The sequence below is a fragment of the Phaethon lepturus genome, unplaced genomic scaffold (assembly GCF_000687285.1).
Source record: "Phaethon lepturus isolate BGI_N335 unplaced genomic scaffold, ASM68728v1 scaffold5411, whole genome shotgun sequence".
NCBI classification, from domain to species: domain Eukaryota; kingdom Metazoa; phylum Chordata; class Aves; order Phaethontiformes; family Phaethontidae; genus Phaethon; species Phaethon lepturus.
This window is the reverse complement of record NW_010516856.1, coordinates 1-71,404: the sequence shown is the minus strand read 5'-3', so window position 1 is coordinate 71,404 and position 71,404 is coordinate 1. Positions and strand designations below refer to the sequence as shown.

The 71,404-nt window shown below is 39.2% G+C and overlaps 1 protein-coding gene across 1 annotated transcript; it reads left to right on the top strand.

The window, feature by feature from the left end:
* The first annotated feature begins 35,941 nt into the window (after window positions 1–35,941).
* TOLLIP (toll interacting protein) lies at window positions 35,942–61,871 on the top strand. The gene is made up of 6 exons (XM_010296185.1): window positions 35,942–36,091; window positions 44,255–44,404; window positions 48,319–48,501; window positions 49,958–50,110; window positions 51,513–51,603; window positions 61,370–61,871. Exons 1-6 carry the CDS (start codon window positions 36,059–36,061, stop codon window positions 61,582–61,584), a joined length of 825 nt encoding a protein of 274 aa, XP_010294487.1. The 5' UTR covers window positions 35,942–36,058; the 3' UTR covers window positions 61,585–61,871.
* Window positions 61,872–71,404: the final 9,533 nt, after the last annotated feature.

The following is a 71,404-nucleotide window of genomic DNA, read 5'->3' as shown; positions in this document are numbered from 1 at the left end:
TGCCATTCCTACTGCAGGGAGAGTTACAGAAAATGACCGTCAGACAGGAATTGTGATCTGGAGGCGTGCCATATCTCTTGGAAGATAAGGCATACCTGACATTTGACACATAGCGGGAAACAGCAAAGTGTACAGATTTATAGCGATTGAGCACCTACTGGGAATTTGAGATGACATACAGACCTAACTTCTCTCAAAATGTTGGAAGTAAGAGTTAGAGGTAAAGACAGGCCAGGAACTGATGGCAATGGCAAAATGATAAAGGATTCCCTGCTCCATAAAAATACACTATCCTAGGTATTTGGTAAAAGATAAGAAAAGATAATGATGAGGTGAAAAAGTGTGACTTTGCTCTTTGTATTCACAGCAGTCCCACAGAAAACAAAAGACATTACTCAAAAACAATAAAAAAGAGTGCCAAGCTAAGCAGTAGGCAAATAGAACAAAGAAGCCAAGAACCTGAGGCCACTATGCACCAGTGAGCAGATCTATATTAATCAAATTGCCACACATAGCAGTTGCAAGTGTAAAAGATAAGCTTTTAAGGAAGACAGATCACATGAGGTAGTTCCTGACTTAGGACAGTCGTTGGGATGAAAACTGCAATGCAGGTGTAGGTTAGCAACAGCCAGCACACTTAACAGAGAAATCAGGCATAAAGCAATTAGGAAGAGTTTAATCTGATTAAAGAAAGTAAAGAACCGAAGAACAATTTGAAGGGTCAACAGGGTATTGCCCACCAAAAGGAAAGCAGCTACAGGATTCTTCTATCACCAGTTGCACAGGCAAGAAGGGGGAGGCTGTTCTGAAGATTTGCATACTGACATCTATTAATTGATGCACATGGTTGCTTATACTGCTCAAAATACTGGTTTTATATCACAAAGGAAAAACATTTCCCATAAAATGTATTTCTTAACTACACCAATCATTGGTTCAGCTGAAAAAAAAAGCCCAGCAAAACTAACAAAAAACATACACTGAAATAGTAACACTAATACTTCCTCAGTAACTGAATTTTCTTCAGAGCCTTTCCGCTCAGTAACAGAGGCCCAAACACATTCAGCGTGGGAGCACCAGATACTAGATGCAATATTTATTAGCTATTAGAGCAATATTACTAGATACTAGAACAGTATTTAGACAATTGAGCTATGCTAATGCTGCTAACATGAAAGTACAATTAGTATTTATCAAAAACTGAAAAATCCAGCTCTAAAACCTATGCGATATTGAACAGGGCAGTTCAGAATACTGAAGGCTGAAGCACTTTCCCTGCCTCCCTGAATTGTAGGAGGGGATTTCAGACTCTCTAAAACCTATGTTAGAATGACTTTTCTTAAAAAAAAAAATAAAATTAAAGGAAGTTCTGAAGTTTCTGTGGAACCATTCAAGCACCAGAAGGTCACAGTTCCTAGCTCTATAGGTGATCCAGCTTTTCAGCGAAAACGCCAGCCTGTTGGGGAAAGCCTTTAGCAAAATAAAACAACACACAGATGAAAGTTATGAGGATGACCGAAAGGTGAACAGCAAAGTACTTTTTAAATCCTTACCTGCTGGTAATGTAAAAAGCTGAAACAAACTGTAGCATTGTAGTGAATAAATGATTCAGCTGGAACAGGAAGAAAGTGTTAAGAACTGGTTAAATAAACAAACTTTGGAAAATAGGACTCTATCCTGTTATACAGGTTTTGCTTTTGATCTACTGCATGAGCTTGGGCAAGTCACTCTGACCAAGAACTGCCAAACTAACTAGTGATTTTATGTGTCACAGATAGTTGCCACTCCACTGGCAGAGGCCCAGTTACCAAAAAGTGTGTAAGTTAAAAAAAGTTACCAAAAGCCCCTGCCCTCCTAAACATTGGTCCTATTAAATTAGCTAAAAGTAGGCAGCCCAAAGTTGAGATGGCTAAAATCCCATTACTGCCCTTAGCTTCCCTTTCTTTGTTTCATTCCTTTTCTGAAAACATTTCCAACTCACCTACTCTTTATGATATACTTGGAGATCTTTGAAAAGGATCCTTGCAAAGTCTGAGATTCTTGAAAAGTTGTATCAGAAATGAATTCTTTGCATATTATTTAGGTTTGTTTACCTGGTTAGATATGAGGACAACAAACACTCCAACAGCGGGAGTGAAGGATCGCCTTTTTTGAATACGGTCAGTTTGCGCTGACATTTTCAACAGTTTTGCTGAAAAGCTGGCACACAACTGTTCTGAAGAACAGTCCGAGAACCCCATGGGGGTAGCAGTGCATACATTAGCATGAGTGCCACCTTCAAATTTCTCCTGCCAAGGCAAAAGTTATTCTCTTAGAAAAGCAGCAAATCAGATCACCTGCTCTTTTTTTCACTGTGGTTAGTAGGTCACATACACTTAAGGATAAATTGTGCCCTCTAGGCATGGGCTTGCCTCGGATACAGTACAGCCTGTACTCTAAGAGGAGAGTCCCAGAAGGCTTTTTTTTCTCTGCCTTTTCCACCATGATCTTTTTACATCTTTTTTCTGTGTCATCTTTTTTTGAGTGTCCAGAATTTCAGGAAACGCTAAGAAAATGGCCTCAGTAGATATAATGGGTTTTTGAGGGCTTCATAAGAGCAAAATTCCAAATGCCATCTTTACTTTTTATACACCTAAATGTGAGTAAGAAAATGTCTAGGCAGTCATTCACTATTAAACTGTCAGATAAAAGCCTATGGAATTTCCACAGTTTGTCATCACCTGGGAGACTATCCTTTCCTTCGCCTCTTTTCTTTGCATAGCCCCTGAGATGGACTTAGTTGATTTCAGAATGACAAATCTGTAAAATACAAAATGAAAAAATTGTATCCTGGAGAAATCCCAAAATGTTTGCTAGATCTACAGTGTTCATTGTGGCAAGGTAGAAAAAAAGGTAGAAAAAAAAGTCTCAGGGGCTTCCTTCATGACAAGACTTGCATGACACTTGATAAAGAAAAAAAGAATTTTGAATGCCCTCATCAGCTCATACATATAGCTCCCATTGATGTTGATGTTGATGAAAATGACATGGAGGCACCTATGGGACAGTAGACCCGTGGTCGAGTTAGAAGAGTCTGAAGGAAAAAAGTAGCACAATAATAATACTGTCTGTACAATGTGTCTGTTTTTTTTTAATGCTCCAAAGATGTTTTTAAATACCCAAGCTCAACAGCAGTGTTGTGCTTTTTTACTGATGGGAATTTTCAAACCCCGAGTTATTTCATTAGATAATACCACCAGTATTTAAAATGTCAGATTCAAACTGCATTTCCCAGTGTGAAAGCTGAATACCAGTGCCCGAAGGAGAGTTTTATAGCATCGATTAACTGCAACCATTTGTAGAACTGACAAAGAGGTGTGTAAAAGGTTTATTCTGACTTTTAGATGTGAGTATTGTGCATCATTTTTATAACATGCAAGCCAACAGTGATGTACTTTGTTATTGCAGGTCAGAACAACTTCACCCCAGCAGATAAATCACAGAGACTGACATTAGCCGCCCCAGAACTTGCAAGGCACAGGATGAGAGAGGCCATAGAAGAGGTATTTCATTGGGTTTTCCATGTATCCCACTTCTATTAAGAAAAACAAAATATACATAGAATGAAGAACACACAACTCGCATGGAAAGAAATACTAGTGAAACAGGCCTGAACTGTTCTTTCTTACAAAAAAGAACACACTTTGAAAAAATGCGCATATGTTGTTCATGTCAGCATTTACATATTATTAGATTTTATGTTACAATTTGATGTAGAAGTCCAAACCTGAGTAATAGCTGTATCGTAAGAAGTACTGGTCAGATGTAAGTATGTGATAATCCCTCTTCTAGTGATGACTCTGCCCAGTTCACAAAGACAGACTTACGGTACAGAGCGATAAAATAATTTACGCAGCATCATTTGAGAGGTCTACAACTGAAAGGGGTTTGAAAACAACTTTGCAGTCCCAATTTAGCAGCCACAAGGCAAACTTTTTTCTCTTTTTCTTGCCAAAAGCCATGAAATCTTGGGACACTCAAAAGCAAAAAAAAAAAAACAAACAAAAAAACACCCCAAAATAAAATAATTTCTGCTAAAGATTAGCTATTTAGTATGTGTCATGAAGTCCATCTGATTATCAGTGATGTGAAATCAAGCTGACTGTCTCAAAGGAGATAAGTAGGAACAATTTTGCTTGTAAAACAGAGTCATGAAGAGTTGAAAACCAAAAGAGTCAAGATACTGTTCTTGTCCCCATTATAGCAAAAAATGTGCTATCAGTAACAACAGCTGAAGATCCTTTTACTCATAGGCTCTCTGGATAGAGCTCTGGGTGGCATAAACAGGAACAGGGACAAATGAGAGTAAGATATATAAAGACAGGAAAAGATGTAGGTCTGTGGACAAACTATATTGATTCCTACTGTTTGAGAGCTCCTTCTGCAAAATGTACCTGTTTAGATATGGCAGATTTCTGGCTAGCTTTTTGACAGCAGCTCAGTTCTGTGTGAACCTAAGTCAGATGTTTGAGTACCAAGTTCACTTAAAAAATTTCCACCCCACCTGTAAAGATACGGATAATTACAAGGCAAAAATGTCTTGCCCTCTCATGCAGAAATCATGCTGGCAGCTCTGCCAGCATTAGTAACGGTACAATGCATTTAAGCTATTCACAGCTACCCATACAACTCTGGAAAATAATACAGCATGTTACCTTTGTGTTCTGTCTTGTCTAAGCCAAGGTCTTGAAAGCAAATATGGACATGACTAACTTCAAACATGGGATTTCATAGATGTTCTCCTAGCTGGCCAATAATTCTTGATCTCACAGATTCACAGTAGTGAATGACTGTCTGTACAGTGGCACATGTATGGAGGGCACAACATACTTACAGGCAAGGTCTGGCACCTCCTCTCTGTACACCAGATTTCCTTTTTATCTTCTTTCACACTTTGTTCCATTCTCCTGGTCATAAGGCACCTAGTGCAAATGTATGGTACTACCCTCTAGTGGTCAACGTGGAAAAGTTAAAAGCCCTTCTAGTAAACACAGCTGGGGCAGGGGGTCCTCATCTCAGATTGCAGACAGGTTTTGCAACTAATACTATTGGGATCCACCCCAAAAATGCATTTGTCTGACTGAATTGAAGCCTGTAAGCATGTGAAGAGATCCATTACACATATGTAGGTTCTGCTAGCCTGCAAGGATATGTTGGGTACAGTGGAGTTACAGGTAGCAACTAATGCTAAAACAGGCCACAAAGTTCTCTTTGCTTACATCTGTGGCTCCTCAGAGAATGGATCCCCTGTGAATGCCATCTTCAAAATTCTTCTGGGTATTTTCTGTTCACCGCTTCGGTGTTTGCACAACAGATCCCTATGGCTGCATCTAATCATAACTCACTGTCAATCAGTCTTCAGCATTGGCAGCAGTCATTTTCTATTATCAGCTCCAACTCCTTTAAGTATTAGTGTAATATATAGCATGGCATGAATACTGTAGGTGTCTGGAAGTATAAACAGAGAAGCTCAGATCTTCAGCTAGTGTAAATTAGTATCAGTACCACTGACCTCATAGATCATATTATTTGAAGTAAAATCCTATTAAGCTTCCTGTGCAGTTGCACTAAAAAAAACTTCCCTGTCCAGTAAACTCTTAGCTTTCTATTTAAGCAAAGCTGCCAGTAAATTGACACACGCTTGTTTTCTTCATTTTTTTAATTTTAATAGCTATTACCTGCAGTTCTCTGAAATACTTAAACAGCACATTTAAACCTCCTTTGATCATGAATTGGTTAATCATGTAAAAACACACTACAAAAGACTTGAACAGAGGTTTCTTGACTGGACTAATGCCAAAGCTATAAACCAATATCTTGGTGCTGAAAGCTATAAACAGCTACACGAGTGGCTTAGGATTGCATCTTAAGAACAATTTGTATGCATTATTCTGCATAACTGTACATCTGGTGACAATAGAAAACATGGTGCATAAACAGGCACAGCCAGGGTTACAGACAATAAATTCAGGTAATCACTGGCCTTTTCTATATTGAAAGTTATGTGGTTCCTCTAACAGTCAAACTACGCTGGTACAAAAAAGCACTAACAGCCTTCTAGGGCAGAGAAGGAGTCAAAAGCCACTAACAAATTTTGGGGAGGAATGGGTAAAGGCCATGGGACAGAACAGCATCTGTGGGCTCTCTCACTTCCCTTCAACTCCTATTATCTGCAAGTAACAAGATTTTAGCTTTCTCTATCACTGTCACCGTGGAGACCATGGTTCCCTCAACTATGCAATGCAACTGGTACCCATCTTTGTGAAATCGAGGGGGAAGTATCCCTTTCAGCCTGCCAAAGCCACAGTGTGGTTGGCAACATGGGACAAAGAGCAAAGAAATAGCTTCCAAAATAGTTTTCCAAAGCCTGGAAAATGATTGGACTAAAACAATTTTTATGCTGTGGTATCCGTTTCCAGTAGTAGGAAAAGAAGTTTCTCTCTGTAATGCTCACCTTCTGAGTTCCCATTGCTGACAAAGGTATTTTTTTTCCATAGAAATAAAGAAACACCAGTTTCTGAGGAACTGGGATTGTCCTGGAACTAAAATGTTCTGCTTACAATGCATAAAGACATTTCATGGGGAGTTCTGTACTACAGAAGTCAGAGTGCAGGATGAAGACGTAGAGAAGAATCTTTCTTTTTAAAAAGTTGCATTGAGGTGTTTAATTTCTTTTGTTTCTTTTTTTTTCCAAACCAACTTCTAATTTTTTATTATGAAAATTAAAGTGATACTGTACATTTTCAAAAGAAGTAATCTGTTACTCTTCAGTCTGACATGGCTTTAGCTCAGGACAGAGAGGTGCAATTAGCATATGGTGGAGAGAGATGTTTGAGCTGTAGGTGGTGGTGTTGCTTTATGGGAGTTTAAGTTCAGTGAGAATGGACTACTTAAAAGGACATACATAGAAGCAAATTGGGGTAGCTAATGAATCAGTTGCCTTCAGTTGCCTGACAATAGTCACCTTTCCTTCACCCTCAGTTGCTCACGCGTCTTTTAGAAATGTGAATAAATATGGAAGTTTTACTTTCAACATGATTTCGGAGGTATGCAATGCAAGCATAAATGGACAGATGCCAGTCAAATAATGGGAGAGGTTATCTTTATCAATACAGTGCTTAATGACAATTCTTTTCATAATCTTGCCTTTTTTATGTAAACTCACTCTTCAGATATGTGGTGTCTTAGATTTCAAAGTGCATTTCACAGTAGCCTTGGTTTTGGTTTCAGTAAACAGGTACACAATTTGTCTTGCAGGCAGAGTCTAATCTAACACCCAATAGAGATAATTGACTTGAGTGAGTTTTGCATACACTGGAATCCCATTGATTGGGTGTTTGTATACAAATTGAGGACTTAAACCTTACATCTCTATGAGCCAATGCAGCCACTGTTCCCACTTACCTTGTGGATTAGAACTTGTCAGTAAAAACATCACTCTCACTTTACTAGTAACTTATTCTGAGTTAAAGCACTGTATTCCCACTGATTTCTGATGGCAGAAAGGAGACAAGCACCGAGGCCTCTGTTTTTGCTGCATGAAAAAAACTGATACTTTCAGCTCCAGTCCATAAACTGGTACCAAAGTGGCTTCCTTGTGGGGAGTCAGACTGACAGACATACGGGGATACTGTCATTCTCTTCAATGTAGCTGCTGCCAGGTGCCTGTCAGTGAAGCTCTCATACTCCACCATCACTTGTGGGCAGACCTGTGGCCAACAAGTCAGTGATGAACAGAAAGAACAGCCTTACTTCTCCCTGAAGCTGTCGGTACGAAACCATATATGAGTTCATGTTATGCCAAAAACCCTCTCCAAAACCCCAGATAATGAAAAGTGTTGTTTGGGACCCCTGGCATGTGAATAAAGGACTTTTTCTACAGCCTCTGAGATCTGGCTGGTGTCTCCCTGCAGTATTAGAGACTGAGGCATGGTCCATCTCTTTGCTCAACACAGCAACATAGCCACAAGGGCATGAGACAGAGTGAGTGGAGTCTTTGCAAAGATCTACAGAGGGAAGATGCACTATGGAAAGAGTGAAAAGAAAGCAGGGAATACATAGAGGAAACTGGACCCTTTGGTCCTTCTAGAAAGGATGTCATCTTCACTGTGCTTTTGTCTAAAAGCACCTTGAGGAACAACAGCCTGAGAAGGATGAATTTAGACAAAACTTTTGAGGATGAGAAAGTGCTCAGGATCCAGAGAGTCACAGGCACAAATTTGAGTGCTTCCTTAGAGCAATTTCCAGACAAGGACACAACTTAGATGTCACTCTTGGGACATTCAGTTCAGGCACAGTGCTTAATCTAGGTTTTTATTCCTTCAGCGTGCTCTGAGGAAGCCTGCATTGCTCACAATTGTTCTGGGGATATAGAAAAGAGAATACAAGGATAGTGGTATGAGGAGCTGTCAGTTGCTTAGGCTGTAGTTTTGTTTTTCTTCCCTGGTGATAGAGCTTTCTGTTTTCTCCTGGCAGACACTATTCAGCTTAATCATCATTTAAACTGCCAGTTCATTACTCTCATGAGTCTTCACACCAGCTAATAGTTTTAGAGTTGCTTTTCCCTGATCAGACTAAGACATTCAGACCCCTTCTTCATTTTTCTTTGCTAGATCTCCACAAATGCTCACACATGCTAACTTGACTCAAGCTTGTCACTTACCTAAATAATCATAACAATTGCTAACCTCCATTTAATGTCTTCAAAGAGGGGATTTGGTAACTTTTTGCTATGTTAAAAGTTGGATATATCTGTGTTATTTGTCAGGAAGGTCATTCAAGTCCATTTCAAAAGTGTCACATATGACAGATCTCTGGTAGGATGCTGTTTTTAATTAATTTAACTTAATCTACTTAATGGATTTACTTGTAAGTTATCAGAAAATTCACTCAGAGCTTACATGCTGTAAGTTTGGGGACAATGCATGGAGTCTCTTTACATACTGCATAGCGGCTCCTTCCTTATTTTTTAAAAAAACCCTGATGTTTTGGAGATGTATTCAGGAGTGGTTTTGATGTTTTGCATACAAATAACACTAAGGTTACAAAGCCAGACAGCTTTAAAGTTGGGAAGTTCCCAAGTTTAAGCTGATTGTAGTGCAACACAATCTCACGTCAGGATTTTTTTTCCAGGTGACCATACCTCTTTCAGTGCAAGTGTTTAATTTTAGCTAACAAAAATTTATTTCATTATCATTGCTAACTGTTTGGTTAGCAGATCTTACTTATTTACTGAACATTAATCAAAGACAATTATTAATTTCCCTATGGGTTTTCCTATGGCAGACATCTTTGTAGTATGTCAGTACTTCACACTTTTTTCCTTACAACATTCTTGTTAGATTAGTTATTTTTATTCATATTTTCCAGATGCCTGGAAATCTCTAAATCACAGAGTGATTTAGATGCAAATTGTTTATTCTATTTGTGTTGGGCATTATAAATTAAATAGTTCTCATAGATGCTAATTTTAGCTGCAAATTGTTAGCACATCTGATCAGATACTTAAGGAGTAGGAAGCAATTAATGAACCCACGTCAAATATGTGACTTATCTTGCAGCATGTTATCTGAGGACTATCACAGTGGTAGGGAAAGAATACAGTTTCCCAGGGTATCAGTGATTATCTTAAGCATGAGCCCATCCTGTCCTCTTCTTAACATCCCCATGTCCATCTGCTACTCACCTTCCAGCCTTGGCAACAAATGGGGGAATATCATGTGGAACCAAGAAACTGGTATATATAAAGACAACAGAAGAGTTGGTATTTAGTTGTAAAGAGCCCAGATGAAGTACTTATTAAAGTTACTAACAAGAGACTCCTTAACTCCTCAGTAACTTCATGTGCTATCCAATAGCTGCATTGCCAAAAAGGGGCCAAATCTCCACTTGAATTGGTATACAATATCCTTTAAAACAGATGCATTGATTTATGCTTCATTTAGGTTTGTGCTGACAGTGAGAACCTGGCACAGGAATACTCATCTCCTGATGTTCATCACACCCTCTGAGGTCTACTGAATGCAGAGGAAGACAATGGCTGGTATTAATGCTCTCTGTGGCTAACTGAAGAAGAAAGATGGAGCAGGGCTGCTGTGTTGCCAAGACAATAGGAACCGTAAATCAGTGAAAACTCAGAAAGATATAACTACAATAAACATAAACTGAACTAAATTAAAGAAACACAAGTAAAGTACTGTAATGGTGAAGGGGTGGGGGACTGCTTTTCTATTATAGACTGTTTTCTATTTTCCCAGTGAATTCACCAAAAAAGAATTGATGAAGAAAGGAAATGTGACAAAAGCAATTGGGCATAGAATAAATGGAACTGTCTGTATTTCTCTGATTCATCATGGTTTACATCAAAACCTAATATTGTTTATACTCAAGTAAATGTGACTTACTATTCCATGCATTTTTAGTATGACTGCCTTTGTATTTACTTGTTTAATGAAATATGGATCTTGAAACCTTTTCAGTGCTCTTTCTTCTGAAGAAACTCTATGAAGCAGAAGGTGAATATGCTCAACCATGTAATTGGATAATTTATTTTTGGTTTTTGTTATTTTTTTTTAGTTTATAAAAAGCAGGAAATATATTACATCCCAAACATATGAAAGACAACATGTGGAGGTGCAAGTAGTCATAATAAAAAGCTCTTTAAATTAAAGTAATAGAAAACTATTGAACAATTATGCAAAGCATTCAACATTTATCTAATTCATTGCATGGAGATCATAATTCTGTAAATCTGTCTGCTTTATGAAAATATTATTATTCTGTACAGCAGTTGGCAACATTTAACTAGCTTGGATTTCTTGTAAAGGCTTTGTTATGGCTGTTCCTTTTAATAGGTCTGATCTAGGGCCACTAAAGCTAAATGGAAATTTTTCAGGTGACAATGCTTTGCACCAGAAGCGCATTACTCTGCCTCTTGCCCCAAAAGCACTAAGTACATAACAGTAATTAAATGGCCATAAGTTCATAAAAGCCCCTGTACAGAGAATACTCATGCCCTGCTGTTCATTCCTACCCTATGAACTACAGAGACATGTAATTTGTAGTAAAATTGCACTAACCAATTCCTTCCTTTTTTACAAAATACAGTTTTTATCCAAGTATCTCCAGCCCGTATCCTATCCCTGTGAAAAGCATTCTGTCTGTGACCTCTATGATTTATAGTCAGAGAATTGCCACTGAAGTGCCCCTAGAAACCTCAGCCAAGACAGTTGTGAAGGAATCAAGAGGCAGTCCTTCTGGTAACCATATCCCATAAATTTAGGGATTTACAGGTTGATCCTAGTATTTTAAACTCCATTTAGAAACCTAGTGGCAGTGGCTACAGATCCAGAAATATTGGTGTAATAATAATTTTGTCATGAAGCTGCTTTGAAAATTGGTCATAGAGTTGTTTCTCAGCTTGAGTTTCCCAGGGGTGTTAAGGTAAAGTGTAATAAACTAAGTAATCTTGAAGTGATGGAACTATGGATTACTCTGGCAGGGATTACCCCTGGAAGAAAGAGTCACACTCTTCTCACCAGATACAGATGGGAATATTGATAATAAATCTGACTGAGAAAAGCTTTAGCATCCTTCTGTTTTAGCTAAGCAGTGGAATTCAGCTGACATCTTTCCAAGCTAATGAGGCCATCAGATAGGTCACTTCTGTGATGGCTGCGCAGCACTAGAGAATCTAGCTCAGTCTTTAGCTGGTGTAAATCAGCTCAGTTATCTTCTCACTAAATTGGCAAGTACTGTCATTCCCAAAGCCTCCAATAGCTTCAGGAATCAAGCTGCCATCCTTAACTTTATATGCCCACTTCAGGACAAAATGAAAGTGCTTCTCTTAATGCCTAGAAATCCCCTGTCCTCACCCCACTCATTATTACAATGTCTTGCAATTCAGCCAGAATGCTTAAGTAACCGAAGAATAATCTCCAGAGATTAAGAGATCTGCAACAAAAACAACAGGCAAGTGATCCCTAGAGTAGGGAGCTTTGTGACTCTTCTTTTGCTTATATAAGTCCATAGCAGCTTCACAGAAGTTACAGCAGCAGAAGAATCAAATGACAAGAGCATTCAGGCCTACAATTATTGCTAATTGCATATTTAAAAAGCAGGGTTTTCCAATGTAGAAGGGGAATTTGAAAGTGGATGGAAAGGCTTATATGAGTTTTCTCACAAAAGGCTCTTATCTTTCCAGGTACCTGTTGATCTGCTTTGCATCATTTCTTTGTGTTTTTTTTTAACCTTAGTGACCTACTCTCATCCCATATGGGTTAAAGATTTGGGGGCTAGCCTTTTTACTAGACCTCTGTAAATGCTAGAAATTATGGACACATGCTTATGAATCTGCATAGTGGACACAGACTTTTCTTCTCTATAGACTGAAAGCTCCCTTACCTCTTCAGGTTTCAACGAGTGTTTAAGATACAGCTCCAGAACTATCTGCACTATCTGTATAGACAGGCAATTGGTTTCCCTTTTCTTGGCAGTCAGTCATTTCACTGTTGTGCTGGGCTGAGCACACAGATAGGTCTTGAGATTAGGCCTTGAGATAGGCCAGAGATTAGATCATATTTAAGTGACACTGCAATTATAACATTTTCTTCTCTTCTTCCTTCTCAGCTCACGGCCTTCTTTAGCTTCCAAAGTCTGCTAATACCTTGCTGCTGTTTTAAGTAGCCCAGCCCAAAGCCTCCTCCTTTCCACAACCTGTTTCTTTCCTAAGATGACAGATGTTTTTCTCCTCTGGATTTTTTCCAGTCTTCATTTTCTGTCTGTCATGGCTTTCAGTCAGTCCTCCTGACAAATCCTCTCTCGCTGTGCTCCCAAAAACCTGGCTTTTGATCCAGTGTTCAGCCATTTCACCTCTGGGCTTCCAGTCCTGTAACTTGGAAGATATAGCAACAAAGCAAGCCCAAGTAAGACTAATCCCTGAGATGGACTAGGCAATTCTCTTTCCTATTCTCCCCCAAGGCAAACGCACTGACATTTTGAATTAATTTAAAAGTAAACTGAAGCTTACCTATAAAGTTTTTAATGGTTAGCACTGAGAGTTTCTCAGAGGGCAAAAACTGGAGCAGAACTTGCTGCAAGTTCACAGTAAATTTCTCTGGGTAATGGCAGGGAAATCATTCTTCCTCTATATAAGCAAATCTTACTGTGCTCAGGCACTCTGAAGAAAGCTATCTTTCCCAGGCCTGATCTGTCTCATGCTAGTGTAAATTAGAAAAAAAAATCCGCTGAAGTCAGAGGATTTACAAAAATGCATTAAAAAATCTTTAATTATTACTAAGTCTGGGAACACTTACGAAAATAGGGACTAAGCCTCTGCCTCCATGCATTTGGCATTTCTAAACTTGCTAACATGAGGAGCAATGTGATCTAGCAAGGCAGAGCACAGAAATAAGAGCTGGGAGGCCTTGACCATTCCCAGCCCTGACAGTGATATATTAGGTGACAATGAGCTGATTATTTTACTCCTGTAAGCAAACGCTTCCCCTTTCACCTTTGGTCTTGTTGGTCTGTAAATTCTTTGTTCTGAACAGGACCTTCTAATTATTGTCATAATGTAAGTAATAACAAACTGTCTCTTGCAAAAACTAGTTCTAAAAGAAAATTAAATGGGACTTACACATACTGAAGTTACTTGAGAATCATGGAAATAACATATCAAGGTATTGTTTGTTAGCACTGGGATTACATAACTCTAGAGCAATGAGGCTGTTTTGTTACACCAAGACCGATTTGTCACCAACAGTCACAATGTTTTCTTAAGATGACAAGAGATCAGTCTATCTAACTTCCAATTAAGGATAAAAAAAAAGCTTGATGAAAAGATCTGACCTTAATTTTTAAAATTAACACTGTGGCAAAAAGCAAACGAAGTGCATTTTCAGTTTAATTAAAATGCCACAATTACAATGTAAATAATTGTGTTTTATTAATCATCGGCATTCAAGCTTGAGACTGGAGCAATACTAAGGATAATTAAGTTGCTGGTGCTGAGTATGGTGCCTTAATAATTACATAGTAGTTAATACATAATGCTAACTAAATCTGTGAAGTTCTGCATAGCAATTATGTTATCTAAGGCTGCTAATTAGCTATGTTAATTTAGAATTACTTTAGTTTCCTGTGTAGACTGGGCTTGTTAAACTGCAAGTCCCCATTGTCACTTCTGTCATATGCGACAGAACTGGTGCTCTCTTTCCCTTTCCATCGAACTTTACACAACAATGTTTCACATCAACAAAGTGGTCTCTAAGGGAGACAAATCCTACAGAATCTTATACTGTATTTGTTAGCAATTTGTCTGGCATTTGTAGGTAGCAGCATGTTTATAGCTCAGGATGTTTAATCATGACAAGGACCCTTCTGATGGTTTAAAGTCATTCTTATTAGTCCTATTCTACAGACAGAAAAAACAAGGTTATTTTAAGGGGTATGAAGAGAATGAGGACAAGAAACTAAGCTGGTCCAGAGGTAGACCAGAGACAGAATAAAAAAGTCATAGGTAATTCCTGCTTGCAGTCATAATATTGAGGACTGTGTTTTAAGGTCTGGGCCTCCTGAGTCAGGATATGGGCAAGGAGCTATGAAGCCTGAAATGCTGAACCAGTTGAGCTGAACGTAGTGTAAAGTGCATGTTCCAAACAGCTTGAATGCACAAGGTCTCAAAGGTAAAAACGAATTGAGAAAATACCCTGCAAGGGAAAGCGAACTGGTCAAAAGGTCCCATTTGTCAACTTAAAATTCTCCAGAAATATAGAAATCAAATGGAGGAAGATTAATGAGTACTTTCCCTGGGTTTGCAAGGAATGGCTGTCAGAAAGACAGAGATGCAGCCTTCTTTCAGATGAACCTCAAGTGGCTGCGAGACAGTAACCTAATATTCCCATCTCCTTTTACCACCCCACAAGAGGGTGGTTGCCCCCCAGTTTGAGAATGGTGGGGGGGGGTCATTTCTCCTTTACACCCTCCCATTAGGTCATTGCAGATAGCCATAAGCTCTCCTCTTTGCCTTCTTTTCCCAAGACTAAAAAACCCAATTCCCTCAGCCTTTCCTAATGGCTTTTATGTATATATATGTGCTAAGATCCACAAGGGCATTTGGGCAACCCACTCAATCACCTAAATGCCTTTATACATCATGGCCTGATTTCTGAACACCAGACAATCTCCTCATTGTTTCTTAGAGAAGTAAGCTGCTTTGCCCCTTTTGTGGAGTACCTTACACCTGCTGGAGGCGAAGCCTTCTTTGCCTGATCCTTCCATTCCCTGCCTTTTTGATCTTAATAGGGAGGAATACATACTCCTTATGTATTCATGTGGTGGCTTAAGGGATATGGCGATGGCAACAAATTCCTGCCTGGTGCAGCAGGCAAATCTCTTCCATGACTACCTCACCTTCCCAGGTGCCCTTTCATAATACGTACAAGGCTCATCAAGTGGACCCGAAGAATGACGAGGACGATGGTTCATCTGGTGTCACCGAGGTTAAGTTGACATATGCACTTTGTCAAAACCACTTCCATAAAGAAAAAAAGATGAGTTATTTTCGTAGAAGACTCTCTTTTGAGGGGGACAGAAGGCCCAATTTGCCAAACAGATCCACTTCTTAGGGAAGTCTGCTGTCTCTCTGGGGCCCAGGTTAAAGATGTGATGAGGAAACTTCTTACTCTGGTACAGCCCTTGGGTTATTATTCATTGTTGCTTTTTCATGTAGGCAGCAATGAAGTTGCAATAAGAGGTCCAAGAGTAATGAAAAGAGACTTCAGGGCCTTGGGCCAACTGGTTAAGGGATCAGGAGCACAAGTAGTGTTCTCCTATACCCTTGCAGGGAATAATGATGGGAATGATGAGAGAGAAAACAGGAAGACTCAGCAGATCAAGACCTAGCAGCTCCGTGACTGGTGTCACTGGCAAAATGTTGGCTTTTTTGACCATGAGACGGTCTACATGACACCAAACCTGCTGGTGACAGGTGAAGTACACCTGCCTCAAAGGCGGGGAAAAGATCTTTGTGCAGGAGTTGCCAGGGCTCATTGAAAGAGCTTTAAACTAGATGTGAAGGGGGAAAGGGATAAAACCAGGCTTGCTAGAGATAAGCCTGGGGGCAGCATGCCAGTGTTTGAGGGGCAGTGTGCTAAGCAAGGTCCTTTGGTCTGCTCCACAGTGTGGTGAGTACACTGGAGTACATTTGAAATGTCCCTGTACTAATGAGAACAGCACCCTAGCCATCTCAGTGGAGGTAGGGGATGGAGATTCACACAGCAGCAAAGACGCAAGGGGTGTTGATGTGTTAGAAACCACAGAAGCACCCGAGAACAATCATGTAGGACGTAGGACTTCTTCCAAAAATAATGTGGCAGGATCAATATCCCAACTGGAGTGCATCTACACCAATGCATGCAGCATGGGCAACAAACAGGAGGAGTTGGAAGCCATACTGCAGCTGTAAAACTATGATATAATTGCAATCATGAAAACATGGTGGGATGACTCAGACAACTGGAGTGCTGCAGAGGAGGGCTATAAACCCTTCAGAAGGGATAGGCAAGGAAGAAGAGGCAGTGGGGTAGCCCTGTATGTTAGGGAGTGTTTTGACTGTCTAGAGCTTGATGGTGATGAAAGGATCAAGTGTTTATGGGTAGGAATCAGGGGGAAGGCCAACAAGGCAGATACCATGGTGAGAGTCTGTTATAGACCACACAACTAGGAAAGAGACAGATGAAATATTCTATAAGCAGCTGGGAGAAGTCTCATGATCACTAGTCCTAGTTCTCATGGGGAACTTCATCTTACCAGATGTCTGCTGGAAATACAACACAGCAGAGAGGAAACAGTCTAGAAGGTTCCTGGAGTGTGTGTCAGATAGCTTCTTGACACAGCTAGTGAGTGAGACAACTAGGCAAGGCAACCTGCTGGACCTGTTGTTTGCAAAGAGTGGGTGACCTGATGGTTGTAGGCCATCTTGGGCACAGTGATCATGAAATGATAGAATTTTCAATTCTCGGAGAAGTAAGGAGAGGAGTTAGCAGAACTGCCACCTTGGACTTCCGGAGGGTAGACTTTGGCCTGTTTAGGAGCCTGGTTGACAGAGCCCCTTGGGAGACAGTCCTGAAGGGCAAAGGAGTCCAGGAGGGCTGGACATTCTTCAAGAAGGAAATCTTAAAAGTGCAGGAGCAGACCATCCCTATATGCTGAAAGATGAGAGAAGATGACCGGCCTGGCTGAAAAGAAAGCTTTGGCCAGAAGTCAGTAAAAAAAGGAGATTTTATGACCCTTGGAAGAAAGGGTAGGCGACTCAGGAGGACTACAAGGATATCATGAGGTTATACAGAGAGAAAATTAGAAGGGCCAAAGCCCACCTAGAAACTGGTTACTGCACTAAAAGACAATAAAAATATTTCTATAAATACATTAACAACAAAAGAAAGGCTAAGGAGAATCTCCATCCTTTATTGGATGCAGGGGGAAACAGTGACAAAGGATGAGGAAAAGGCTGAGGTACTTAATGCCTTCTTTGCCTCAGTCCAGTTGTTCTCAGGGTACCCAGCCCCCTGAGCTGGAAAACAGGGACAGGGAGCAGGGAGCAGAATGAACCCCCTATAATCCAAGGGGAAATGGTTAGCGACCTGCTACACCACTTAGACACACACAAGTCTATGGGGCTGGGTGGGTTCCACCCAAGAGTACCGAGGGAGCTGGCAGAAATGCTCACCAAGCCATTTTTAATCAGCAGTCCTGGCTAACTGGGGAGGTCCCCGTTGACTGGAAGTTAGTAAATGTGACACCCACCTACAAGAAGGTCCAGAAGGAGGATCTGGAGAACTACAGGCCTGTCAGTCTCACCTCCCCTGCCAGGCAATGTTATGGAGCGCATCATCATGAGTGCCATCACATGGCATATACAGGACAACCAGGTGATCAGGCTCAGTCAGCATGGGTTTATGAAAGATAGGTCCTGATTGAGCAGCCTGATCTCCTTCTGTGACAAGGAGACCCACTTAGTGGATGAGGGAAAGGCTGTGGATGTTGTTTACAGCCTTTGACCCTCTTTCCCACAACATTCTCCTGGAGAACCTGGCTGCTCATGGCTTGGATGGATGCACTCTTCACTGGGTAAAAAAGTGGCTGGATGGCTGGGCCCAAAGAGTTGCCCTGGAGTTAAATCCAGTTGGCGGCCGGTCACAGGTGGTATTCCCCAGGGCTCACTTTTGGGGCCAGTTCTGTTTAATATCTTTATCAATGACGTGGATGAGAGGATTGAGTGCACCCTCAGTAAGTTTGCAGACAACACCAATTTGGGTGGGAGTGTTGATCTGCTGGAGGGTAGGAAAGCTCTACAGAGGGATCTGGACTGGCTGGATTGTTGGGCTAAGGCCAACAGTATGAGGTTCAACAAGGCTAGTGCTGGGTCCTGCACTTGGGTCACAACAACCCCATGCAACGCTACAGGCTTGGGGAGGAGTGGCTGGAGAGCAGCCTGGTGGAAAGGGACCTGGGGGTGCTGGTTGACAGCCAGCTGAACATGAGCCGGCAGTATGCACAGGTGGCCAAGAAGGCCAACAGCATCCTGGCCTGTATCAGAAATAGTGTGGCCAGCAGGAGTAGGGAAGTGATCGTGCCTCTGTACTCGGCACTGGTGAGGCCGCACCTTGAATCCTGTGTTCAGTTTTGAGCCCCTCACTACAAGAAGGACATTGAGGTGCTGGAGCGTGTCCAGAGAAGGGTAACGAAGCTGGTGAGGGGTCTGGAGCACAAGTCCTATGAGGAGCGGCTGAGGGAACTGGGGGTTAGTCTGCAGAAAAGGAGGCTGAGGGGAGACCTTATTGCTCTCTACAACTCCCTGAAAGGAGATTGTAGTGAGGTGAGTGTTGGTCTCTTTTCCCAAGTAACAAGTGATAGGACGAGAGGAAACTGCCTCACATTGCACTAGGGGAGGTTTAGATTGGATATTGGGAAAAATTTCTTTACTGAAAGCATTATCAAGCATTTGAACAGGTTGCCCAGGGAAGTGGTTGAATCACCATCCCTGGACATATTTAAAAGACGTGGGGACATGGCACCTGGGGACATGGTTTAGTGTGGACTTGGCAGTGTTAGGTTTATGGTTGGAGTCAATGGATAAGAGTCTTCTCCAACCTAAATGATTCTGTGATTCTATGATTCTATTCTTTCATGTCTTTAGAGAAACAATCTGAGTGTGGCCAACATGGAGTTAAAGGGAATGTGCCTTTTTCTTTTCTCCTTTCTATTGCCAGAGTAAGGCACACCAATCAAGATTTTGTGCTAATGCAACGGCAACGTCAAGAGCTTTAAACCCTGACATTACGTTTTTCTAACACATGTTCATCTTCTATGTTGACTGCTTCCTTATATTGTGAGGATAAGTTTCTAACTAATGTTCAAACATATTGCTCTGAACTTGTTTGAAAATTCACTGCCACTATGGGTAATCACCAGAGAAAATGGAAAAAAAGAGAAGAATGCCTCCCTCTTCACTCAGCCTTTATGCATGCATGAGCTATTTTTAATATTATAAATTAATATATATGGGAAACAGATCCTTTCAGAAATAGAGTGTTACCAGCATCTTAGACTGAAAGATCTAGAGAAGAAGGGCTGGCAGCTCTACGGGCTCTGTTGCCCCAGGCAAAGCAGCAAATCTCCTGTGTGTCATCACCCACACATCTTTACTGGACAGGTATCTGTCCTTGATGTTTTGCTGCACTTCCTATCGCCAGTGATAGGGCTGGCCTTGCAAAGAAGTTAAATACATCAGAATAGCTTAGTAGCCCTCTTTATCCCACAACTAGCAGTTCCTTCACAGCTCAGAGCCCAGCATTCAGATGTTGAAGGTATGGCTGCTTTTACTTACTATTTTTTTTTTCCTTGGTGAGTTTATCAGATTTTGATCTAGGGCTGAAGTTCATAATTTGTGTCTGTATATTTTCATAAAACATGTGACCAAATTCTGCTCCAATTACTCCTGTACAATATGATTCAGAAGTGTTACATGGGAATGGATTAACTTAGTTCCATGTAGGGACTTTAGTTTAGGGCCTCATTATGAATTTTGGAGTCCACATAGGAAGTCATCAGGGCTACAAAATAATGTTTTTTATCTTACTTGGAAAGGTCTGTGAGTGGAGATGTAAAAATTCTGCCATTATTTTCCTAGATTTCTTTCTAAGCTTGTTTTTCATGGAAGCAAAATTGTTTTTCAAGGAACAAACACTATTCAGAGAGGCAGACTTCTGTTTTCTGTGGACAACTTTTCACAGTTATCCATAACTCCAGAGGCATTGAGACCACTCATTCAAGCCGCTCAGCAATTTTTATTACCCCAGTTTTGCAGAACATGCAGCTATCAAGACAGGCTGAAAAACTCATGTATGGCTGTCCTATACGAAAAACGCTCCTTGCATGTAGCCAGTAACATCCCTTGCAGTATCACAAAGCATTTTTTAAACATAAGCTAAATACATCACCCCAGGATGGGTATCTCAACTGCAAATTCACAAACAAGGAAACCAAGACCCAGAAGGTTTAAGTAACTTGGTTAACAGGAAGTTTGTAGTTAAGACATAGACTCTGGAATAATCTTTCCCAAGTTCCTCATGCTCTAATTACTGGGCTGCACTTCTGAAGAGATTCTCCCCTGAAGCACTCCTACTTTACAACCACTCTCCTGGCTATCTGCTGCAGACCATCCATCCCTGGCTGAGTTTGTTTGGTGTCCTGGTTTCAGCTGGGATAGAGTTGGACATTTGGTTATTGGTTATTTTCATTGGCTGTGGCAGCGTCATCAGAGGCAGTCCATCTCTTTTATTCTACATGTACAAGCAGGAGGGTGTCTTTTAGGAAACTGTCACGTATTACTTGCTAGCTGCATGTGTGCCACCATAGATATGAGCACTTCTGCCGAGGAAATTTTGAGGTGAGCCACTTAACAGGCTGCCTCTGCATGGGAGCTTTGTCTGGAATGCAAAACACTCCAAGGCCTGAACTGTGTCTGACAGATGAACTGTTTCCAAACGCTTTTTATATACCACAGGGTAAGAGCAATTAGCATAGTTCAGCTGATATGCAGCAAGGTCATGCCTAGCTTGTTTTGGTATCTTCAGCCCTAAAGTCCCAGCAGAGCATGCATTGGACCGTTTTGAAAATTTGTGCTTTTGTCTGAAGACAGGTCAGCCTGCATCTGCTTCCCCTTCAAATCTTCCCCAAAGTACAGGCATCTGGACATTTTTAAAGGCATGGAAGACAATTTGGCATGCAGCTCCAAATGTTTCTCAAAATCTTCCCCACAAACCCTTAGAAACACAGACCCTTGTGCTCATGCTGTTCTCCATGTGCTGAAATACATGGAATTACACCACTGTAAGATAGAAGTGAGGGGAGGAAATGGCCCCATGAGAGGCCCTTCTGGATAGCAATGGTGAAAATGAAGCTGTTAATCATCATATTGCATGTTGATGAGACTCCACTGCCAGGCTAATATGTACTCTGATCCAGCATGGTATGGATGCAGAACCAGATGTGCTCTTGTTTGCAGAGGCAGCAAAGGGATCTCGAGGTCTGCAGTGGGTCTGCTGGAGGCAGAGGAATTATTAACAGTGTTAGCAATTTGAATAGTTAAATTGATGAGGGGCTCAGGGAAAATGTGAGCAAATTAGAAATCATTAGACACATTCTGAAAAGCATTAAGGTTGAGAATGTTGTTAAAGGATGTGTTTATTACAAAGGTGACAGAACCCTGTTAGAAATTAAAAGACATTTTGTAATATCACTTGAATGAAAGAACAAGGGCATACATATATCTGTAAGTACACGCACACTCACATTCACACATGCTGGCAAGCTTTTAAAAGAGCAAAGTTTCAGACAAACAAAATGAGAGCAAGGATTTGAACAGGATGGGGAGTTGAAACAGAAGCTCTTAATTGCTTCCTGATTGCTTGGGTCAAGTGTTGAATATGATACAAGGGAAAGCAGAACAACATGATTGTCTGTTTGATTCTCCCTCCTGCTGTTCTCTGAATGAAAGTGGTGAAGCACTGAGGAGGGCGGTAGGGCAAATGGGTCTAGAGAGAGGAGAGAAAGAAAAGGCTTCTCAAGACTTTCTACTTTCGTGCATGAAAAGTTTGAAATACCGTAAAACTAATTATTTTAGGAGAAAGGCACTGCTGTATTGTCTGAATGTCACAAATACTTTTTTTTTTTACCATAATCATCAGAAATCATCCACCTCTATAATGTTTTCTAAGTTCTTGATTAGCACAAAGTTATTTTGGTGCTTATCAGTCCAAAGCAAGGGGAGCATGAAATTAACTTAGGGCCAAATCTTCATTTCCTTCTTTCACCAACTTCCTTTTGACATAAACTGTCATGTTGTTGAATAAGGAATGAGTTTAAAATACATGAGGACTTTATGATTTCCCCTGTTGTGGAGTATTTCCATGTTATTCAACTCAGCACTTTTCTTTTGTGCATTTTATTCCTCCCTCCCCAAAACCTTCTGAATACTCCCTTAAATACAGCAGGTCCAGTTTAGCTCTGGTGTAACTCTCCGGCTTTCCAACTTCCTTTCAAATAGAAAGTTAGAATTTTGGACTTCTATTCTAGTAATTCATCAATAGATGAATTGATGTTGAATGTAGATATTTCTTTTCCAGTTTTATGACAAGCCACAGTGGTCCAAGGAGTACCGTCTTTTGGTTTTGAAGGATGAAACTTTTTATCCTCCTCAAAGTATAGTATTCCCACACTGTTGTCTACAGGAGTTTGTCTTTCTCTCCTGCATCAATATACAACACAGGCGGGGAGGCTGCACTTCTGAAACAGCCACATGGAGTCTTCAAGAGGCAGCCTGAAGCCATGCGAGGAGTCATCAGCAGGGTTTTTCAGTGATTATCACTCTCCTTAGTCTCGCTTGGGTTTTCTGCAGCTGGTGGAGTGCCACTTTAGTGAAAGTTAGCTGTGATGAACAAATCCTGTATGGGTTAAAATAAGTTGGGACATAACCTCATATCCTCCTAACAAGGTTTTCCTTCCATAGAAATTCATTGCACATTTCTGAATATCCTCTCTTCCCTTTTTGCTTCTTAGTGAAGTGTGTTTTAAAGGGACATTGCTCAAAGATATTTTAATAGAAGTGAGTCGCTGTATATGCAGAGCTTCTGTATGTCCCAAACTTATTAAAAACAATAAGGACTTTGCACACTGAAAATGAGGCTAACAAGCTCAAACTTTACAATGCAAAACACACCACAATCTTTCTTGTCTTTACAAGATTAGTGGATGCTGCCATTCAGGAGACATTCAAAAAGGGCATTTTTTTGAGGCCACTTGGAACTGCCTTTCTTGATACACCTGATATCCCTACAGAAATCTAATTTGCAGCATGGGGCTCTGTAATTTCATGCTAGAACAGCATAAAATGGAAGAATAACTCATCCAGAAGGAGGGAATTATGTAACAGTAGTAAAGGAGAATCAGCAGAGACAGTGAAGATCCTTTGGAAAGTCATGTTGCTGGTTCTGCAGTGCCATACACCTGCTAATTGGTTTCAAACAACAGGGAGATACACTGCCAACAAGCAGAAGAAAAGAGAAGGAGGAAATAAGCTTGGTCTTAACACAGCCCACCTAAATTCACTCAGACAAAAAGGTATATTGCATCTGAATGAAATCTTCCTATATTGCCCAAGCTTCATCTCATGAATGCCCTCTTTTCCTTCTCCTTTCTTTTTCCATAGTATTACAGGCTGTGACAAAACCAGTATCTTTGGTGTCACTGGTATATTTCAGCCATTGAGAATGAAGAATGAGACATTTGGTGTAGGGGTGCGCACAGCTTGTTACAAGTCATGTCAAACAGGAGCAGTACAGTTTGCTGGGAGAGGCACAACACACCGCATTAAGGATTTTGTGTGAAAGTGTGCCGAGGTAATGGAAGCTGTGGGCTTTGCCCCAGAAAGGACACTCATTAGCAAAGCAAAAGAACTGCTGACAGACACACTGAGGAAATGAAGTTTGATGAGTTGGACTTGGAAACTTCAGTAATTATTCCACACATGGATCCTCTAAAGGTACCAGAGATTTCCACTGGAGAACAGGGTACGCAGCCCTATACAGCCCACTTTGCTTGTGCTGGTGTTGGAGTATGTGAGGATGGGACTAGTGTGGGAATGGCAATGACACTCAGTGCTGCATACAGCTATTCTAGGCTGCTCCTTAACTTTTAAAATGACCACAGGAGAGGCACAGATAAAATATGCTGCCACCCAAGAGAAAAGGGTGCACTAACACAGGCTCAGGCTGGAGAAAAACGAAGGAGGAGAATTGCCATGGGTAGGAGCAGGAGATGGGTGGGAGAGCCAAGGAGAGAGGGGCAGCGGAGCTCTGCTGCAGGAAGGCCCCCCTAGGTCTTTGTTCACCGCCATCATTTTTCTTATCCAGAATGAATTCTCTCTGCTGCTGCTAATGGTATGGGGACTGTTCTTTTATTGATCTATCCACCATGATTCCATGTTTGCCTCCTAAATGGTTACTGCTATCAAAGAATCTGGTGTACAATTCAGATGGAATTGCTCTAACACGCAGTATTTCTTATCTATCAGAAATGTACTTGTCATTACATCATCTGTCTAGGTGCCTTTTAAATTTCTTGGTTTTCATGATACTACAGAATGCTATGTCATCTAAAAATGGGGTCACTTCACTGTTCATAACAGTTCTCTGAACATTTATTCAGTAAATATACCAAAAGCATCAGTCCTATCATGGTGCCTTTCACCACTCTCAGTTAATACTTAGCTCTTTTGAAAAACAATCTATTTCTGCTCACTGTTTAACTTTTACCTTATTTCTAATGAAGGCTTTTTACCCTAAAGCTCTTAATTTTCTTTATAACACCTTCTGATATTTTTTACCACAACATCTTGCAAGCCACGGCCGCTCAGTGGGAGCAGGCAGTGGGGAACCATGGGATGGTGACATCTGCACTATGTCACGCTTGGGCAGGCTGGAAGCTCTCAGAGCATGGCAGTGTCCTGCCACCTTGGCCATGCTTTCTCCCACCAACATGAAAACTTCTCTGGTTAATAAACTACCTTTAACAAATGAAGACTTACAAAATCAAGGGTGGCATCTCAGAGAAACAGTAGCAGAGCTGGATATAGAAAATTGGAATTTACTGAAAGAAAGTGACGATTTGAAGGAGGGCTACAGGTGACCGCAAGCCAGGGCAAGCTGTCTGAGGACATTAGTAGGAGACCTACACAGGGAAATGGATGATGCCAGGGACACACTGAAAGACAAAGAAAACAAAATCAAACAATTAGAGCTGCACAATAAAAATTTGGATGAAATCAATGAACAACTGAAGGTAGAGATCATGGAAGTGTCCTGCCAGATGTCTGCATAGTGGGATAATAAAATGTATCAATCTCCTCCTGTACTGGTTTTGGCTACGGTAGAGTTAAATTTTTTCACAGTAGCTTGTATGGTGCTACATTTTGGATTTGTGATTTAAAACAGTGTTGATAACACAAGGTTGTTTTTGTTATTGCTGAGCAGTGCTTACAGTGTCAAGGCCTTCTCTGCTTCTCACACCACCCTACCAGCGAGTAGGCTGGGGTGCACATGAAGTTGGGAGGGGACACAGCTGGGACAGCTGACCTCAACTATCCAAAGGGTTATTCCATACGTGATATAAGATGTCACGCTTGGCAATAAAACCGGGCCGGGTGGAGGTTGGCATGGGCTGCCATTGCTCAGGGACTGGCTGGGCATCTGTCAGTTGGTGGTGAGCAATTTTTTTCTTTTGCATACTTGTTTTTCTTGGGTTTGTATTGTTGTGGTTTTTTCCCCTCTCTTTGTTGTTTCTACTTTTTTCTCTGCCCTCTTTTTTTTTCTGCCCTCTTTTTAAATTTTTAAATTATTATACTCTCTTTATCTCAAGCACAAGTTTTCTCATTTCTACCCTTCTGATTCTACCCCTAATTCTGCTGGGGGGGAAGTGAGCGGGCAGCTGTGTGGTACTAAGCAGACTACCACAACACCCCTTCTGTACATTAATACATGAGCTCATGTGTTTTTTTAGAAATCAGGTAAACTTTAGGTTCTGAGCATAGCTTTTTTAAATTCGATTGTTAACTGTGAATATATTTTATAGTAGATAGGTGCATGTAGTAAAAACCCAACAAAGAACTCACTGCCTCAGGCAAAGGAGACAAAAAAATTGCAGTTTGTGCTAATCTGACTGAAAGAGGGCAATGTACAGTACTGGATCCTGGAATCCACTTCCCTACCAGACTGCCATCTTCTAAGTTTTTTCACCTATAGGTCACATTGCAAAGTGTATCTTTTCTCCAGACTTTGAGGAAGAGCATGGAGGAATTTAGAAGTGGGAGGGTTTAGTATGTTAGTTGAGGTTGGTTAAGAAGGGCTTTCATTAGTGGATGTTAATTCAGATAGTGCATTTGGCTAAAACCTTTTGTCTGTGCATCTAGAGACAATAGGCACAGGAACTTTTTAAGTACAAATAAATAAATACATGCCATTTTGTGGATGGAAAGTTAAATCCTAAAGACCAACATGGCAGCTGGCCAACTGGTAGTCATTCTGAGCCTTCAGAATTATCCCTGACAATTATGCACAAAGCAGGTAGACGAAGCTTGCCAGGCAGGAACTAGCAAACAAACAGTACACTGAACAAATATGATACAAGGGAAAAAATCTTAGACCGTGAAGGGAAGGTTGTGATTTCAGGACATTTTCACTGCAGTTTGTAGCAGTGTCAGTGGAGAAAAATTCCAGAGATGAAAAGGCTAGAACAACCCCTTCATCTCTTTCATGCCTGTCCTGTGTGACAAGTCACCCTTTGAAATGAGAAGAGATACAGTCTGGAAGAGGAAAGTTTGAGCATAAAGAGATCAGGCAATGCTCAGAGGTAAGGTGAAGTCAGAACAAAGAAGATTTCTATTTAAGATGCTGAACTGTGACTCAGAGGAACTAAATTTTCTTCCTGCATCCTTCCTCCTTTTCCTCTGGCAAGTCACTTAATCTCTCTGTGTCTCGGTTCCCCAACTGAATAATGAGGCAGTAATATTAAATGGTGTTTTTCTTTTCATACTTGAGAGAATTTGTTAGTTAGTTTGTTTTAAACTAGAATAACTTTACAAAACTGAGGGAGGGAATGACAAAATAAATAGTTGAAAGAGCAAAGTGGAGGGGGCAAAAGCAAAATTGTGGCAAAGGCTGAGGATAGGAATCTCTTACCCTGGATCAACATCAGACAGAACAGTTTATGTACACATAAAAATGGTTTAATCAGAGCAAATGCCTGGTACAATTAGGACCCAATCTAAACAGAGGCCTTTAAGTACTATTGTTATTGGATAATACTAATAATGAGAGGTGAACTGCCTGTGAGTATTTGTGCCAAGGTAGTCTGAGCTGTATCACCTGGCAATTCATTGACAACTGCAGCTGTGCAAAGCCAGGCTGATGTTACTTAATTCTTGTTGCCCAGTGCCACAGGAAAAGCCACGAGAAAACAAATGTTCAGTGGAGTCAAAGTTAAAAAGGAAACATGGTCACAAAGAAAGGGTTCCAGAAATATGCCCTGAGAAGAGTCACAGAAGAGAACTCTGCAATGGGGTAGATGATAGCCTTGTTGCCCTTATTTTTCAACAGATCTTCTTAACCAGCTTCGGCTGCTGTCCTGTATCCACTAACAGACATGAAACCTGAGGGTGGCTTACATAAAACTTGAGAGGCTTCTGTAGGAGCCAATGGCAGCATTACAGCTTGCAAACGTATTTACAGTATAAAATTGTTACTTCACGTAACACATATACGTGGTGAATTCTGCCCAGAGAAAAAACAAATTTCTCTCTGTTTTTGATAAACTGTTTCAACAGCAGTATTGCAAAAATAAGGTTTTTCTGCTAAACCAGGGATAAAGAACCAGAATAAGCAAAAAATCACATATGCAGCACTGTCCCTTCTACAATTTGCAGTCTTTATGGATGATGAATAGAAGGCTCAGATAATCCTGTGACGTTCCTGTCTTTCCCACCTTTATTTTAGAAAAAAAAAAAAAAAAACAAAAACCAGAAAATTATGTGCTTGATTATTGCAAAAAACCCCAAAGTCATATTTTTAATTCACACATTTTTCATGTTCTGAATATAGCTGCAGGGCTGAATTCCGGCAGGGGAAAGCTGTACAATTACAGTCGATGACGACACCTTTCTGTTGAAGACACCGTATGTGCCTGAAAGTGCTACACTGCTATAAGCAGCAGAAGGGAAGCCGAGCAAGAAGCGACTTGAAACAGGTATGTGAGCATATGTGTTATACAGATAACAGTATGTATCTGGTATAACAAGTATGTTATACCTGTCTGTTACACAAACTTTTGCTTTCTTTACAGTTTATTACAACTTCCGTTAAAACCACACTTATAGCAGCAATTAATTGCTTTTAAACAGCAGTTTTCTTAATCTGAAAACTTTACTTACAAAGATAATGAAAACTAGCTTTTCTTACCTGCCTTATTTCATTTTCACTCTTTGATTCAATTCCTTACTTTTTCTGGCATTCGTTCTTTCCAAGTGCATTCTTGCAGCCAACTTGAGGTGTACGTGTGGTCTCATGGGGGTTCATATGCACACATACTTCTGCAGTTATCCTAACTAGAAAGCCATTGTATGTTAACAAGTTAGTGATCTACAGAACAGTTAACCTGAGAAGGTGCAGTGTTGTGTTGTGCTGTGCTGTACATTCAGTTTGGTATTTGGGCCTGTGGTGTGCTGCACATATCCTTTGAATGAAGTACACTCTAAATATAGGGTTTGTAACCTCTTCCTGTAAATTACAGCATGTATATTACATACTGCAGTAAGTGCTGAAGAGCTTGACCAAAATGACCTTTTGGCCTAAACACTCTATGCACGTTTATTGACACAGAGATCCTGCCCTTGAGCATGCAGAATTGTAACACACAACAGGTGTGTTAATACCGCCTTGTTTGGGGGTGGAGAGGCTGTGTTACCGAGATCATAGAGCCTATGGAAACTGAATTTAGATTTTCAGCAAGTCTAACAAGATGAACATACCTCATTAGAAGTCTCCCTTCTAAGGAGAAAATTAATTTTCTTCTTCACTCAGATACTTGTGTGACTGAACACTAAGGTGACACCTTATTTGGTGACACCTAATGATCAGTGAGCAGAAGTAGGAGCTGGGAAATGCTTGAAGTACTTAGCTATGGATGTAGACTCATCCGGTCCAGATGTTTGAGAACTCTGAAGTTACAGCTGACTCAGCGTCTAGTTGCTTTTCCTCAGCACTGTCTGTAGTACCCTAGCAACTTTGAGGTTGTTGGAAGAAACCTGCTAAGAAGTTGCCGTGCTGCATTTTAGGAGGCGCTGCACTCCTGCAGCTCCTGTCGACTTCCCTGAGGCTGAGGTAAGGCAGCTCTGTAGAGAAGCAAAACCACTGTCCCTCCCTGGACAGACCTTCAGACCTTCTTTGTACATCGGTGCTGACTCCAAACGAGGCTGAGGATCTGGCCACAACGAAACTAGAGCCAGTATGTATAAGAATCCTTTCACTGCAGGCACCAAGTGTATTTCTGCGCAACTTCCCTGCTCCCCATAACCTGTCACATTCAGCAAAAAAGGCTCTGGAGGAAAGATGAAAATAGTAAATCAAGCTACTGTATTATTTGAAAATAATCTTTTCCAAAGGCTAGAAAGTCGGCTAGGGACTTTTAAGAAGATGGGACTTTAGAGCTGACAAGTGTATCTAGCGTGTCAGTGTGGTAATGAATTTAGTTCTGCACTGTTTGGAAAACAGCAAATTTCCTTGCAAGGTTTGTGATTAAACATCTAACAGATAATAATTATTTCCTTGCAGGCACTTAGGCTCCAAATATAAAGACACAGAGGGAGAGCCAGCCAGAGAAAGAACCTGCTAAATATCACTACTTAAAGCCACTATTATTGTAGAGTCCTCGTAATATTCACTGTTAATTATAAAAACTAGTATCTATAAAATTGAAGTACCCAGTGGGAGAAAGTATGACATTTAACTTGCAGAATTCCTTCTTCCTTCAACCCTTTCACATACACGCAAAATTGGTGCTTATTCTGTAAAAAGCAACAGTTGGAGAGATGAGGGCGCTAGCATATTGACTTGCACATATATCTTGTTATTGAGGAGGAGCAAGAAATTAGCTAAATTACAAAGGAGAGAAACTGTGTTTTGCTGCACATAAGTGAAGATTTCTATATAAGCTTGAATATGCAGAAGAGCAATGTAGTCTTGAACAAGAGAACTGAGGATCAAGTGGGAGAGAAAGAATTTCTGCCCGTTAGTATGAATGTGGGGAATTGTACCTTACCTGAACTAGCAGGAAATGTTTATGTTAGGCAGAGATTCACATTTGCACTGCTTGCAAAATATGAGATCAAATGGGAAATGTATAAACAAATTGGCTATGAAGTATTTGGAAGAAATCTGGAAAAAAAATTGGCTTGTTAGTATTACTCTAAAATAATATCCTTAACTTCTTGAAGGAAGTTGTCACTTCTTCCTGTGTGATTTCACTCTTAGTTTTCATAGTTTCTCTTCTTCCATGTCTTAATTTTTATTTTGGTGAGGGGAAGTTTGGTGAGTGGACAAAAACAGTTCCTTTGTTTTTCTACATATTTATTTTCTTTTCTGAGAAAAAAAAAAAGAAAAAGCAAAGCAAAGAAAAAGCAAAGCAAAGAGAAAAGAAACAAAAGAGAAAAGAGCAAAGAAATAATGAAGCAAATACATGGAAAATATACAGCATATGAGCGGGATTTCTACAATATCTACTCACAAACTGGGATGGTACTAGGTAGAAATATGGATATCATAACTAAGAATGCTGCATGTCCTCCTTCTGTGAGACTAGAATGCCAAAATTTAAGTTGCCTTAGTCTTTATTTTCAAAAAATGACTTCTGAATTCTGTCTTTTAAAAAATGAGGCAGCAGGGAATTCTATTTGAAAAATAATCTAGATAAAAAAGGATAATCTGATTCAATAAACAAGATGTGATTTAATTTGCTAGACCTCTCTAGAGAAGAGAGCAACTTCTTTTTAAACAAACAAACAAACAAACTAACATGTTGATTTATTCACAACTACTATGGGTAGGTATTTTTGCCAATCAAATGTAACAGGTATACATTGTAGAACAACTTCAGGAGGAGTTGAGAGGATGCAACTCAATAAAAACAAACGGGTCACCTCACGTAGGCAAGAATAATGAACTACAAAAACATAAGGTGAGGAAGGACAAGCTGAGTAACAGCACAGCAGAAAAAGATTTGGACGTTAACATAGATCATAGGCTGAACACGAGTAAACAATGTTATGCTGCTGTAAAAAAGGCAAACTCTTACTGCAATTTATAGCTAGTGTTATCACCTACAAAACATTTAGTAATTCTTCAGCTCTCCTTAGAGCTGTCTGTGCCCCAGCTGGGATGCTGTGTCCAATTTTGGACACTTCAAGGAAGGTATGGTCCTATTGGGGAAAAAAACAGAGGAAGACAACAAAAATCATCAGGCTTCATAAAAGTATACTTATAAGGAAAGGCTGAAGGAATTGCATTTAGACTGATGTTCATCTGAACAGCTGAAATTCAGAGAAAAGGAAACTAAGAGGTAAAAGAATAGCAGTTTTCAAATACATAAAAGGTAATTTCAGAGGAACAAGCTGTTTTCTGCCTCTGTTGTGGACAGGACAGAGACATTTTGCTCTTATAGCTGTTTGCTCATCTCTTTTGAAGTGCTGTCTGGAAATCGACATGTTACCCAAATAACACTAAATACAGTCTTTGCACCACTACAGTTTTCCTGGTGCATTAAAAATACACTTAAGAAATACAATTTGGGAAAGCATGGCAGGATGGGAGAAAAGGGAAAAAATCTTCCTATGATTGTAGATCATTTCCCTCCTCTGAAGCAGCTGCTGTCTGAAATCGTTTTCAAAGAAACTTCTCCTCACCTCTGTGCTGAATGAGCCCACAGAAAAACCTGGCACGAGCTTGATTTGAAATGAAATAACTCCCGTTTTGTAGTGGACTGTGTGGTGAAGATGTAGTTATAAAATAAATAATGATTCAGCTCTAACTTTCAATTCTGTCCATATTAAGTTGCTCAACCAGGTGTTGAAGCCAATAGAATTTGCTTTTCCTCTGTTGGAAAGCTATTTTGAGTGCAGCGTGACTGAAGAACAGCCACTTATTAGCTGCTCGACAGTGCTCTTGGTTTTTCTGCTAGAATCCCCCGCAATTGCTTGAACAACACTTTTGCCAATATTCATCTAGGTCAATCAGTAGCTAGAACGCTGGGGTATGAAATTATGCTGTGGTTGAGATGGTGGTAAGTCGCCTGCTGTTTAACATCTCTGTTTCATGGCCTGGTGTCAGGAGGGATGCAATGCTTATTTTGAGCTTCAGTTTGCATTTAGTTTTTTCTCTCTTCAGTCTGTTCAATTGAATTCACTTGTAGTTTTAGTGCAGTATGCATCCAGGCTGAAATTCCTGGGTAATGTTGTTGTGTGCTGTTACAGGGTTGCCATGTTCCATGTTGGAGCTATCTTTCCTTCATGATGAGGGATGTAATCCTTCTGCATCCCAACTGAACTGTGAGGATTAATTAGAATTTGCAGTGCACTGCGAGTACCTTGCATGCTATTGAAGTGGAAATTATTGTTTGTTACAGCCAGTCTGAATGCCATCTGGGATTTCCAGGTTATTGCACATCACCAAGCTTGAGCTGGTACCATGAACAAAAGATTAGCATTGCACTCTGTTATGTATTTGGTGCTGTATCCAGCACCTATGTAAGGCTGCATACGTCCTAAGAAGCTGTGCTCAGCACACTAGGACTCCAAGGGCTTTTCTGTAGCTTGAAGCCTGCAACAACCCTTTCCTTTTTCTGCACTTCTACTCTGGTATGAGCTGGATCCACAGGGCAGCAGATCCCTTTGGCCTTCTCCACTGTCACCCTTGCCTGCTATTAACTTCAAGTCAGCTTTGAGAGACTGTGTAAGAAATGACAGTGGAATTGGGCTCCACATTTTGGAAAAGATGCTTTATCCCATGCAACAGAATTGTACCTTTGTGTGGCATCTAAAGTCCTAAGGGACATGGTGAAAAGGGCTGATCTTGCCTGAGACAGGCCCAAGTCAGTGATGTGAGTGATGGATGGCCATCCCCACAATATTCTTGGGCTTACAACAAATCTGTAGGAAGAAAAATTAAACAGAAAAATGTAGGAAATGAAGCAGAGTGTCAAAGCAAAAGATAGAATGGAGAGGGGATGCAAAAGAGGTAGAAGCATTTAGGAAAGAACAGATGGGGCAAAGGAAAAAAGGGGCAGAATTGGGTAGGGGAGGTTCTGGGAGGGATGGATAAAGAACTGGGAAGAACAGAGAAGAAACTGGGAATCAGAATGAAAGAATAATACATGAGAAATTGACGTCTAAACTTTTATTACAAAATAAATGCAATTTATTGTCATTATAGCTTCTTCAATTATCTTTCAACCCTTTTTTAATGATGCCCATATGTTGCAAATAACAGGGTTTTATGACTTTTGTTCTCTCACCTTTCCCATGGCTTACATTCCCACTTTAATTACTACACTGACATCAGATGCTTCGTCTAATGTTTTTGCACCAGTGCTCCCTATTTGTGGTGATATTGCACTTGGGGAAACAAAAACACCTGTCTCTCCTGGTCGAAGGCTACTTGCTGTTCTAGTGGATGTCCACCAGATGGCAAAGCCGGTATTTTTGTAGAGTTTCCAGGCCACCTTCAGATACTCATTTACTCTAGGGAGAGTGGGGGCTTGTTTAACAGATCCTTTACTGCATAGACTAAAGATGGTGATTAAAAACAAGGGATTCGATTCTATGGGGATTTCTTGGGAAAAATAATAAACGAGGAAAATAAAAGATGCAGTTAGAAAATTCTGGTGCTGTCAGGAAGGCGTAAATGTTCACTCTTAGTCACTGCGTATCGCTGTATGAGGAAAACAAACCTCAAGAATCTCTGAGTTACTACTACTACTTTTTTTCTGTTGCTATAAATTTTATCGAGACAATAATGTTTCCTCATGTCTAATCTCTTTGAAACTGTTGTGATTTAGACCAGGTCTTAGAATGAAATCCATGGTAAGTAAAACTGTTGTAACTGTCCATGACTTACGTAAAACTAATTTCCTAGCTTGTGTGGTTATAGACATAAGAATAACAATGAAGCTTGTCAGCACTCTCTTCCCTCCAACCTGCCCTCATGATGTCAAGACTGTAATTAAGGAGATAGGCACTGATCTTCTTCCCTTATGTCTATGGGGTTTACCTACTATTTTAACCATGTTGGCTCAAGAAACTTCCATCATTTAATCACTGAAACTCAGTTGCAGATATATACAATAAGAAGAAATGGGGAGTTTCCTGAAAAAGAAATCTGGATAGCATTTGTTATAAACTAACATCAACTGTATCAATCCAAAAACGTTGTACAGACAGGGCACATATAAGATGCTGAATGTTCTTAATCACTTAGGTTAATTTTACATTGCATAGCCCCTTCATATAGTGCACTATCTCAGCTGAAAGGCTGGGAGGCAATGACAAAAACCTATTTTACTTTCCTCCAAGAAACCTAACCCCTTCTCACAGCAAAAAACCCCTATGTCAAGAGACTGTTCAGAGACTTAAACTAAAAAAAAAAAAAAAAAAAAAAAGTGTGTGTGTGAATTTACCCTTCTTTTTTAAAGAAAAAATCCATGTCTTTCCATGTTTGGTTTCTTTTCTAGTGGTAGGAACAAAGGAAGGATGATTTGCTTCTTTAATGGTTTTGTAGGTTGACCTGAATTCTGCTTCCAGCAGAGGAACTGTATATAAGGCTAGGAAGGAACGACCGTTACAGCCTGGCTTTTCAGCTGTCATCAACTATATTTGTTCAATGGCTCCCGATCAATTATATCCTGTAGTACCCATTTCTCTGAGTATCAAGACACAAGCAAAAAGACGAGGCCATTCCCACTCCAAGTAGATGTCAGGGTAGCATGGAAAAAAAAAGCTGGTGCTATATTTGGAGCGTTCCTAATTGCACTGTTCTATTTCCAGCCACTGAAATTTGTGCTAGAATTTTAATTAAGGGCTAAATTCATGCAGCAGATCCTAACAACAGGAAACAGTTATGTTCTTTAAATAGGCTTTGAAATTATCAGATTTTATCTCCCAAAGCAGCACTCACATGAATACTAAAGCCGCTTTTGTTCTTCTGGACGGGGCTGCAATTGCCCAGCAAGCTGAAGGAGGTCACGGGCTCCACTTTGGAAAACCACTAACACTGGGCCAGCTATCCAGAGCACAGGCTGGGCAAAGCAAACAGTCGTTCCTTAAACACACCGCACCCACTAGCAGAAAACCCAGCAGGGAGCGCTCCACGGCCTCCCACGCAAAACCTGTGCCCACTTCTCTGCGTGGGAGGGGGCAGTTTGCCCCAGGCCTGCCCCAAGATGTCGGCCCCGAGACCTCGCACAAACCGCGGCGCCCCCTAGCGACTGCAGCGTCCGCCGCAGCGCGCCGCTCCATTGCGGCGGCCGCAGAGCAGAAGGGCGCATGCGTAAAGTGACACCGCGCTTCCCGCTCCTTCCCATCCCAGTAGAACGATAGGCGCATGCGGAACAGGGAGGGGGTGCGCTGTGTACCCCGCTCCCTTCCCTTGGCGCATGCGCATGGCCCGGCTTTGGAAACCGCCAGAAGGGGCGGGGGAGGAATGCAGTGCTGCAGGCGCGCGCGGCGCTGGGGGCGGGGCTGGGGTCAGCTGATTCGGGAGCCTCTCGCTGAGTGACGGTTAGCGGCGGCTGTTGCAGCAGTAACGGTAGCGGCGGTGGTCTGGCGGGGCGGAAGGCAGGGTCTCGGCCCGGGAAAGGCGCTATGGCGACCACCGTCACTACTCAGCGGGGCCCGGTGAGTGCTGCCGGGTGAGGATCAGCCGCAGGGGCCTCTGAAGGTTGTCTCCTGTTAATTCTTGCGACTGTACCGCGTTGGGCTGGTGAGGCCTGGCTTGGACCCTTCTGGGTTTCGGCTTCTGTCCTTCTTCTCCTCCGCCCGGCTCCTGCCAGTGGGCCTCGGTGGGAGGGTGACTCACCTTTCTTGTCTCCCTGCCTCCCTCCCTTCCTTCCCCCGCTCGCGGCCCGTGGTAGAGAGGAGAGAAAAGACCTCTCCTCCAGTCTGTCGTGATACGGGGGTGGGGACGGGGAAAGAAAAGTCTGCCTCTTCTGGCTCTCCGCTTTGCGAAGAGGCTTTGGGAAAGGGGAGGGGAAAGTCCCTCCTATCTGTGTGTAGGGCTTGAAGAAGCTATTCTGCCCGTTCTTTGCCTAAGGGCCTTCCGCAGGAGGGAACGGCTTAAACTAAACCAGAGCTAAACCTCTTGGACCTTAAAGCAGAGTAGAGCTTTGTGTTTTTATGGTTGGGCTGGGCAGATTCAGGTAGCCGTCTCTGAAATTGCCACCTGAAAGCTGGAACGTGAAACGTGCTGAAAGTCGCATTCAATGGTAGTATGTAGGCGTGTGTGTTGGGAGGGAGGAACTGAGTAGTCTTAAAACCAATTTAACGATCTCCTGGGAGTTAGTGTTGATAGTTTATTGAGAGTGTGTTATTGTCTAGTTTTACCCTGGAATAATCTTACCTCACATCGGGATGTCCTACTTACGGTGTATAGCTGTGGTATAACATTAGCTCTCGATACGTGTGCTGTTCGTATCTGTTCCTCCTGTCTGGAAGGATCTGGTAGTAACTGACAATACAATTATTGCTCTGCGGGTGAAGTAAGATTTTCTTAAACAATCAATTTAAAATGCTGTATTTTATTTCCTAGAAACAACTACTTTTTTTGTAGTGTCTGTGCAGCCTTGTTGAAAAGCTGGAGTGACTTATTAAACTGCTAATCTTGAAAAACTGCATCACTGTCTGTTGTTACCTCATGACAGTAACATTATATGGCCATCAATTTCGTTCCTTTAAAATGCTTCATTTGTCTGGTCTTCCAGAATAGATTCTTTTTACAGTGGATTGTGATGATGGTTCTGTTGTTGGAATAAAAGTTTGAAGTGGAGAATTAAGATAAAAAGAGTGAATTAAGGTTTTTGTTCTCTGTTGATGGTATCATGAAAAGACAAGGACTGCTGTTCTGGTTCTGAAATCTGTGGTGAATTAGGTAGTCGCTATCCCCAAAGACTTGGTGTTTGAGAATTGATGATGTGATTGCACCCAAATAGAATTCTGACAATATGTAACAGGTTTTACTCAGAAAATACTATAAACATCTTTTTTTTCTTAGGTGTTCCTAACATTGTTGTGTATGTTTCTCTTCCTTGTCTTAAGCATTTTAGAGATTTGAATGTTTTCAAATTAAAAATAACTTATGCAATATTAAGCTGCCATTTACACAGCTGAGGATGCTGATAGGTACATTCCAGTCTTTCTCTCTAGTGCACAAGATAGAATACTACTTGTTTCTATATATACAACTGCATTACAAATGGATAGCCACTAAATGGTGCTAAAGGATCTGGAAACATTTTCTCTTTAGTGCTGCAGAGAAGAGTTCTGTCTCTTTCTGTTTGAGTAGGTGGGAAAATATTCAAGACTGTTTCATGCAGGTAAGAAAACAAAGAATGCTGCTATGGTCTTGCCAGTCTTGTTCTTATACTCATGCTTTCTAGTTTGTGGCAATGCTTATTTGGTGAGTAATTAAAACTTCTGCTTGCTGTTATTTCAGATGAAACGGGACTGGAATTCATCCTGTTTGCTACTGGTAAATATTCTGCTAGAATATAGATTTCTTTGGCTGTTTTCAGGATGTTATGGAATTAGCAACGTTTTGTGATACTTTGAAAACAAAACAGCTTTTGAAATCTAAACTATAGCTGAATATATAAGGGCTGCTAAATGATACGTTTTCCAAGTGAGAGGTATTAATGAAAAGTTTGACCAGGCTTCAGCTTAAGTCTGACAGACCAAAACCTTGTATTTGTGATTCCTTAGCTAGCCATGCACACACAAAATTAATCTCCGTGGTTATTCACCATGCTGGCAAATATGTCAGGTCCTCCAAAATTAGATCAAGTACTAAGCTAGGACTACTTAGATTTCTGCTTCTAATTTCCCTAATAAACCCTATTCTGATGATTGGAAAACTTATAATAGGCAGGCTATATTTATGATTACTTCTCTTTTCTTGTCCTAATACTGTCATTTAACTATGTAAGTCTTGTTGTCTCTGATTTTACTTCAAATTTTGTTCTGAGACTTTTCAAAAGTCTTTGGTATTGTTTTCTGAACAAAAGTGACAAAGAAGCAATTCCTGTTTGCATTGTCCAGTATTGATATATGTTATACTATCACATGACTGATTTTGAATACAAAGTCCCATCACCAAAATAATTGTGTTGATAATTCTGGATATAATTGAGTATTTTATTAGATATTTTGTTTCTTACTGGAATGTGGATATAGGTCGTGTTAAAAACCTGCTCTGTGAAGGTGGAAATTTCCTAAAGACACATGTTGTTGCAATCAATTTGGATTTCATTACATACTTAGCAGGAATTCAAATTACTGTTGTAGTGAAGAAGGGAATCTTTTTTTGATTGTAATCAATGGTTCATATTGATTTCTTATTCGGTAAAACCAAACTTTTTTTCTTTATTAACAGTTGTGCTTTTGCACTGTGGAATGTATTTTGCAGATAGTTTAAATGTTAATGTCTTAGATTTGTTTATTTAGTATTATTTTATTTATTTAATTTTGTTTATTGTTATTTAGATGTGCTGGGAAAATCCAGAGGCAATAGCTCGTGGTAAAATACTTCGTCAAGACTAGATATATGTGGTGTAATTGGGGGAAATGGAAAATGCTATTAAGGTGATGACTGTAGAATCATAAAGCCTTTATAGGTAGAGATATGGGAGCAATGGAAATGACAAAATAGATGTGAGATTTCTGTCAACAGGAAAAAAATAATAAGAACAGGAGAAGAAATGTCTGGTACCTTGCAGTCTATAACACTTTTTTTTTTTCATTTTGGTGACATTTAAAAAAACAAACCAACAAATGTAAAAAACCCCTCCAACCCCAAAACACCAAACAGCAAAAATCTGTAAATGTAATAAACTTAATTGCTGTTATATTCTTTTCTTTGTCCATCTCTAAATTGAAATTCTGAAGTAGAGCCTTTGACTACAATTCTACAGGAGTTCAGCTGGGGAGGTGTCATGCTATAATTTGCGTTCTATAGGCTCATCGAATAGTTCAGGGTAGAAGGGATGTCAGGAGGCCATGTAGTCTAACCTCTTGCTAAAAATGTCAATTTTTAATTCAGACCAGGTTGCTCAGGGCTTTGTCCATCAGGATCTTCAAAATCTCTAAGGTGAGAGTTTTTGCAATCTTCCTGGACAATTTCTTCCTATCTGTGGTTGTCCCTGTGGTGAATTTTTTTTCCTCTCCTTATTTCATGTCAAACCCTGCCCTGTTTCAGTTTGACAATTCATGTCTCCTTTCTTCTTGCCTTGCATCTCAGAAGAGAACCTGGCTCTGTTTTCTTAGTGACCTCCTCATAGATACTGGAAAGCTGCTAGGAGGTGCATCCTAAGTTTCTTCTGCTCTAAACAAATACTCAGCCTGTCCTCACAAGTCTTGTGCTACAGCCCTTTTCATGGGCCATCTTGAGGGATTTTTGCTGGGCTCACTCAAGTTTATCATTTTTCCTGTACTGCTGGGCCCCAAATGGGTTGCAGTATTCCAGATGTGGTATAATGAGTGCTGAGTAAAAGGAAACAATTGCTTTCCTCAGCCTACTGGCTGGGCTTTTGTTGATCCAGTGTAGTATGCTGTTAGGTTTCATTGTTGGGAGAGTGCTCTGCTCATTCATATTTAGCTTGCTCTCCACCAGGACCTGCACGTTTTTCTCTGTAGAGCTGCAGCCCTGCCAGTTGTTCTCTAGTCTGTACTGTTGCCAGGGATTTTTCTATCCAAAGTACAGGACTTTGTACTTGTTGAATTTCATGAGATTCCTGCCAGTCAGTTCTTCTGTGTCTCTGGTTGTTGGTCCTGTCCTCAAGTTAGTCTCAGTACAGACCTCTGAGAAACTTTGCTCTCAGCAGACCTCCAATGTCATTAACCACTGAGCTTCAACTTCTGAGCTCAGTGACCCAGACAGTTTTTCATCCATTCAATGGTTCACCCATTTGGATTCTAATGACCCAGCTTTGATACCTACTGCTCTCTCCTTACTGACAGATTCTAGTAATTTTATTGTAGAAGGCAGTTTTTTTGTTTTAAAAAGCTTATCAGGCTTTTTTTTTTTAACCCTTGGTAAAGGCTGGCTACTTCTGGTCCCTAGTTTTACGTTTATGTGTCTAGAATGGCTTCCAGAAGGACTTGATATATGAATTTCTTTGCAACTGAAATGAAACTGAACTGCCTGTTGTTCCTTGGGTCATTCCTCTTGAAAACTTGGTATGACATTTGTCTTTCTCCAGTTCAGGGCACTTCCTCTAATCTCCATGACCTTTCAAAGATGATGCGAGACTAACCTTGCAAAAGTGTCAGCTAGCTCCTTTAGGACCTATGGATGCATCCATGTCTGGTCTGAATTTTTTGTTTACTGTGCAAAACATAGCATAATAGTTAAAAATTCTCTGTCATTCACTCACTTATACTTTCTTAAAAACAGTAAAACCATTTAAAGGAGAATGGCTACAACTTTGAGTAGCTAGGTGATTAAAGCTCTTTCATATTGAACTTCTCTGTAACCTAGTATGGGAGTTTCTTGCTAATTGCTAGTGTGGAAGCCTTAGTTATGGTTCCCTGAATGTATCATGTCTTGGTGTATGATTCCATAAGTGAGGGCATTTGTGGTTGTCCTTGGCTCTGCTTTCCCTTTCTTTCCTGTGTGTAGGCACCAATACTCACACGATTGGTTGGCAAGGTAAGAGTCTTGATGACTTCCACTCCTCTTCTGTTACCTCCAATCCTTGTTTCATTTTCTTCTGACTAGCCCCCTGCACTAGTGTACTTTACAATTTCCTTGGCACCATTGAATGTTGCACAAGAAATGGGGGTGAGAATGAGACAGCCCAGTCCTAAATAGCTCAAATAGCTGTAGAATATCACACTGCCTTCAATTTGAAGAAGTTGAGATGCAGTTTTTTTATACCTGCAGCGTTTCACTTTGAAGATCCTCAAAACTAGCTCTTAGGTGATTTTAGCAGATAGGAAGGGCAATATTATTCTGTTCCTAGATATAAAATATTTTTATATGCAGTGCTGCCAGTGAAGTTTATTAGGAAGTAATTAACAAGGCAGGCTTATTTTTATGAATGCCTGCTCAACATTTGTCTTCTGAATTGTAGTTCTATCATAGCACTGTCATATTGTTGTCTTGCTTGAAAAGAGAGTTCTAGTAAAATTCAAATGTTAAATGGAATTTTTTGTTCTCCAGTTAATGGCAGAATGGGGTTGAATTTCACATTCTTCCTTAAATATTGTTATAGTAGAGAAGTACATTTATTGTTAAGTGCGTGTTGAGTAGGATCAGTGATACAAGCTTGTCACTTATGTTGTCCTTGCTTTAAAAACAAACTGCAGTTGAACTCTGGTTATGTAACTTTGTATTTTTGATTCAGGTTTGGAGGTGGCAATTACGGGCCTGCTTTTAAATGCTTTGAGGAGGACATAAATTAGCGTATTTTCTTTACAGATAAAAAGATTGCACACTACTCATTTGTCTCTATCAATGTGGAATCAACTGATAATTACCATAAGAACTTCCAGAGTAGTGTATCTTCCTCAATAAGCATCTCTCTTAGATATTTTACTCAATATATCACCAGGATTTGCATACGAGATCTCAGAGCAGAATATTTAAGATGGCAGCATATGCATCTCCTGTTCCCCACTCTTCCTTTTGGAGGGGTTTACCAGTCGGATCTTTTGATAATTTAGTTACACTAGCTGTTTTTGGTTTCTGTGTATGTCTGCTCTGCAATTCCAGGATAATAATGTAGCTTTGTTTGAGATTAACTGAATGACCTAAAGTCAGCTTTAGAAGCTTTAAGAAAACTTTGGTCTCCCTTACACATTTTGTTTGTCCCTTTTGGACTTCGGTACAGAGACTAGTTTGTATGTTTTATTTTGGAACTGTATTTGGATGACTTAAAATTTTAAAAGTGAAAGATATCATTAGGCTTCTCACTTGTTTTGAGTGAATTAAGCTTTCCAATGCCCATGTTAAGACAGCTGAGACAAAATATACTATCCTGTTTTCTGAGAAGTTGACAGAGGGAGCTTGCACATGTGAGAATGTAATTTCAGGGCCGCAGCCACCGCTTCTGACTGTGAGAAATCTTTGATGTCTATTCTTTGAGATGCTAACAATACCAGATTTGAAAATTCCTGAAGGTCAAGGGTTGGAGGGACCTGCTGTGTTGTAAATGCCATTGCCTTGCTAATTCTGGTGCCATTTCAAATCTTTCCGAAATTGATTATTTTTTATTTTAAAATTAACTCCTTTTTTTATAGCATGTATTCTAATGAGAAGGCTGTTACAAGACCCTGTCTAATTTCCAGCCTAACGTAAATATGTTTTCTTTTAATATTAGCACTACCTTTTAGCATAGTCTTCTCCCTCTTTGCCCCCATTTTTCTCCCTGCTTTTTAAAGCTTAAGCCTCTAAGAGGATCTTAAGTGTCAAACTTTAAGATGCTTGTAAGCAAAACTGATTTCCTCTTTTGCCTCCCCCCAAACAGCCTAGCAGCTGGCATTCAGTACTTCCTACTTAGTTTTTTGATAAACTTCCTTTCTGGCATGTAACACCTACTGTTGCCAGGATCCTGAGGCTCTCAGGCAGAAATTGCAGCTCTTGCCAAATCCTATTTTGTATGACTTTTGCTATCTCCAAGATGCAACCTTGGCATGTAAGTGCTGTCTGCTCTTCAAAAGCTATGTCCTAGAGGCCTGTTAACTTCTCAAAGTATGTTCTGTAGGCATGCATCTGTCATATATACAATTGAGTAATTTGGCCTGAGATAGTAACATAAGAAATTGAATTGTCTTTTGTGTTGATGTGGTGGACAGTTCTGTAATAAATATGTAAGCAACTCTACAGGCAACAGAAATAACTGCAGCTTAATTACGAATTTTCTATGCCACTTTATGTGCTGTTTAAAATTTATTATTATATTATGATTGTTACTTTTATGTGATGATCTCTCTAAATATGTTATTGATAATGTTCACTGAGCATTTGAAACCTAGAAAAAACCTGAGTTGTTGAATTTACAGTAATAGAAATGACAAGTAATAGGTAGAAACTTTCCCTTCTCTTACCATAAAGCTAACAGAAGGTACATGGTAACCGCTGATTCATATCAGCACCTGTGAAGGAGTTCCTCTAAGATTTTTCCACTTTGCATTTTTCATCATGGTTCTTTCTTGTGATAGACCAGATCTTGAATTTCTCCATTAATGTTTTGCATATTGTGGGATTTTGTCCCCAAATTGTCCCTAAAGGTAGTTGCAGGCCGGCCATGTTTAACATTGGAAAAACATTAGGGCATCTTTGTTATGGTGAAGAATTCTTGGTTGTGTTAAAGGATTTGGTTCATAGGAAACATCTTTATGGTCTATCTTGAAGGTGACTGCAAAAGTGACCCTTTCAAATGAAGGCAGGGTGGTGCTATGTCTTGTCACAGGAATGACTGGATGCAACATGAATGATGAATAAGTGAAAGAGCTGGCTGCCATCAGATGTCATGTGAATGGGATGTAAAACTTGGTAGCTCTGACTGTTGTGTGGACTATTTAAATGTTTAGTTGCAGAACAGCATTGGCTCTGTATGTCCTACTTTTTTCAGAGGCTTATGTTGGAAACGTGTTTTTGAAAGGGAGTATGAGAATATTCTCTCCATGAGTTGGCAGTTTCGTCATTTAATTAGTTCTTTGTTCATGCTGTCAAAACTAGATTCTCCTGAATGTTTTTGCTAAGCTGTTCTTTGATTTATTTATTCTCTCTTCCATTGTGAAAGTGGAAGACTTAAGTTTTTGAAGTTTTCTTTTCTTTTCTTCAAGGTATACGTTGGTGAACTTCCTCAAGATTTTCTTCGCATTACCCCAACCCAACAGCAACAGCAAATCCAGCTGGATGCCCAAGCAGCTCAGCAGCTACAGTATGGAGGACCAATGGGTACGGTGGGCAGACTCAGCATTACTGTAGTACAGGTATAAATTCTACCATCTTTGTACATTTAAGTAATTGTAATTAATGCAATTAATCTTTTTTGATCAGTGGCCACAAAAAGGTTTTGTGTTGGAATTTGAGTGACTAAATTACTTGTATACAGGGAGTGAGTAATTTTAAAAGTTTTTGTAGCTTCATGTTTCTGTACATCAGCATTTTTTCCCATTTCATAGCTGCATGGTGCAGCAATTTCCTGTAAGCCTTGTTATTATAGCACATAATCAAATAAACTCACTTTTTTTTACAGTGAACAGGTTTCTCTGAAAACTTCTGTTAAGAACGCTTCCTGTAGAAATGCTTAATATTGGAAGACATTGCCAAGTTTGAGAATATTGTAGGGAACTGCAGTTGCCTTACATATTTTTCCTTAAGTGACTGCTCTGTTCCATCCCTGTTTCCTCTAATGCATTTGCTGGTTTTTCCTAGTGCTTTTTGCAGGCATTCTAATCACAAGTCCAGTCCTGCTTCTTTGTTTTGTGCTTCCCCTTTTCCTTTGTTACCCTTTCTTTTAACTCTTGGCAGTACTGTATTACTGCATTCATTGTCTATAAGATTTCAGGTTTTAAAACTTGTCTGTCAACACAATTCTGTTTATCTACATTAGCATAGCAGATGTCCTTCATATTAACTTAAGACACCTATCTATTTACAAGTGCTGTTTTCAGGTCATTCTCTGGGAAAAATACCAGAGAGGTATTTAGCCTCAGATTTATTACCAAGCCTGGAATAGTACATGTTTGGCTACAGCTTCCATGGTGAGGTCCTTATTGGGGAGTAAACCTATATAGAAGGTCTCAGGAAAAGAGGCATTGATCCTTTACTGGTCAGTTTGTTCCTTCACAGCCAATATCTTTCCTCTGAAAACTGGGAGTAATACTTTTTCAAAGTTTATTACTTTTAAGGTCTAGACACTTGCACCCATTCCTTGCACTCAGTTGCAGCCCTCTTTCTAGTTCTGAGGAGTTTCCCAGTCTGTGTTCAGAGTGTGTAAGATTGGAAGCTTCTTCTGCAACTTTGAACAGAGAAAAATGTTACCACTTTCAGAGCATAGTGGAAGAACCTTTAGTGTAACTTTTTTCCAGAGCTAGGAATAGATGATTCAGGTTAACCCTCAGACCTATAAGAAAACAAAACATTTATCAAACAACATGTCATGTCTGTCTTAACTCTCTAGCAGTTTCTAGCAACTTGTATGCTCCTCCATAGGTTGTTCATCTTTGGCTATTTGCTTGGACAGCTTAAAGTGCTGTTTGTCACGAGATGTTGATTCAATCAGTACAGATGGTAGAGGTTCCTGGAGCAGATAAGGGGGCAGACAGTACAGTGTTCAAGAACGAGTTTTGCATCTCTCTTTGAGTGGCTACATACAGAAACATCTAGATTCCTGTTTGGATAGGTGAACTGATGGAGATGATACTGGTCTTTATCTGGTTCAATCCTCACTTATTTTTAGGTGCTTGTGCAGACAAGAAAAAAATACTTACCTTGCTTGAAGAATAAAACCTAATGGCTGTTTTTGATGCCATGCTTGTAACTAACCACTTGTTATAGAATCATGATGGCTGAGGTTAGAGGGGACCTCTGGCACTTATTTTGTCCAAGCCTTATCCAACCTCTACTCTCCCCAGGCCAGTCTCTTAATCTAGGTATAAAGAGGATGTTATATACAAGGAAAGGCTGAGAGAGCTGGGGAACAGCCTTGGGGGGAATCTTAGCAATGAGTAGTCCCTGCCATCAGGTATTTATGACGATGGCTAGGCTCTTTCCAGTGCTATTAGAGGAAAGACCAGAGGCGCGGAGAGCACAAATTGAAAAACAGCAAAATCTATTTAAATATATGAAAAACATTTTTACTGTGAGAGTTGTCAAACATCAGAACAGGTTGCCCAAAGGGATTGCGGATCTTCTATTCATGGAGACACTCGAAACTTGCCTGAGCATTTTACCCTGCTTTGAGTGGGGAACTTGGACTAGCCAATCTCTAGGGGTCCCATCCAACATCATTGGAAATCCTTAATTGTGTTAGTGGCCATTTGCTGGACTCGTTCAGAAGACATGGCTGTGTCTTCTACTGGGCAGCTCAGAACTAAAGAGGACAGTACTCAAGATACGGTCTCCCCGGTGCTGAGTAGAAGGGATTCTCTTATTATGCTTTTCCTAATGCAGCCCAGGATGCTGTCTGTTGTCGATGCTGTCTGTTGTCTTTGCTGCAAAGGTGCATTGCTGGCTTATTTCCAACTTGGTGTCCACCAAGACCCTCAGGTCCTTCCCTGCAAAGCTGCTCTCCAACCAGTTGGCCCGCAGCCTATAGTGGTGCATGTGGGCAGAATGTTGCATTTTCATTTGTTGAAATTTGAGATTCCTGTCTGCACACTTCTTCAGCCTGTCAAGGTCCTTCTGAATGGCAATACAACCCTATGGTGACCCAGGGGATAGTGTTCTATACCTGTCTGAGAGTTTATGCAAGAATGCTGTGGGAATCTTGGCTGTGTATTGAGGCATGTGGGATTCTGCATAGGAGACTTACCATGACATAGTTGAACTGTGGAACATGAAAAGCTGGTTGAAGTCATTTGTATTTAATTATGTGTTGACAAAGTATATAGAGCAGCATGCCTTAATTCTGTTACTAATACACTGGTGGAAGATCAGAAAATGTTTTTGGGAAGGTGATTTACTGCTTTTTTTTCCTTGCAGATATATAGGAATGGTGGTGAGTTTGTCTAAGCACAGTTGGTTGTGCCCTTTTAAATTACTAGACAGACAATTTATATGCTCTGACTTCCTTTGATGAAGTTTTATGGTAAACTGCTTAATTTCAGGGCTTCAGAGTCTAGAGAGCACATAATTTAGGTGCCAATTTTCCTACTTTATTTGTTAAGCCCACATTTACAAGGAACAGTTTGAGACATTTCTCACCAGCTCTAATGTATGAGTTACTGAACCAGCATATGCCCTGAAGGAGAAAAGGGCTTTCCAGGCCAGAGCTGAAGCCATTGTGACTAAATCTTATACAAATCTCAACTGTTCCATTTCTTTAAATGTCCTGTATGTGGGAGTCATCCTAGACACCATATTTTGTCACTTGTCTTTCTAGGAAAACAACTATAGACTGCTTAGTCCTGGTCAGACAAACAGCATGTCCAAAAAGTCTGATTTCTACTTTGGCATAGCTATGCAACAGTCCTCAGTGTTGTGTTCAGGACTTTCATCAACTTGTTTTGTTCTATTCCTCTAACATTACACGAAAATTAAGTTGGATTCTTTTGATTCTGTACAGCATCTGTTTTTATAGTAACATAGAACTCAAGTTGCCCACTGAATTAAGTAATATCAAATGCACACACTGAATTAAGTGATTTTTTTTAAATTGTTTTTTTTCTCTCAATTGAACTGCTTTTGCAGTTTGTGCTTTTGTATTGTGTGATATTCTTGAAGCTACTGGATTTCAGTATTTCATCCTTTAAAAGTACATCAGTGAAAGAGGGCAGGCTACCTATCACATTAAGTTTGTGATTGTTGATTGGAGAACAGATACCTAGGCAAAAATTGAACTTACTACTATTTCCTTGTAATCATGTACCTTTTTGGTTTGGTATGAAGTAACTTATTTTAGCTATGGTGAAGATCTGTATTTTCTACAACAGACAGGTTAAAAGGAGAATCCCTGTTCAAGTTCTCCCAGACATTTAACAGCGTCATTGGCTATTCTGTGTTTTAATATGAATGCTGTTTTTCTTTTTTTTTCCTTCCTGTCTACCTCATAATTGAATCTAGTTCTTTGTTGAATATATCTGATTCTCTCTTTGTGAACTAATAGTAATTAACTTATCAAGTTCATGTAAATATATTAATGTAATGTATTATACACTTATAGGCTTTCTTTTCTTTCCAGGCAAAATTAGCAAAGAACTATGGAATGACCCGCATGGATCCATATTGTCGAATACGGCTGGGATATGCTGTGTATGAAACTCCAACAGCACATAACGGAGCCAAGAACCCCCGCTGGAACAAAGTTATTCAGTGCACTGTTCCACCGGGTGTGGACTCTTTTTATCTAGAGATATTTGATGAGGTCAGAACTACTATATATTCTCAGCCCTGCTCCCCACCCCCACCCCCCATTTGGACTGAGGTTTGGGTAGAACCTTGCAAAAGAGGGTTGAGTTACCAAGGGCTGTTCCTTCGCTGTGCTTTCTGGGAGATGACAAAAATTTTTCAGAATCCCAGGAGCAGCAATGCATACTAAGGCTTCACTCTTCCCCAAGAATGGGAGAGCTGTTACTTTTCTTTTGGTAGCTGATAAGGGGCATTAGCAAGATTCTCTGCGAAGGGATGGAAGCAAAAATATCTGAGTGGTGTTTAAGCTCCTCTTCACTATCAAAATGCCCTGCAGTCTTATATTCTGTACTGTCCCTGTTAAAAATAGCTTGTTTATACAATGCTGTTTACTCAGAAATTCTTAAGTGTTAATCTAACCCAGGAGGAACTTGGAAGGTTTCCTAAGCTCGGAAATGCTGAGAACAAAACGGTCAAATACAGACTGTGTGTAGTCAGCAGGGTTTATTAGCAGAAATGTAGCTTAATCTATACTTACCTGAATTTTGTTCCAGGTGGGCTTGTAGGCACCTGTCTGTGCTTTACTTAGGACACAGTGGTAATAAATACCTAACCTTTGAACAATTTAATTTTCTTAGAGATTGAATGGGTCTGATTAACAGCTCTGGTAGGTGATCTGCTCACAAAGCTTTTCTAGAAGAATACTATCTTGAATTCTAGTATGTTGTTCCTGTTGGCAGCAGGGAATATGTGCCTGCATCTCAGTTGTTCCAGATCAGGATATTGACTTTGACTTAGCACAAACATACCTTCTGGAGCAATTTAAACTAAGAGTCTACAACTGAGGCTAAAGTCTGTGGTTTGCCTTTTTTTGAGGCCTCTCTTACTGTGTGCAGTAAACTTCAATGCTGCACCAGCTGTGTGGTCATTACACAAGTGGGGCTTTGGGATGCTATTTCATGGCCTTAGTTGATTGGTTGAAGTGTCTGTTTCATTGCTGCAACAGGGCTGGCAGATCAGTACTTGCATCTGCTCTTGAATTACTGAAGTTCACAGCCTGTTATAGCAGTGTAAACAGAAGCTGTTTACATTCATTTAATGGCCTCTGATATGATATGATGTTGCTAGATTCACACAAACTGTGTTGATATTAGTATGTTGTATTTCTAGAAGCATTCTGCTTCAAATTTTCAATTTCTTCTTATTAATTATCTGCAGTCAATCTATAATCCCACTTCAGGCATCATTCATCCTTGTTAGAAAGGAGATGGCTGAAATATTTACTGACACTTTAGTAATTTCAAAAGGAATAGCTTAAAAATAAAATTGGCAAAATGAAATAGCATAAAACTGAAGGAAGTGTGAGTCAAGAATAATTTTAAGGTGGTTTTGTGTGTGTGTGTGTGTGTGGTTTTTTTTTTTTTTTCCTCCAGGACAATTAACTTGTTAATATTTTTTTAATCCTATTCCAGCGGGCCTTTTCAATGGATGACCGCATTGCTTGGACACACATTACAATTCCTGAGTCTCTGAAACAAGGAAATGTGGAGGATGAATGGTATAGCCTGAGTGGGAGGCAGGGTGATGACAAGGAAGGAATGATTAATCTGGTTATGTCGTACACGGTAAGCCAAGTTTGGGGTTAGAGGGAGAAAGGAGAGAAGCTTCTTGGGTAGTGGGAAGGAGATATTTTAGTTTGAGGTAGAAGTAGTTCCATTGTACCTTACTGGGTGTTTATGTGTGTTAGCATTTAAAATAATTGTGGTTTAACTTTAGGAATAGCAGTCAAAAATATTAGTTAAGGCAGTAGATACTTTTTGGTGAGGTGGTAAATGCGTATTTATTTATCTGGGTTTGCAATTACAGAACTTAAGTTTATTCCTGTGCTAAAAAGGATAAATTATATATAAAAAAGAAATCCTCAGTCAAGTGGTCCATTGTCATTTCTAATTTAATAATAATAATTATTTAAAAGAAGCTTCATGGAATCTAACAAGTTATTTTTTTCCCCCAAAATCTTTAGAAAGTCATGTCAATTTAAAAGCAAAATTAATAGAAACTCTTCTCTGTTCTAGGTCTTTCTGGTTAGTTTGAATGATCTTCCTGATTACTTTGTTTTTTACTTCCATTCTTGTTCAATTGGTGCTCCTAGTCATGAACTGACTTACATTGGTCCATGTAACAGCTCATAGACTATTCTGTCATCTGTCACTTTTGTCTTAAGTAGCTGTTCCATAGCATGTGTAGCGTGTGCAGTCCTGAATGCTTCCTACTACGCTTGTACATGATCAAAAGTTCCAAGCTGCTTTTGAGTGCACAACTGGGAACAGATGTTCCTTGCTGTTTGAAATTCACATTCTGCCCCACAATTGAACAGTTGTTACGTTATTCCTAGAAGAAATGAGTTCGTAATTAACCTTTAAAACTGTCTGCCCATGAATGTACTGTACATAGAATCTGACCTTTTAATATTTTCTAGGACCAAACTGAACAGGAATTGAGGTAGTAAAAGGGAATGGAGTTAAATTGATATTTTGTTTAAAGTACTGGTTTACCTCTAAGGTAATTAATTTGAAGTAAAATTTGCTTCTAGAAGCTGTATACTTTGTTTAATAAAATTCAGGTTTGCTTTAAGTTTTCATTTATGATGAATATGTTGTATATTCATTTCACAAGAATAAGGTGTAAAAGCTGATTAAACCCATATTTTAAAATAATTTGCTTCAGTAACAAAATTTCTGTGGCAAAATTGATCAAACTGTTGCAAAAGGCTAGTTTAACATGATACGTTTATATTGATTTACAGGTAAATTAATTGTCACTTAAGGATGGTAGTTCACTTAATTTGCCACACATTTTGCTTGATATAGATTAGCACCACTTAGTCATATTGTAATATTGAACATGGGACATGGATTTGCAATGTGACAGATTTTTTGCAAATACTTTTAATTGTTTTAATTGCTGGTTTATTTTTTTCTATTTCTTGAGTAGTTCTAATCTGTTTGTTGTGCTTTTTGCATCAAGTCTTTGCCAGCTGCCATGATGATGCAGCCCCAGCCAGTGGTCCTGATGCCCACTGTATATCAGCAAGGAGTTGGATATGTGCCTATAGCAGGTATGTTTTCCTCTACTTGAAGACTCTTAAAACTTCCAGATGAAGGGTTTTGCAGAAATAACTACCAAATTTCTTGTGATTTTTGGAATGTAAAGGAAAGAATAAATGATTTTGTGTGTGACCACTTTTCCCATGATACATTTTTGGGAGAGGAAGAGCAAGCAAATTAAATTTAGATCTGCTTTCGGTCTTGTATCCTGTTCAAGGGAGCTGCAAGAGTTTGATGAAATGGATTAAAATGAGTGTCAAGTTGGAACAAGTAGCTTGAATGCTTCTCTTTTTGAGTGTTTATTTTAGACTTATGTCAGGTCACTGAATAAATATCTATCAGGCTGCACTCTTAATATAACGTGTGCTTATTTAAATGGTGGCAATCCATGTGTGAAACTGTTCAGACTTCAGAAAGTGCACCAAATGACTTGTGCTGTCAGAATTGCAGCTTAAATAGCCTGTAAAGGGATTGACTCTTCTGTGGTCCTTGAAGATGCTTTGTTGGAAACTTGTGACACAGTATGTGAAGTGGGTAGCACAGTGAATAAAAATGTTAGAGAGTGCTGGGATAGTTATACAAATATATCAAGAAGAGCTAAAGCATGTATTGTCAGTTCTTTTAGTTTGTGCAAACTAAGTTTTGGACTTATATAGAAAGATTTGTTAACTTCAGTTTTGTAGTTTTTCTGTCGAGGATGAAAAGTTTAAAGTATGAAAATAAGTTTGAATTTGCCCTACTTGGATAAGTGATAAGTAAAGCTCAGTTGGGTTTTTTGTGTGTTTCACTTAGAGCTCTTAAAAGCTCCTGTTTGTTGTATGACCATTTATTCAGCAGTATGTGTACCTTTTAGGGAAAATAAGATATAAATTTACATATTTTGAATTTATTTGCATACAGTGTGTGAATGAGTGATAGAGTGTGTGGGACATAATTGCAGTGCTAAGGGCTAACACAGATAAATGTATTTTTTTTTAAGACTCAATTCCTGATTGAATTTAAAATTTCATTCTCTGTAAAAACAAACCTCCTCTGCAGAAGACTCTGCATGTAGCTTAAAGACTTATACCTCCTGTTTAATTTTCATAGAATTAAGTTAGAGCAAAACGTGGAGAAGTTTGGTTACATACTTTGTTCCCTGATGAAAACATGCAGTTTTCTTCATTTCAAGTGCTTTTATTTCTATAGCTTAATTCTCAGGATTTAAGTCTTGCTTGCTTTGCCAACGAACTAGTTTCAACTTGTGTGTGCGTCCTGAAGTGTGATTCTATTGTGGTACACGAGACTTCTGTGTAGCTTTTTTGTATTTGAATTAGATGTCATGTCTCTTTTTGCTTGTAGGTTCACTGCATCCCTATATACTGAAGCAGTTAGTGAACATCAAACATAGTTTTCTTGTGTATGGTTAAAGGAAAAACAATAGCTGGGGTGCTTACATATAGCTATGTAATGGAAGGTTGCTACAGAATTTCTTAAACAGATCAAAATGAATATATTCATAGTGCAAAATTACTGTGCCCATCAGAGTACAAACAGTAGAAATGAAGAGACTAGTTTCAGGTATAATTGAAACTAGACATAGAACCGAACAGATAAAACTCATAGTAGACCTTCAAAGTTGAAAAACAAGCACAATGGTGTATCTTCATGTTCAGATATTGGTGTTCTGTAGATTTTGTATTTATCTTGCAAGTACTTTCAGTAATACTTATTAAATCTACTTGGACAAGCGAAGAAATAACTAATATTTAGCAAGTGATAGTAATACCTGACAGCATATAAGAATTTGGCTTTATGTAACAATATTATTGATCTGTATGTTGGAGCATTGCCCTTCTGCAAAGATCCATCATGTTTAATTACTGCTATGATAATCTTCTTGATTAAAAATTTTTCCTGATTGTCTATTTAAAGCATTGTGAAGTCCCATCCCTTGATTTGAACTTTTGTTTTGTTCTGGGAAAGCTTGAATGCACTTCCTTGACTTTATAAATGCCAAACGTACTGCAAGCCATCTTAGATGTATTTAGATTTTTATATTTTTGATTTTTTTTTTTGATATTACTGTGCTTTGTGTTTGGTGTTCTAGAATTTCTGTGTGCACCATCAAAATTTTTCAAAGCACTGTGAGTTTTAAAGCTTTTGCTTATTCACCCACTCATAGTAATTAGATGGATGGCTTAGTTTAGACTTTGAAATTGACTTGACTTCAGAATATTTCTGTTGTTTCATACATTTAATTGTATGGCTTAAAGTAATTTCAAATTATAAAGGAACCAATAGTGCATCTTGGAAGGCATAGAGTGTTCAGAATGTTTTCTATATATTAAACTAGATGCTCCTCCTGGATTCTGTAAACTCTTTCAGAAAGGTGCGTGCAAACTGCTGGTTATCCCTGCCCAGCTGAATTGATTGTATCTTCTGGGGAAACTTGTTGGTATAATTTCTTTGGAATGCTGTAGAGGGTTTTGTCTTTTTGAGACTCTTTCAAGAATGGCAATGGCAGGACATCAGTATGCTCCACAGGAATATGTTTACCTTCTTCGCATCTTCTTAGTTAAGGTTTTTTCACCTATCCATTTAAATGAGTGTAGTCAATAAGCAAGTTCTGTTTGTTTCCTTCTGAAGAGTGGAAGAGCAGCACTGAATAGTGTTTTAATCTGAAATGGAGGAGACTCTACTGTTGGGCAAGACTGTTATATTCTAAGTCTTATCTATGATGGAAATACAATGGGTGGACTAAAATGCTTATCCAGGCAATTTAACAGTTGTTAATAGTCCAAAATAATTGTGCTTTAGAGATGGTGTTAAGTCAAATACAGCTGTTACAAAGGCCAAGCTGTTTTTTCCGTAACAGAAAATCTCTGTTCAAAACTTAGCATATGTAAGTAACCTTCTAATTAAGGTCGAAGCAATTAATTCCTCGCACATGTGTGTGTAGCATGCAAACTGGGCTAAATGGTTGTAGCAAGCAGTTGGTTGTCACTGTGCTAAGCAGATGAAGCTTGAAATGCCAACACAAGTAATGCTTTTTCCCCCACATTTGATGGTACATGTTACAGAACTCTGATGAAATCAGAAATGGCCATAGAATATTCTTGCACCATGTTAATTAATTTCAAAAGTTTTAAATAAAACCTGCTGACAGTAGTGCTAGTTGCTACAAACTGTAGTTGCCATAGATGATATCTATGGATTGGGTTTAGGAAAATTTGAACTGGTCAGTACTGTTGCTCTTCTAAAAGTTGAGTTTACCATTTCTTCCCATTTCTTTTTCTAAAAGAATTAAAGAATTAAAAACTTTAAATTAAACTGTAGAATTGTGGTATACTGGTTGCTTACAGTCTAAGCTGATCATCTGGATAGTGTATCAAAGACAGTAAGCTAAAAAAAAGTAGTATTCATGGGATAAATACAAAATCTATTTGTTCTTAACTTATAAACACCTATGTGAAAAGTAGATTAAAAACATATGTGTTTCAGGGCTCTGTCAGAGTCCAGAATATAATTTTTCATTGAGACAAAGTTGTGTGTAGATGTACATTTTACTCCTTCAGGTGTCTGTATTGTTTCACTGGTTGGCTTGTGATGTTACTGGTATTTTTTCAGATGTGGATGTATTTTGTCCTTTGTAGGCTATAAAATGCAAACCTTGCTGCAAACACCTGTTGGCTTACTTATTTTGAAAACATTTCCTCTAATTGTTACTTCTGTAAAAACACATTTATGAAACTTGTTCAGACTGCTGAAGCAAATTAGTTGTGAGACTGAAGCAGCATTTAGTTTTTGATATTAGGTAGTTTAGTTTTTACCCAATTGCATCAGTTTATCCAACTTTCACCTTCAGAAGCAAAACGGTTCACTTCCTTTTAAAAATAGATTAATATTTCTTTCCCATGTCTTATTCCTTTTCCCTTGCCCCTTCATTTTCACCTATCTTTAGGGCTTGAGTACTTTGCTCTGGGTAAGTTTCCAAGCTCTTTTCTCACTCCCATTGTCATTGACTCAAGTTTTTGCATGAACTTATCTGAACAGCTTTATTTGTTACAGCAGACTGTTTCACAAGGTATTGCCACTTGGGTGTCACAATAGAACAATTTAATGTGTCTCCTGGAAATGGTTAAAGCCCCTCTAACCTGTTGGAGAGTCTTTAAAGGCATCCACTCAGCTTCAAGCTATAATGATTAAAGTAATTGGTGGTAGTGGTGTTGATGGCTAAAGTGTGATCTTAATATTTTTCTGAAACTGTTGTATGTCAGTGAGCATAGGTGATAGTATAGTTTCCTAGAAGAGAAACTTCAATCTTGCAGTTATTTTGCTACTGCAAGGTATGGGGAGAAGCAGATAACGTCATGACTTTTTGGAAACTTGAAATTAAAGAACTCAGTTCCGCAATGACATTGAGAAGACAGCCTGCCAGTTGCCTTCTGTTAATCTTCAAATAAGACTTTTTTCAAAAAGATAAAACTTTTTTCATCAGTGTGTCTTTCATGCACATCTGTTTTGGATCCACATCAAATTGAGCATCAGACTTGAACTCTAAAGGCAAATTACTATAAATCAATTTCCATCAATTTAGACTCATTTTACTATGACACCTTTGATTTTGAATTGTGCAAAGATATTGTGACATCCCTAACTTTGATAAAAGCGTTGGTCTTCAATCAAGTATGTTCAGAAAATTCTATGATTCTGTGAGATGAAATGTCATTTCTTTATGTTCTGAATTTCAGAAAGATGCTGTAAATAAAACTGATGTGGTTGTAGCGTATTTGGCTTATTCAGAGCAGTGGCATTGCAGAATTTTTTTGTGGGTCCATACACTTCACTTTGCTAGTAGCTTGCAAAGAAGCAACACTTTAAAAAAAAAAAAAATTGAGATGATGGCTTGCATATTTTAGCACTGAATTTTTTTCAGAAGCAAATACCATTAAGACCTGTTGGCATATTTTTAAAAAGATGATACTGATTTCTTTCTTCAAATGAAAGAATTTGTGCTGAGAAGGTTCCAGAGTTTGCTCTGAAAGGGTCTGTGCATGGGATGGAATAATGATGAGTCAAGAAATTAAACATAGGGCACTTGACTGAACAAGAAAATAAAGTGTGTAATGCCTTGTGTGCAGTTAGAAGAAGTTTACCCTGTGAAGGCCGCTTTGCTGCTTCCCTTGCTGCTCATAGCAATTGACTTGCTATTGTACATACTCTTTTCATCTATTGGAATGTCACTGCTTATGCCAGCATGTTTGTCGTGGCCATTTCACTGGATTGGAAAACAGTGCTTCATTCTTCTGATTTATAACACTTACCTAATATCTGAGAGCAACACAGGAGTGTGCAATTCCATTTATAGTGGATTCTTATGTGGTTTAGTTTCAGTTTTCACCTGTTAGTGAAATGAGGTGCTTAATATGTAAAGCAGCTTTTTACTGAACATTGATAACTTTGAAGTTTATTGTAACTTTTTCTAATAACTGCATGTATATGTTTATATTTGCTAAATTTTAGTGCGTAGTTCTTTACATTTATGCTTAAGTCTTGCTTACTATTTTGTAAATCAGAAATGGATGCTTTTAGTCTGAGTGCAGAACAAAGCATGAAACCAAGGTACTCTTTAAATTGGTATTTGCATAGCTTGAATGCTGAGTTTCATGAAAAGTAAATGTGTCATGATAATACTTATTAAAAATCACTGTGATACTAAATTCTATTTGTATACAGTGTAGTTGTAGACAGCATTAACTGTAGAACTGTAAGAGCCCAGAAAATGGATTTTGAAAATCATTAGTGAAAAACAATACTAATAAGAAATTTCTTGTCTCTAAAATTGAATATTTATATTGATAATACTTCTTGAATACTGTGTGCAGATGTCTGGCTTCATAATTATCTTGTTTTGATGAAAACAGCAAAAAACCCTGTGTGCTGGTCTTGTTTTTTGGACACAAACTTTATTGGTGAGCTGAAGAATGCTGTGGTAGTCGGAGTGTCATGTTTCATTTGAATTAATATTTTAAACTGACCTCTTATATGGACAGTTCCTACACAACTTAGGCTGATAGTTGGGTAATCTTAGGGTGCTGATGACTTACTGAAGAATATTAGAAAGCTTATGTTAGAAGTAAGACGTTAACTTCTGTTGCTCTGTTCTTTTAGGCACCTTGCAACTTTATTTTTTTGAGGCCATAAATCTTTGTTCACCTCTTGTAAATGCCTAGATTGTTTGTAGGAAGCACGAGGAATGAGTTGAGGCTTGTTGAAGCTATAGAAGAGGCAATCTGAAATGCTGCTGGATATGATTATTGGGTAAAGTGTGTTTGCAGTGTTGGTGAGGACTGCATAGTGGTTTGCCACCAGGGTGCACACATGGTCTGATTTGCCAGATGTTCAAACAGCTAGTGCCAGACACAATTCTGGGGGCCATGGTCTAAATGGCATAAGAAGCTCTAGAGCTAAAGCTTAGGTTGTTGCAGCATCCTTCGTAGTGGTGCGATGCAAATGGCTTGGCAGCGACATGGTTCCAGTGTGTAGGTAATAAATTTATGGTGAGAGGGACATTTCTTTAGGTTCCCAGCATGAACCTTTTCAAATAGATGCAGCCTGTACATTAAACTTAAAGCATCTATGTTCCTTTTTTGCTTCTAGTTAAACTTCAGATGATTACAAGGGGAAATTTAAAATAAAAATTGGAGAACGTTGATAAATTTGGAGGTGCTTACTATTCAGTAATGCATCCCTTCTGATAGGACAGAAGTCCAAGTAAATGAAAGAAATAGCAAAGAATACATTAGGTAAAATCTCGGTTGCAATGCACACAGTCAGACTATATTTAGTTACAGTACCTTGTCAGCCAGAGATGATGTAAGTTAAGATCAGTTTAGCTGATCCAACCTTGAATGTGAATTTTAATATAGCATTTTTAAGGCTGATAGAAAAATGATAATCACAGAGATGCTAAAATATTTGTGCAAGTTAGAGTGAGCATAGACATTTCTGATTCAATAGTTACAGGTTAGAGAAAATCTTGAAGAGACAAGGTAAGTACTGAAATTGCTCTTTACTCTGTTTTTTTTCTTTTGGAGGTGTTAATTCTGACTAGAAGTAGTATAATATAGTTGCAATATGTTTGATCACTTCAGTACTTTAGTCATTATGCTAAGAGAGTCATGAGGTTGCAGAGGCACACTTTAAAATTATGTTGATTGTAGATCTGCTTTATGTTATTATGCTTTTGAGTAGTTAGAATTCAATAAAAGAGAAGCAGCTTTTGATATATTCCTGAGTAATATATGAAACCTAGTTCAAAAAGTACCTTATTTTGAAGATGTTTAATAGTGGTGATGCAAATAGTTCATCCTTTGTTTAACTTAAGGAGAAGTAATTAAGGTCAGAGAAAGAAAACTACACAGGTGAAATAAAAACTGTAAAAAAAAAAAAGGCGCTTTTGGAGAATCCTAAAAAGTCTCTGCAATAAAGCAGTAAAGTAGGTTTCTACCAACAATTGATAGGTCTGCCTAAATGAGGGAATGTGAGAGTTAAATTATATATTAAATCTAAACTGCTAGTAAGGCTGGCTAACAGCTTTTGAAGAACAAATGTATAAGGACTTGAGAACTATTTGTTTTAAAGAAGCAGAGAACCTAGAATCATTTAGGTAATTGACTATAAAGATATAAGTATATAAGGGAGGACAAAAAAACCCCCGAGTTGGAATGTGAGACCATAATAGGTGGAGGAAGAAAGTGTTTGGGTTTGTTCTTCTTAGGAAGGAAGGCTTTTTTTATGGAGAAGGAGCCTCAGATGATAATTTTAGAGTTTAACTCTAATTGTTAAGATCAGTATTTTGGATTTTTTTTTTTACCAAATGCAATATGTAACCTATTGTTTAATTACTCTTGCTTTCAGAGGACTGGAGAATAGCAAACTGAGTTTTTTTTTTTTTAAAAACAGTTCTGAAATAGCTGTTTTCCCCATTGCATAAACTCATTAAAACCTATGGAGATTAGAACAAGGTAATTTAAAACAAACTACTAACTGAGTAAACTTTAGAAGGAGGTGACATGGTTATGTAGGAAAAGCTCATACCTTAGAAATTATAGGTGTATGAGTATGTGGGAAAGAATGATGTGGTCTGTGTATATCGCCTTGTCAGCTGCATTTTGAAAATGTTCGTTGCTAAGGACTCTTCCTGTCATATGATATTCTGATACAATAAAGGTCCTGTTGTGGTTAAATAGCTATTTTGAAAAGGTGATGAACAGATAAAAATAAGTGATGAGTCATCCCCTAATGGCAGAAGGCCTTTGGTGAGGTGCATCACATTTTTTAAAAACTAATCAAGGGAACGGGACTAATAGCCAATTTGTCAAAACAAACTCTCAACAGTTTTCTAAGTCTCGTTGCAGAAGGATCTCATTAGAGTAAGTGGGAAATAAAATCACATATTAGGGCTGGTGTTAGGGTATTGTGTGTAAAGAAAAATCTTAACCAATATATATTTGGTGATGATTTCTTGATTGGTCATTACTACACATAAAGATATTTGAACTACTGTGGACTGTTCTATGAAAATACCAGGTGAATAGTATTTGAAACTGTGGATAGAATGCTTGAAAGCAAATAGAGAACAAATACAAAAGCTTTATCATGCTGCTGTATGAAGCAGTACCATGTTTACATCTAGATGCAGGTAGTTCTCCTTGCCCTAGTATAGAAACAATACAGCAGAATGGAAAAGTAACAAACAAAGGTGTGGGACTAAGATAATCAGGGGTCTGGAACTACTTAAAGAAGAAATGAAATATGCCATTTTCAGAAACAGTAACAAAAGACTCTGGGTGTGTACTATACCTGGTTTCAGTTTTATAAAACAAATAGTAGTTTTTTTTAGCAATGGATCCATGCTTAATTAATGATAGCAGTTGTTAAGTGATGAAAAGGGACTTTGAGTAATTCATTTTAATAGGAATTAGAAAACTAATTTTCTAAAACTGTCTTTGTAAACTGACAGTACTTTAATTTTACACAGACATACAAGAAATTCATGAAAAATACCAGATGAATTTTGTCTTCTGGTGGAAGAACAGGGAAAAGCAGTGTGTACCCCTATAGGCATAAGAGTAATTGCGCTTTTGCTGTTTTGTGACTTTGCAGGCTGAAATGGATGGAACTTTAACCAGGGGAAAAACATTTGCTTAAAATTTACTTATGAGTGTGGTCCAGTTTCCTAGTGGACCTAAGTACTTTGCATTCCTTTGAATGCAATGGAGGTTGCATTCAATGAGTTTCTAAATATCACTTATGTATGTTGCTGATGTAAAACCATCTTTTTGATCACAACATAAATACACTAGGAACTAAAATATGACGGGTGTCTTGTTTTTGGAGTTTAGAGCAGGGGAGAAAAAAACACCCCCACCTTTCTGTGGTGGGCTTAGTGTTTGGTTAGTGATTTATGTGTAAACCTGGGTAATGCAATTCGTACCTAATTTTGTGCTGTACTTGTTGCCATACTGCAGTTTACCACTTATGGAACATAACTTGGGCAGAGAGCCTGTTCCAGAAAATTGTATGCTGATTGCAACAGTCTAGGTATAATTTCTGCAATCTTTTTTTTTTCCTAGAGTACAGGTTAAAAAAAAAAAATGCTGAAGTTGGTGGATTGGGGCGAGTCAAGCCACTTTCTTCAAAATCATATGCTTTTTTCTTTTTCTTTTTTTCCCCTCCCCTCACTCATGTGTGTTTTGTTTTTTTTCCCTTGTTCTGTTTTTTTGCCTGCAGGGATGCCTGCGGTCTGTAATCCAGGTATGGTACCAGTGGCAATACCACCTCCTGCGGTCAACCCTCAGCACCTGTGTAATGAAGAGGACCTGAAATCTATCCAGGACATGTTTCCCAACATGGACAGGGAAGTAATCCGCTCAGTGCTGGAAGCTCAGAGAGGGAACAAGGATGCAGCTATCAACTCCTTGCTTCAAATGGCTGAAGAATCATAGATCCCCACTTCCTGCATAGTCCCCATCCTTGACGCCACTTATTTTTACTTGCCAAGCCAGGGATTTAGCTAGAGGAAGAATTTCCGAACAGCTTTCTGTTAGTGCATCCTGTGTGAAAGATTATACCCCTTTTCTCCTTGGACATTTGGATCTTTTTCACTTTCTTTCTCAGTCTGTACATACTCAGTTTAGCTTATGTCCTACAATATATCATTGAAGCATCTTTACTATCAGCTGTGCCCTGTGTGGCTATATTCTGATGGGGTGGCGAGTAATGCTGCTTTTTTGTCTTTACCCTTTTCATAAACTTGTTCTTACAAAGTAACTCTATGCAGTACAGAATTTACTACTGTTTGTTAGATTGAAAAAAAAAAAAAATTTTTTTCCATGGAGGGTTTGCTCTTTAAGCATAACTGATTTGTTAAACTATTTAGGTTTCATCAAGCAGCCTATTTCTGGCAGAAATTAAAAGGAACCCCCTTTCCTTGTCCTGTAGTATTTAGTCATTGCTGTGATATATTCAACTGTTTCTGATTGAAGATTTTTAATTTAATAAGGTAAATATCTTAGGTTGTTCTGTTGGTATTTGTAATGAGCATCTTCTATTCAATCTAGTCATTGGGCACCAAAGCAATATATTACCTGGCGTGCATTTGGGGCTTTGTCCTCCCATATGGTATTGTTATGTATCTGTAAAATCTTCAGGTAACTTTTAACTTGTACAGTATATATTGCTGTAGCAGAGAACAGGACTGAGCCCTAATGTACTTCCACAGTTAATTGCACTCTAGATACTGCTTCTGCATTCCCATGACTATTTCAAAGAATAAGTGCAGAAGGAAAGATTTTTATACCTGGAAAATTGTTGAAGCCAGAAACAATTATTTAAGGTGTTGTCTTACATTAAAAAAGCAGAAATGTATGATCTGGTTATAAGGCTAGTTTCTTTACACCTATATTTCAGCACAATTATCATATTATATCAGTGGAAAAACTATTGTAGTTTTCCCTTTAATCTGAAATAAGAAGCATGAAAAGTAGCTTCACAATCTTTGAATGGCATTATGAGTTGCTCAGTGACTTGTTAAGACTACGGTTGCTGTAGTCATTTTATTATTATTTGATGCAGATGGAAATAAATTCTTTGTGAGAGAAAATTTAACATATCTGAGTTATAAATTAATCCTTGGAGGAGGTTGGAGGTTGCTTGTATTTATTGTTAGTGTTATTTTTTCAGATAACAGTTCATCTTGGAGCTGCAGAATCTTACAGTATGCACCAGTTACATCTGTTGGATAAATTTCTGCGGTATCTGTTTTTGTAGCTGGTAAAGTAATGCACTTTAAATAGTATGCACCAGTTTATTTTTCCAGTGATGTGCAATGTTGCTGTTTTATCTTTTTAATGTTATTTTAAAGTATTTTAAATCAAAATACTTTCTACAATAGCCATAGACCTTTATATTTTCAAGAGTTGGAATGAATGTACACTTGAAATCTAGGCTCTTGAGTGATTCATGAGAACATTAAAGCCAGGTTTGGAATAGGGAAAGGGACCTGTATTCTCTTCTTCCCCACACTGTTTCATGCCCTATGCTTAAAATATTTTTGTTAATATCTGCTGAAAAGCTGATTTTACTATTTTTTTCCACCCACCACCTACGTTCAAGAAGCCTTTTGGTAGCACTGGCAGTAGAGCATGAATATTTTTTTTATAGCTAAAAGTGATATTGAAACTTTTAAAATACAGCACCAAAAATCCCAGTTTCTGACCTTTGAAAGCTGTCTTTTCATAATGTATGATTCTAAGTTTTGTTATGAATCCCTTATCTTAAATTTACCATTGAAAGCATGTGTCTTTATATATACTCCAATTGGCTTTTCAATAATGAGATTCAAGGCTATAGTTTCTGTGTGCTTTTGTTGTAGAGTCACCACACTTGTGTTTTCTAAAATAAAACGGTTGTTCATCAAGAAACTGATCTTGCCCCTTCCCTACAATCATGGTAAATTTTGTGATTGAGTAGGTGTAGAGGCATTTGGTCTTTATAGCATAGTGATTTGTGATATCGTTACCCGAAAGGCTAAATCTTGGTAAGGATTTAATGCTTAGATACCTACAGGAAGAGTCCCTTGCTCTAACTTTTACACAGATAGCATGAATTGCTAGGGATGGAACAATTCAGGGAAAATGTATATATGTAAATTTTTATATTAAAACGTTGGGATCCGTAATACAGCTTTTTATAAAAGCAAATGGTCATGGTTCAACTTAACGGCTGGTAAATTGTACTGCATCCTATCACAGCTCAATTTCAAGCACAGAATAAACGCCTTTCAATCCTAATCACCAGGAGGGGTAAGTGCGAATGGTTAGTTTAGCCAGGTTTATTCATGAACAAGGCTCTGGGCCTCTGAGGGAGGCTCCTGTTCTTAGAATTTTTTTTCTTGTTTTGTTCCAGGTAAATATTATGCAAAACAGGGTAGATGTATGAGATGTATGATGGGATATGTAGGACCAGTATGGCCAGTAGATGGATTTCAGCATATTACAGTATACTTAAATATTGTTCTGGGGATTTTTTGTCTTGATTTAATTAAGCATTATAGCTGAAACTCTGATGTCAAGATGTGCTACTTTATCTTCTTAAAAAGAACAAAACACTGATCATAAGCCTACTCAGCTTTTCAGCATACATATCCTCTCAGTCAAACTGTTCATTGTCAGGTTTGAATTGGAGAGATGAAAAAAAGCAGGGAGTGTTTAGTTATTCTATGGTCTGTGAAATTAAGATATTGGAACTGAAAGTCTGTTTCTTGATTTAAAACAAATAAATTGTCACTCATGATTGTAACTTTTGACAAAATGCTAATGGGATAATACTGTGTTTGATGCTGCTCTTCTGCTCAACAGCTTCAATCAGCTTGGAGCCAAAGCCAGCTGTATTAAGACTGGCATCTGCTAAAAATTAGTGCTCTTAGTAGTTTGGGTCCTGCCAAGAGCCTAAACTTGCTGAAAGTAGGAACATTTTTTGTCTAGCTAGATCCTTGCTACTTTCTTCTCTACTGCTCTTTGCATCTGCTGATGGTACTGAATGTTTTTTCCCTTACAAATGTTATTGCTTGTTTGATTGATATGTAATACCATACAGAGGATGTTTTTTGCTGTAATAATTCTGAAGACATTGTTTCTCTGTATTGAGGTCCAGTGTCCAAACATGTTTCTTGCACTCTAAAGTACATTAACTTTTTCATTCTAATTTAATAAACGTATCATCTAAATGAAAGTGTACCATGTCTCTGTTGGAGAACACTACAATTGAGTCTTTGTCTATAGACTTATCTAGAATTCAAGTATTAGTTACTGTCTTTTATTAAGTCTTGCGCATTAGTTAGCAAGTTATGCTGGTTCTTAATGTGATCATCTGGTGGGACTGGTACAGCAAATGCTCAAAAGTATTTTAAGCATTCATCTCTAGGTAGATGCCTTTTTCTAGCTCTCCTAGATAATACTTCCTCAAGAAAGTGTTACAGTATTGCGGGTCTAGAGGACAGAGTGAGGCAGTAGTGAGATTGCATTGTTTGAAGGACAATTGTTGGAGGGCAAGGAAGGATGGAAGAACAGAGTGTGGGTATGGAGGAGATGCTCTGCAGTATGAAGGGACTGAGAAGTGTTTAGATGAGAGTGTGTCCAAAAGAAGTTACGAAATAGACTTTGTTATGTGCTATTTTAGCTGCAATAAGAGTTGGCTTTATCTGTTAATATATAATTAATGAATTTTAAAGATTTAGTTTACATAGCATCTCTTTAATTCTATGATTAACTGCAAAGCTATCTGAGGTCCTCTTTCTCGTTTAACAGCATTGCTGTCTATGCTTAGTGATTATTAATCAACTGCTAGTCTGTAGTATTAGCGCAATATCAAGCTAACATCTTGGGTTTTACTGTCCAGTTTGGAAGTGAGTTTTTTTTTATCAAGAGTTAATTTTTTTAGCAAATGATAGTTGAGAGGAGTCTTTCATAACTGAATTTCCTTTGATTTATTTCCTTAATGTACTTTGTACCTCCTATGAAAAGAAATTGTGTTCAAATTGTGGTTTCTGATAGCCCTTGAGTGTCAGTTTCTATCCCAATTTGTGTTCTAAAGCTTACAACTTTTTTCACATTTCTCCAGTGCACTGAGAGAGAAGAAAAGTGAGAATTACTTAAACAAATGTCAGTGTTCTTGTGGCTGCTAAAGAATCTGTTTAGCATTTTAATATTTATTTGCTTTTTAATTTCAATGCTAATCAACCACTGATGATATGTGAGGGTCTAAATAGAAATCAGTGTATTTTGAATTATTAAAACATTAAGTACATCAAGTAAGAGCAGGGCCCCTAGGAAGAAATGCAAATATGTATTTTCTTAGAATGAATGAAAACCCATATTAACAGTTTTCTCTGCAGTTTTAAGCTGTAGCCTACTGAAGACATCAGCCTTCTCTCCTAGATCTTCAGGAAGCTTGTTTAAAAACTCAAGTTGATCTATTTTCATACTACAGTATGTTTTAGAAGGATTTTCTTTACTATCTTGCCAAAAAGTATAATTAATTTTGTAAGAACAAACGGTCTATACTTATGGTATACCACAGCTTTTTAAGTAAAATTTACATGTAGATGGAAAAAGTGACTTTGTGGAAAGCAAGTAGATTGAAATTAATCTTAGCTATGTCTGTGTTCTCATGTGTGGGAGAACTATGAAAGTACTGCTGTTTGGAGTATTCAGAGAATTAACTTAGAACATGTTTTTAAAACATTAGATGTACTAATCTGGAATATGAAGCAGACTGGATACAAATGGACAACCTTTATAATTTTGATGCATTTATCATTCAAGAGAATAAAGGGCGATTCAATTTGCTTTAAAATGATCTCCAATTATAAAATAACTACAGTAAGTGAAAAAGTGCGCTGAATTTACCTTCCATGTCTGTGCTGTCCCTGTTTCTTTATGGATTAGGTTCAGGAGCTCGGCACTTTGTCACGGGACAATGTTTTTCCACCTTAAATGCATAATTTCTGTAATAGTAATCATCTTAAAGTGGAACATTCAAGTTGATTTGGAATGCTTAATGCTATTTTAAAAATGAACCACTAAGTAATTATAAAAGTGAACATAGTGGAGGGGAATGGCAACAAGTTCCTGCCCGATGCAGCAGGCAAATCTCCTCCTTGGCTACCTCAGCTTCCCAGGTGCCCTTGTGTAACAGGTACAAGGCTCTGCAAGTGAAACCAAACAATGACAAGGACAATGGTTTATCTAGGCTGGAGGTGTCTCCGAGGTTAAGTTGGCATATGCACTTTGTCAAAACCACTTCCATAAAGAAAAAGATGGGTCGTTGTTACAGGAGACTCTCTTTTGAGGGGAACAGAAGACCCAATTTGCCAACCAGATCCACTTCTTAGGGAAGTCTGCTGCCTCTCTGGGGCCTGGGTTAAAGACGTGATGAGGAAACTTCTTACTCTGGTACAGCCCTTGGGTTATTATCCATTATTGCTTTTTCATGTAGGCAGCAATGAAGTTGCAATAAGAGGTCCAAGAGTAATGAAAAGAGACTTCAGGGCCTTGGGCCAACTGGTTAAGGGATCAGGAGCACAAGTAGTGTTCTCCTCTGTCCTTGCAGTTGCAGGGAACGATGAGGAAGGAAACGGGAAGACTCAGCAGATCAAGACGCAGCAGCTCCGTGACTGGTGTCACTGGCAAAATGTTGGCTTTTTTGACCATGAGATAGTCTACATGACACCAAGCCTGCTGGTGACAGGTGAGGTACACCTGCCTCAAAGCGGGGAAAAAGATCTTTGTGCAGGAGTTGCCAGGGCTCATCGAAAGAGCTTTAAACTAGATGTGAAGGGGGAAAGGGATAAAACCAGGCTTGCTAGAGATGAGCCTGTCAGAGGCATGCCAGTGAGGGACAGTGTGCTAGCAAGGTCCTTTAGTCTGCTCCACAATGTGCTGAGTGCACTGGAGCACATTTGAAGTGTCTATATACTAATGCACGCATCATGAGGAATAAACAAGAGGAGCTAGAAGCTTTGACCCAGTCCCAGAGCTACAACATCATTGCTTAAGCAAAACCTGTTGGGATGTGTCCTGTGACTGATGTGCCATGATGGATGGTTGTAGGTTCCTCAGGAGAGGTAGGCAGGGCAGGTGGGATGACAGGGTGGCACTGTGTGCAAGGGAGGGGTTGGATTGTATGGCACTTGCAGTTGGCAATGACATGGTTGAGAGTCTGTGGGTAAGGATAAAGAAGAAAGCAACTAAAGCGGATATTGTTGTGGGAGTCTACTATCGACCACCCAGCCAGGATGATGACACCAAGGAATTATTCTACAAGAAATTAAGGGGTATCTCTAACTGCCCTTGTCCTATGGGTGATTTTAACTTCACACGTCAACTGGGAATATCATACAGTGGACACAAACAGGTCCAGGAAATTCCTGAAGCACACTGAAGATAACTTGTTGGTACAGGTACTAAGGGAGCCAACTAGGAAAGGTGCCCTCCTAGATTTGTTGTTTATAAACAGAGGGGGACTCATGGGTGAAGTGGTGGTTAGTGGCTGTCTTGGTTACAGTGACCATGCAGTAGTTGGGTTTCAAATCACTGGCAATAGGAGAAAAACTGCCAGTAAAACTTCAACCCTGGATATGGGGAGAGCCCACTTCAGGCTGCTGAAGGAGCTATTTAGTAAGGTCTCCTGGGAATCTACTTTTGAAGATTATTGGGGTCTGTAAATGCTGGTCACTTTTTAAGTGTCATAAGAGCACGGGAGCAGGCAATTCCAATGTGTTGAAAGTCAAGCAAGCAGGGCAGAAGGCCAGCTTAGCTGAGCAGGCATCTTCTAGGACTTAGGCAGAAAAGGCAAGTGTATGGACATTGGAAGCAAGGACAGGCAACATGGGAGGACTACAGAGATCCTATTTGCACTGTAGGGAGAAAATTCATGTGGCCAAAGCTTGAGTGGAGTTCAAGCTGGCCAGCACTATGAAGGACAACAAAAAGGGTTTTTAAAATATGTTAACAGCAAAAGGGGAGAATCAGAGATGATAACATTGATTCATTGCTTGATGAGGTTGGTCACCTCACAAGTAGGGATCTCAACAAAGTGGAGACGTTCAATGCCTTCTTCACCTCTGCTCTTTAACACCAATGATGGGCCCTGGGACCCCCAAAGCCCTGTGTTGGAAGACTGTGACTGGGAGCAGGGGCTGGGGGAGGAGAATGATAAACTCCCAGCTGACTCAGAGCAGCAAATCTCAAGTTCAGTCTAGATGCACATAAATCTAAGGGGCCTGATGGGATTCATCCCAGGGTACTGAAATATCTATCCAATGTTATCGTGGAACCTCTCCATTATTTTTCAATTGTCTTGGGAGTCTGGAGAGGTCCCAGTTGACTGGAAGCTGGGAAACGTCCCAATTTTCAAGAAGGGAAAGAAGGAAGACCCTGGTAATTACAGACCTGTCAGTCTCACTTTGGTGCTTGGTAAAACTATGGAGAAGGTTATTCTGGGAGTTGCTGAAAAACACTTGAGAGATAATGCAGTCATTGGTCCCAACCAACACAGGTTCATGAGGGCAAAGTCCTGTTTAGCTAACTTAACTTCCTTTTATGATAAGGTCACCTATCTAGTTGTCTAAGGGAAGCCAGGAGATGTGGTGTTTTGGGATTTTAGCAAAGCTTTTAATACTGTCTCTCAGAGTATCCTTCTGGACAAAATGTCCAGCATACAGCTAGACAAGTCCATAATATGTCAGATGAGCAACGGGTCGAATTCAAAGAGTTGTGGTAAATGGGGTTACATCAGTCTGGTGGCCAGTCATTAGTGGGTGTCCCCAGGCCTCAATTTTAGGGCCAGTGCTCTTTAATGTTTTTAAGTGATCTGGATGCAGGAGTAAAATGTACTGTAAGTAAACAGGAGGAGCTGTGGACTCCCTTGAGGGTAGAGAGACCTTACAGAGAGATCTGTATAGACTAGAGAGCTGGGCAATTGCCAACTGTGTGAAACTTAAGAAGAGCAAGTGCCAGATTCTGCACCTGGGATGGAGTAATCCTGGTTTTACATGCAAACTGAGGAATGAGAGGCTGGAGAGCAGCCCCACGGAAAGAGATCTGGGGGTTTGCATTGGTAGGATGTTGCATATGAGTCAACAGTGTGACCCGGGAGCTGAAAGGGCCAACCATGTCCTCGGTGGATCAAGCACAGCATAGCTAGCCAGTCAAGGGAGATGACTGTCCCAGTCTACACTGCACTAGTATGGCCCCACCTTGAGTACTGTGTGCAGTTTTGGGCACCTCAATGTAAGGAGGACATCAAACTATTAGAGTGTGTCCAGAAGAAGGTGACCAAGATGGTGAAAGGTCTCGAGGGCAAGACTTAAGAGGAGCGTCTAAGGCCACTTGGCTTGTTCATCTTGGAGAAGAGGAGGCTGAGGGATGACCTCATCACAGTCTACAACTTCCTCAAGGAGGACAGCAGGAAGGGAGGTGCTGATCTCTTCTCTCTGGTGACCAGTGATAGGACACGAGGAAACTGAATGAAGCTGCATTCAGATTGGACATTAGGAAAAGGCTCTTCACTGAGAGGGTGGTCAGTCACTGGAACGGGCTCCCCAGGGAAGTGGTCAGGGCACCAAGCCTGTCAGAGTTCAAGGAGCGTCTGGACAATGCTGTTAGTCATACGGTTTATGTTTAGGTAGTCCTGCGAGGAGCAGGGAGTTGGACTCAGTGCTCCTTATGTTTGCCTTCCAACTTGAGATAGTCTATGATAGTAGCTTTTATTTAGAGCCAGCTCAGTAAAAATTCCCTAGATAAAATACTCTGTTTTCAAATGGCACAGTATGAATTAACAAGCTCACTTATTATCACAAGAGTATTATGTTTTTATTTTAATGTGATATTTAAATAAGCTGGCAACAGTTTCAGTTCAGTTTTATGGCTGGTTGATAACTCTGAGAGGTCAGAAGATGCTTAATATAGTTTCAAAAAATACAGCTGTTCTTGGAATAAATCTTTGGGAAACTATAGATCTAGATAACTGAGAATAGTATCAGTTCAGCTCCCCAACTTGAAGGTGTCTAGGTTTTGAGCTTTATAAAGGGAGGTTGATTTATACATTTGTCCTACTTCTAATGAATTTGCAATGTTGACTTTTGTAGTGACTTCTTCTCTGGGCTTGATAATTTTCTATCATTTTGAAGACTGAAAATGCCACCCAGCTTGTTCTAGTAGAGGTTTCCAAGCTTAAAACTTTTGTTTGTTCCAAGCTCTTGTAGTCAGCCTGTTGTTAATCAGCCTGTCTTACCTTTTTTGATTGTCACACATAATGATTTGTTTGCAGATAGTAAGGCATTGAAGAGCATTGAACACCAGAAATCAGATGTGCAGTTCCAGCACAGCCATAGCACTACTGAAGAAAATACAAAACATAAAAGGCTATAACAGCATGGTTTTAGTGGCATAGAATTTTGTAGTAAGTTCGAAACTCCCATTATGGTGTTACCATTCTAACAAATGGTGTTAGAAAAAATGGAGAAACTCTTAAATTGGGGGGTGTGCTATTTTTTAATATTTTCACTTCAAGTGTTTTCTACAGTAGCAAAGTGTTAAAATGTTTGTTTCAGTAATAATTTTCTTCACCTCAAATATCCTAAATACTATGAAGAAAATTCCTATCTAAGTTAATTTTTACAAAGTGTAAATCTGAATCTTATTGAATACCATTAAAACTTCTAATTGATTAGAAAGGTGTCGTGGTTTAGCCCCAGCCAGCAAC

Excerpts from the sequence above, each read along its gene's own strand:
- TOLLIP (XM_010296185.1), top strand. The coding sequence starts at position 36,059 with ATGGCGACCACCGTCACTACTCAGCGGGGCCCG. Across the intron at positions 44,405-48,318 it reads TCAGCATTACTGTAGTACAG|GCAAAATTAGCAAAGAACTA; the intron begins GTATAAATTCTA and ends TTTTCTTTCCAG. Across the intron at positions 51,604-61,369 it reads TGGATATGTGCCTATAGCAG|GGATGCCTGCGGTCTGTAAT; the intron begins GTATGTTTTCCT and ends TTTTGCCTGCAG.